Source organism: Papaver somniferum, chromosome 1, assembly GCF_003573695.1.
Source record: "Papaver somniferum cultivar HN1 chromosome 1, ASM357369v1, whole genome shotgun sequence".
Taxonomy (NCBI): domain Eukaryota; kingdom Viridiplantae; phylum Streptophyta; class Magnoliopsida; order Ranunculales; family Papaveraceae; genus Papaver; species Papaver somniferum.
In genome coordinates, this window is record NC_039358.1 from 56,597,605 (window position 1) to 56,658,552 (window position 60,948).

The window sequence follows — 60,948 nt, forward strand, 5'->3', positions numbered from 1 at the left end:
ATTCGAATCACTTGACATTGATCCTATAGTAAATCGATTTCGGACCCTAACTATCATCAAGTGAATATCAAGTTGTTGTATTGTATCGACTTAGTTCATAGACGATCACTCTTGGTAGAGGACTTATAGGTTGATATTAGAAAGATCATGGTGTATTTGGGTACCCGTCTTTTCACAGAGGATTCGTGGGTCGTTAGAATCTTACCTCTCGTTCCAGATGGGGGATGAACTGTTGAAATCGACTCGGGCCACCGACTCCTATGTCAGTGTACGAATCTGAGTAGATGAAACAGTATCGTAACTAACATCCTTCTCTGTGCAGTTTTGTTAGAGCATTGCTCGGTCGAACTCGCATGCGTTGCTATCTCAAGCACATTTTTCAATGTTAGTGATCAAAACTATAAGTCTTGATTTCTAGCCTATTATGGCTAAAGGACTCGGACTAGGATAGAAAGTGTAGTTGAGCTCAAGACTTCATGGAAATCATCATACAAGACGAAGGACTACTCAAGGAACTGGTGGAACTTCATCGACTAAAAGGTATGTGGAGACTTGAACTTATCTGTCACTTAAAAGTTTATTTACTCTATCTCCTATTCTTGAGACAAAAGTCGTTTTGATATATAGACGATCATTATACACATTTTGTATTTCGAGATGAGTTTAACTCACCTATCTATTTCTCGAAATATGTGTTGGTAAGCTTTCGCTTTAGCCAAATTCATATTTACCTAGTGACGAATGTCGTGTTATGTTTCAATCACTTTGGAAATTGCTCTGACGAAAAATGGTCTGTGAATAACGGCTATATAACGTCCTCTGAGAATGTTTCAATGATTGAAATGAGAGTTTAGATTACATAACCATTGGTAGGATATAAGCATTGTTGTGGAAACACATATATGCATAAGTCCTTATTACTTGAACCAAAGTTTGCGAACTTTGTTGATCAAGAAAAACGGAATGTGGCGTGAGCCAAGTCCGCGAACTGGCGGAAGTTCTCGACCCGAGAATTTCTGCTGGACTTTGTGAACTCCTTCCGTGAGTTTAAGTCCGCGAACCTAGTCCGCGAACTTGAGTAGTTATATCTAAAATCGGTTGTTCTTGAACTCATGTTTATATAAACTAAGAAATGTTTTTGCAAACCGTGGCTATAAAGTTCATGAACCGATTCGAGTGAATGAAACCGTTTTTGCTTCGATTGTGTCTTTTATAGTTACATAAGATTTAAGCAATTGAACAACTCTCTAACTAGTTCATTTGAGTCATTTGGACTAGTTATGGTGAAGAAGAATATGGTTGATATGAAAGTGATCATATGGCTAACCATTTGGTTAACTATTGTTGAACCAAAAAATGTTAATGTTTGGGAACGGTTACATAAACCCAAAATTAGACATTTCATTTGTGTGTAACAAGCTAAGATTTCGATCCAACGGTTGAGAAATATTAGCTTGAATCTAATCAGGTTTTCATCTAACGGTGAATATTGAATGCTTTGTTACCAAGCTAACATTGATTGCAAACCCTGATTTTAAAGACTATATAAGGGAGAACTCTAGCAACTGGGAAAACTAATCCCCACACCTTACGTGTGATAATAATTGCATAAGCTAGAGTCGGTTCTCCTTTAACCTTTGGTTTCTTCTTCTAAACCAGGTTAACGACTTAAAGACTTCATTGGGATTGAAAAGCCAGACCGATACTACTTTTCTTGTAGTTGTGTGATCTAATCTTGCATCTTCTATCGTACGAGTACAATTGTAATAATTGACTTGAGATTTATATCTCCGATAGAAAAGTAATCACAAACACCTCGTCTCATCGTTTGTGATTCCACAATATATTTTTTCGCTGCGTCGATTAGGATTATTGTGAGGTGATTGATAATACTAGGCTGTTCTTCGGGAATATAAGTCCAGTTTATCAATTGGTTCATGTTCACCTTGATTTATCAAAAGAAGGAACAAAACTCGTAGGTATATTCGTAGGAGACGTATTTATCTATTACCGTAGACTTTTCTGTGTCATACAATTTTTTTTATTAAAGTCTTCGACTTTGGGTCGTAGCAACTCTTAGTTGTGGGTGAGATCATCTAAGGGAATCAAGTACGTAGCATCCTGCTGGGATCAGAGGCGTAGGAGCATAACTGTACCTTGGATCAGTGTGAGATTGATTGGGGTTCAAATACAGTCCAGACCAAAGTTAGTTTGGAGTAGACTAGTGTGTATAACGGCTTAATACAGTGTGTGTTCATTCTGGACTAGGTCCCGGGTTTTTTCTGCATTTGCGGTTTCCTCGTTAACAAAATTCTGGTGTCTGTGTTATTTCTTTTCCGCATTATATTTTTTTATATAATTGAAATATCACAGGTTGTGCGTTGTTCAATCAATTAGAATATCCGACCTTTTGGTTGTTGATTTAAATTGATTGACACTTGGATATTGGTCTTTGGTACCATCCAAGTTATCTCTCTTTGATAAAGACTCGCAGATTTCTATTTTCTTGAGTAAAAATCAATTCGAGAGATTGAGATATAAACTCTTTGATATACTTTTTATCTAGATTGAGTCTGACTGCCTAGTTGATTCTCTAGAAAGTATATTGGAGTTTGTCCATACAAATTTCTAAGCGAAATATTGGGTGTGGTTGTTGTACCCCCACTTTTTCAAGTTTAATATTTAATTACCCTTCCGTAGTGAAAAGGCGAGGGTACCCAAATATACCTCAAGATAAAACTTTTCCTACCTATAAGTCCTTTCTACGGAAGTCAATGTCTATGGACTGAGTCGAGACAATACAACTAATCGGTTCACACTTCGTGTGATCGTCTATGGATACGACATCGAGACAATACAACAACGAAGTATGTTTACTTGATAAAAAAGGTTCAGACTTAACCAAACACAATAGGATTGCTTATCAAGTAAATTGGAATTAACGTTTGTGTAATTTACTTTAACTATAATAAAATAATTATAATGCGGAAAATAAAAGTAAATGACACAACAAGATTTTGTTAACGAGGAAACCGCTAATGCAGAAAAACCCCGGGACCTTGTCCAGAATTGAATACTCTCAGGATTAAGCCGCTACACAAAATTAAACCAACTTCGATAGTTGAGACCAAGCAACTAAACCTATAGTTCACCTAGTTCCGTCTGTATTCGCACGCCTCCAACTTATGAATAAGTCACGTACTTGGAACAATTCCTTTGGTTCGTATTCCAAACAGTAAAGGAACAACAAATATGTTTGGTAACAATTCTCTTCAACCAAGTGATGTGAGTTCGACAAAGGCTCTTCTGTTTATCTCAAATAAACTCCTTCGTCAGGTTCTTAGATCTATCTTATTCTCAACTACCAAAGTTAATTGTTAAGATTTTGCAATCAATACTTTTAATCACAAAGAATTGTATTGATGCCGATCTACACAACTAATCAATCCAATCTACCACAAGGATAAACTGATTATAGTTGGATCCTCTATAACGAAACAAGTATTGTGCACACCAAAGATTATGAACCCCAAATCAGAAATCTTCAATATCTTCTTTGTCTTCAAATCTTCTTAGATCTTCAATAAACACCTGCACACAACAACTTGAATCTCTTGTGATCAATCACGCACAGAACGGAGTCTGTTAACAATGGATTATCACAAGATCGTCTTTAGAACTAAAAACAGTCTAAAGATCCATGTCGAAACTTCGATCTAGCTTGAGTGAATCTTATATCAGAAGAGAAGATTCTCAAGCATAAACAAACTAGGTGCAATCAAAGTTCAACCACCGTTGGTCAATCAAATCAATCGAAAACACAAGATAAACCGCAATTATCTAGTTTCTCACCAACGATACTAATAGAGCTTCTCAATCCCAAAGAAGACTTTAAACTGAGCGGCCGTAAGAGATTTCTCCTAATTAGGTTACTCTCCTCTCCGAATAGGCGGCTACACCAGTAAAAACACAACCGAGGAAGTTTGCTGTCACGAAGGATTAGTTTGCTAGAAATGCAAACTTCAAATATTTATAGACAAGGAAGTTTGGACACCATGAAATTTCCAAAACCGAAAATATTCTCAAGATATACAATATATTCCAAATTCGGTTTCCATAATTCTTGGAAATGTTTTGTCCAAAATATTGACCGAAAATCTCTTTGGAAAATCTTCAACTAGTAAATGCACATTACTAATTCTCATTTTCCTAAAATAAAATTAAAAACCTTAAATAAAAGATTCTTAACTTATTTATCTTTCGATCCTGGGATTTTCTTCCTTTAGCTATTAATGAATAACTTTGAACAATAAAAGATAAACATTACTGTACGTGTTCAAAGTATGTCGACATCCTTACTTTGTAAGTCCTCTTTCATACTTACAACCTTGAAACCAGTTTTTCACACTTCCAAACAAGTTTAGAATTGGTTCATCTGACTTTCAAGAACCATGTGATTGATCAAGAACACTCAATCACAAATCATGGGATTAACGGTTCTACCAAAATAATTTTCGGTTCTACCTCCATGTGAGTATTGTGCATAGTCACACTAGCTTTCCAAAATTCGGTTGACTAGGTACTAGGATCGGTTCCCCACATATATATGGTGCCTAACTTATATGTGTTGCACATGTCCATAAGATCAGTTCCCCTTTGCCTAAAAACGCGTTGCACATGTCCATAGGATCGGTTCCCCTTTCTGCTAAAAACTTGTTGCACCTCATACAAAGATCGATTACCCTTTGTGATGAGTTGCACCTCTTACTAGGATCGGTTCCCCTTTACCCAGAGTCGGTCATACACAAATCACAAACTTGATCATACTATCTCAGGTGATTACTTAAGATTGGCCTCACTAATAAAAGTCATACCAATACATAAGTCCGGCCTTTGTGAATAGTTTTACCAAGAACACAAACAAGTCATGAGCGGTTATACTAAATCACGCATATTGGTTGTTCACAAGATATGCAATGAATAACAATACTAATAACGCCTGGCGATTTCCTTTTCGATCCATAAACAAGTTTATGAACTTACTTCCTTAAAACACATGTAGAACATTGTTTCCTAGGATGAAATCCTCACCTCATACTCATACATAATCACAGTAGCATTTAAACGATTATGTCGATGTCTTATCTATAAAGTTTAATGGTTAAGCAATAAACCTTGTATTGTATTCCTTAATACTATGTCTATCTAGAGTGTTCATGATTCGCAGTTTTGTTTTCAATATGCACGACTTGAAAGATACGTTAGGGAATGAAACAGTTCAAGTCAAATATCACTAACCTCAAGTGGAAGGATGATGTTGTCGTTGTAGCTTCTTACTTCTTCACTTCTTCAAGTCTTCTCAATACTTGTACTGTCTCATATCTTAATACTTTCAAGCTAACCTATACGAAGTTGACTCTAGTACATAATCAAGCGACTCTTAAATGAGTTTTGATTCACTAAAATATGACAACCAAACTTGACATACCGACGCTTGGTGGGTTCAACCGAGCTATGCTCTAACACGTAGGATTTAAAAATAAAACAATGTCCAACGTTCAATGTCCAAAAAGAAAGTGCAATAATAAAGAAAAGATTACCAAGGTAGAAGATTTCCTGATACAATTTTCTAAGAATAAAATCTAAAAAAGAAAATAGAACTAAAATCTAATAATAGAAAAAAATATTTGTCTTTTCTCCTTTCTTTTATCTTTTATCTTTGACTCCAAGTCTTTTAGTCACTAAAGTCTTTGGCTCAAATTTTTTTCGGTCCAAACTCCAAAACCTGTAGCACAGAGATAAATACCCAAAGAAACGTAAAGTTGAACAAAAAAAAATAATACTAAAAACAAAAATAAAAAATCTAAAAATAAATCTAAAACTCTAACCCTAAAGACAATTCGCGTCGGCGGTGCCAAAAAAGTGATATGTTGTAGAAAGTTATAAGAAAAGTCTTCGATTCTCAGACTTGTAACAATTTGAATTTTAAACTTAATTTCTAAAACTAAAAATAAAGAAATACTTAATTCAAAATTAATTTCAAGATTTAAAGACAACCAAGACACTAGATTTCACTATCACACGTGATTGAATGATGTTACAAATATTTCAAAATCCTTTTATTTCTTAATCCACAAATAATTAGGCATATTCTCAAACATTAATTGTATTCCCTAAGCATAGATTATTATTTTTATTCCAATATTGTTAGTGAAAGACGATAAAGAAAAAGAAGGACGAGGTAGATAATTCTATTGATAGTACACTAATAATTCTAAAATGTGTTTGATATACAATATTTTTAGTACACATGAATATTTTGAATAATAGATTCAAACTAATTTCTAATACAGTACTGTGTACATGTACCAATGCTTTACAACATGTAACTAGCATTACATTTTATAATTATTTAATCATATTATATTGAAGGTGTTTGTTTTACTCTAATTCTCCAAGTGTTCCTACTTAAGGAAAGTCATCGCAATGTTTAGACTTCACTCCATCCTAATGTCATGATTAAGTATTAATCCTTAAAAAAAATTAACGTGCCACCTGAAAAATATGATTTAATGAAGACCTTATAATTTTTTATATATCTATTCTATTATTGTCAATCTTCTTCTTATAAAGCAGAATGACTATGCTGATGATACATGGGATCTCTATACCTTGATAGCTATTACTATAAAGGCGGAATTCATAATAATAATAGACGAGAAACTAAAAAAACATAACAGAAGTAGTGATTCGAAGAAATATATCTTCTCTAGATTATGAACAAGAAAACACTTTACAATTATCCATTTGTTACGCTCACAATCTCTCTAAATAGTAGTTAACCCTAAACTATTTGCTAAGCTTGCTTTTACAATAATTAATTGTCTCTCAAACTTCTCTAGGTTTTTGTGTCCAGTATATCGAACATACACACTAGATTGTCTTAGCTACGAGATAAACATATCTATTTATAGCTTTCGGTTTAGTTTCTCAAACCTTCTAGGAACTATTTCCCTTCCTAGGACTAATTCCTTTTCTAGGTATATTTCCCTTTCTAGGAATATTACCTTGTCTAGGAAATATTCCCTTATCTAGGTATACTTCCTTCCTTTGGTTTGGTTTCCCAAACCTCTTAGGAATTTATTTCCTAACTAAGAGTATTGCCTAAAACAAAACCCTTTCCCAACTAGGAATTCTGCACAAATAAGGTTTCCTCCCTAATTTAGGATTTTATCCTCAATCTGTCTTGATGATCACTAGTTCCTGGGGAGAGGAATATACACATGTATCATGCTCCCCCCTCAAGAACTTGAACTCCTGTGAAAGTTGTATTTGGAGGTTAGCGAACCCGAGAGTTCCTTTCACCCTGCTGAACTATCTCCCCTTCTTGAAACTTGACTTTGACTTCCAATTAGAAAAATGTCCTTATATTCTTGTCTTGTCTTAGTCACGCTTCGCTCCGTAATGCAATCCTCTTCGAGTGGTTCTTCTCTATCAAACCACAAGTTTTCCACATATGGCAAGATCATCTTGTCATCTCCGTCATTATCTAGTAATGGTGGTTCAAACATCTTCAACCTTACTAGGTCGTCTTCTTGTTGTTTGGTTAGGCTTTCCAAACAAACTATACTCGGCTTCTCATCAAGAGAGCGGATCACAAGGAGAATGAACTTTGTACTAGCATTCACCCTGTAATCAAGCTCGTTCCATCAAGAGGAGAGTCTATAGCTTGTATTACAAAAGCTTTCCTATCTTTAGTAAAGGTATAATTATGGTCTCTCCTATGTAAAACCGCATCTCGATCCCACAAATAAGGACTACCAAGTACTACTTACAAACATCTAATGGAACCACATCGCATGTAACCTCATCAATGTATGACTCATCAAAAGCAAACTTGAATGTACACTGCTCTGCAACCTGTAGCCCACCTTCCTTTTGAAGCCACCCTAAAGGATAGGGTTTCGGATGTTTAAAAGTCTTCAAACCCAACTTCTGTACCAAAGAATGTGAAAGTAAATTCTTCTGACTTCCCTGGTCAATAACAGCATCTACAAGTGTTGTCTTAACTTGCATCTTAACCGTGAAGAGTCGTTCCCTAGGATCGTCTTTTGTAAGTTCTTCCACGCCTCCTGCCATTAGAGAGAGCTTTTGATTAGGTTCTGTTAGTCCTTGGACTTATTTTGGATCTTGTGCGACTAGTGTTGCCATCATGGCTTCTTTATTCTGCAACCCTTTTGGTTTTAGATTAAGATACTTCATCCAACACTTGTCGACAACATGTCTTGTTTGTTTGTAATGAGTGCAAATCAAACCTTCTTTGTCTTTAGGCTTCCTATCCTTTGCTCCTTTCATTTCCTTTAGCGACGAAACTTCCAGTTTTCCCTTGGTGTTTCCCTCAATATCAGTTTTTTTCAGCCTGCCTTCAATAACATTAGCTTTTATACTTGCTTCGGAGATAGTATTCACCGAAAACATCTTCAACTCCTTCCGTATATACTCATGGAACCCGAAAATATACTTCATATAGATAACATGATCTTCCAAGTCTAAATCCAAAACTATAGCTTGATTATGAAATTACGAAGTATATTCTTGCACGGTTTGGTTGTATGAATGTTTCAAGTTGTACCACCTGAACCGTCTCTCCTCAAGGTAGCCAACCGGATAAAATTGTTTCCTTACAACTGTCTTGAATATTTTCCACGAGAATACTCATTTTACCTAGATTTTGTCTTTGATAAGCTTTCCACCAAGTTAGAGCATGTTTTTGTAGCTTCAATGCCGCGAAAGCAATCTTTTCTTTTAAACCATATTCAAAGAAAGAAAAATACGTCTCTAGACGTTCAATCCAATCATCCAATTTTTCTACATCAACACTTCCATCATAAAGTGGAATATCAACACGAAAATCAATTTTCAGATTCTTACCATGAAGTTTAGTCGAAGTAGGACTTTTAAGAATCTCACTTTTCTTCTTTTCGTCCTCATATTCTTATTTTTCTTCTTCTTCTTCTTCCTCTTCGTATTCTTCTTCGTTCTCTTCTTACGAAACTTCAGGTGAAGATATAATCTTATTCTTCGTCTTCGGTTTGGGCGTATGAGAACGAATACATTCACCCAATTCCTTAAGAGTGACTTGAATTGACTTTATGTCCGTTTACAGTGCAGCCACGTTTTCTTCCGTAGTTTGTGGTTCACTATGCTTAAGATCATCTTCTGGTTTAGACATCCTTGATCCCCTTGTTCTCCTACCGTATTCTAACTTCTCGAGTACCTCACCAAGATTTATGTAAAGATATCTAGTAAAAACCATAAACCACAGGGATTTACCCTAGAAACTAACCTTGCTCGTGATGCCAACTTGATACGTGTGATCTCTATACCTTGGTAGCTATTACTATAAAGGCGGAATTCAGAATAATAATAGACGAGAAACTAAAAAAACAGAACACGAGTAGTGATTCGAAGAAATATATCTTCTCTAGATTATGAAAAAGAAAACACTTTACAATTATCCCTTTGTTACGCTCACAGTCTCTCTAAACAGTAGTTAACCCTAAACTGGTTGCTAAGCTTGCTTTTACAATAATTAATTGTCTCACAAACTTCTCTAGGTTTTTGTGTCCAGTATATCGAACACACACACTAGATTGTCTTAGCTATGAGATAAACATATCTATTTATAGCTTTCGGTTTGATTTCTCAAACCTTCTAGGAACTATTTCCCTTTCTAGGACTAATTCCTTTTCTAGGTATATTTCCCTTTCTAGGAATATTACCTTGTCTAGGAAGTATTCCCTTATCTAAGTATACTTCCTTACTTTGGTTTGGTTTCCCAAACCTCTTAGGAATTTATTTCCTAACTAAGAGTATTGCCTAAAACAAAACCCTTTCCCAACTAGAAATTTTGCATAAATAAGGTTTCCTCCCTAATTTAGGATTCTATTCTCAATCCGTCTTGAGGATCACTAGTTTTCGGGGAGAGGAAGATACACATGTATCAGCTGATGTGGCATCACCACATCAACCGTCAGAATTATCCATTATCAGTAAGCCACGTGGAAAACATTGAAAAGATTTGTTGATTTTCCGAACAGATCAGTTCTTCCCGTTTTCTTTTCCGAACAGATGCGACTTCTCATGTTTCTCGGATACTAAATTGTCGCGGTAGTTTTACATACAGAAAGACACAACTCTTGGTCACCGTGTACAGAAATAATGTGAGCACTCCTCTCCTCCAGATTTTTGAATCGAAAGATTAGAATCACACAAGGCAATACTCGATATACACTAGATTAGGATCACACATGATGTGAACACTCCTCTCTTCTTCTACCATTAGTTCGACTCCCAGATCAGAATCACTATATACACTGAAGAATCATTACTTTAGGTCTCATAAGGCATGCAATGGATAAACATAACCAACCACATCGTGTAGAGGCAAGAGTCAAACGGAGTTCCACCAGATTATAGAAGCCATGTAAGCAAACTGCCACGTAGGCATATACGGTGACGTTGGCGGAACGAGAAGATAGGCTTCCTACGTAAACGCCTTTAGGATTTAGAGATGCGACTCTTTAGATGTATAAATAATTATGACGAAAAGAATACACAGCATTCCGATCAAGTTGATACCCTGTACCTAACCCTTCTTCTTCGTCTTCTCTGTTCAACCAGAAAGGTAAAAAACCTAACAAAGTTTAAGAACATCTGTTTTAAACGTGATGAGTTATATTTGTTGAGAGCATATATCTGATTACTCTCAAAACCAGATTTACTGCTTCATTGATTGTTTTAGGAATCAAAACTCGATTTCATCATCGAAAGTAGTTTGCAAAGAAATGATGCTGCTAGAATTTCAGAAGTATGTTTTATGTTAAGAATTTTTGTTACATTTCAAGAAGTAAACCACAATTTCCTTCAAGTTTTGTAGCATCACCAAAGATTTGTAGCAAATATCACTAAAGAAACCAAAAGCATTTCAAGTTTCGTATTCGCTTAATATGGATCGCGTGAATGTCTTTATGAAGGAAATGTTTAACATCTTATTTTTGGATTTATAATTCTATTTCTGTATATATGCTAAATGAATTTCGAGTGAATCCTTACAAGAATCGCAGGCATGCCACCAAATCATCTAAGAGCATCCCCTAAAAGATCTTTCTGTGTAACACACGGATGAGTATATTTGTTTTAAATGCTAAAATTGGTATTGGCTAGGAGAAGTTTGTATTCATTTAAAACTTTTTGTTATAGATTTAGGAAATATGGCCAACTTCCAACTTATATAATCTTTTGTGTCATCAGGTGTAAGCTCTATGCGGTGGTATGCATACCCAAAATTGGGGAGCTATAAATGTAAGATGCAACTTCAAGAACCGAATTGGACAATGAGTGTCAGCCTGAATGATTTACTAATTCGATGTGATTGGTTCCGGATTATGTACAACTGCTTCTGAATTGAATTCATTGCATTCATGCATTGTTATTAACCAATTTCTTTATACAGGATTTGTATATAATGTATGGAACTTTGTCCCTCCAACACATACACGTCCTAAATGTCAGGTGTTTGGTACGAGGTGAGGAATCAAAAATCTAGAAAAACTAAGTAATGTTGAAATAATTTTTGTTTTAATGATTATTTCATATTCATATTGGATTTCAACCTTTTAGGCTTCACCTGAACCATGTAGGATATACAGGATACTCATAACGTTCGGATGCCGGCACGGTGGTTGTGGGGAGAAGATTCTTGCTAATTTTTTTTAAGGTTTGGTAAGTCTTTACCGCACATTCCTTTATCAGTTTTTCTGGGAGAACTTTAAACATAGATGAATTAGTGAGACATTAACGTGACTAAAGAACTTGGGCATTAAGGTCATCCGAAAGTTATGATGAAATTATTACATTCGCATAAGCGAAAAAAAATCGAGAAATTTTTGGATTAATAAATGAGGAAAATATCTCCTGAACTCTAGCATACAGTTGAAATGCACAGCTGGATGACGAAAATTGAGAATGCTAGATATTACTTGGTGAATATCAGATGAAGATATTATCTGATCTTATCTACAAAATAGTTGTTTACGCCAACGAACAACTATATAAATCTGTTGTTGCCATTTTTTTGAACAACATTCTTCAGGAAAACGCAGTTACGGGCAATAGAAAGTAAATTATAAACTCTAAGCAAAAGAAAGAGAATGCCCACGCTCTTATTCAGAAATCAAGTGATGAACTAGCCCGCGCAAATAAAACCTTGTATTATAATGGGAACACCCCTTAGCACTATTCATCTACAGTAAATGAAGCTGTAAATTTTAAAAATCCAAATTTGCCCATAGTTTTAGCTGCATTAAATATACCATCTAAATTAAATGGGGCTAAAACTGTAAAAATGAAAAGGAACAAATTGGGAGAGAGAGTAGAGAGAGTTGGTTGGGTGTGGAAGGGTCCCATGGGAAAAATGAAAGCACGTGCCGGCATACTAATGATTTAAAGAAAACCTTATAATGTTTTATCTGTGTATATCGCAAAACCGAATAAGATACTTAGGTTTTCAGAACTTGATTTTTCTCCGCTTCAAGGTGGTTAATATTATTATTATTTATATAATTGTTATATACGTGAAACATGTGTTATCATATATATATATATATAGAGAAAGAATATGTATTTATTTAACTTGTGGATTTGAAACAAGAAATAGATTAGTATTCAAATGTAAAATACAATTGGTAAATTTCTTCAGTTTTATTATAAACACGTTTGCATCATTAAATTACTTAGATTTCTATAGCTTAGAGATGCACATATTTCGAGGAATCTTATGTAAGATAATTTTTTTAAAAAAAGCTTTTCATATACGCTAAATTTATTAGTCATTTATACCTTTTAACCATTGCTTTTTGAAAACTGTAAAATAAATAGATAAAATACAAATTAACTAATTTGTTAAAGAAATTCATACCGAGTCGCAATTTTTGAATTTTCAAATGCCAATGTTGCCAAATAGTTAAATATGATAATCTTATCGCCAAGTAACTGCTAAAATAGTTAGTGTTGTGGATGCTTTTATCATTACAACGTTTTTAGAGATTACACCACATGATACCGGTGGGTATTTATATTTTTGATGAAAATTTTGGAAGAACTTCTGCTAGCAGATTCTTCCACCATTCTCTCTACCAAATGTTGGATGATATGGTGGATTGAACTCATGAAAAACCTCCCATCAATTCCCGCCATATGAGACCCCATAATCGTCCTGATGAGGGACATCATCGGCTATCCCTAGGGGCATGGGTTTGGATAGACCTAGGATGTCTTGTTAGTAGGTGTTCTTGTTGGGATGGGCCTATGGTACTAATGGTACATCGACCCATATCATTCTTCAAAAGACGAGGGTACCCAAATACACCACAATATTTCGAATATCAACCTATAAGTCATATACTGTGTGTGGTTATCTATGGACAAGGTCGAGACAATACGACAACAAGATATTTAGTTGATCATAGTTAAGGTAATAAAACCGATTGACTATTAGGATCAATGCCAAGTAATTCGGATTAACGTATAAGTGTAATTTATTTTATTATAATAAGATAAGACAATTATAATACGAAAGTAAAATAAATGACACAAGAAAATTTTGTTAACGAGGAAACCACAAATGCAGAAAAAACTCCAAGTTTGAATACTCTTAGAATTAAGCCGCTATACCAAATCTAATGCCAACTTCGTATAGTTGAGACAAAGCAATACTTAGTTTCCTCAGTATCCTTGCGCTTTCGACTTATAGAGTCACGCACGTGAATAGGTACTCCCTTGGATCCAGTAAAGGAATAAAACTGTTTGGTAATCACACTAATCAATCTTCGGTAAAAGATAGTTTTGAGTTGTTGACAAAGGATCTTGCGTTTAAACTAATAAAATCCTTTGTCGGGTAAGATCAATCTGAATCAGTAACTTAGATTCAGATTGACGATCAATACGACTTTCTGATAAATCTAATCTGAGTCGGATCCCATCCTATCAAGATATGTCCACAAATTCACAAGATATGGAAACTAATAAGAAAATCTTATTCATCTTCAAATATTCAATTACCTTCTTAATAACCTGCACGACACAAACTAGAATCCTCTTGTGATCAATCACACACGGAACAGAGTCTGTTAACAATGGATTATCACAAGATGTCTTTAGATCCTAAAATGGTTCTAAATATCCCGTCGAAACTTTGATCTAGTTTGAGTGACCCTTATGTCAGAAGAGAAGGCTCTCAATAATAATCAAACTAGATGCAATCAAAGTTTCAACAACCGTTAGTCAATCAAATCAATAATCGAAAAATAAAATAATAATGCAATTATCAAGTTTCCCACCAACGGTACTCGTATATTTTCTTAATCCCACAGAAGTCTTTAAATGAGCGGTCGTAAAAGATTTCACCTAATTATGGTACTTTCCTCTCTGGATAGACGGCTCCACCGGAAACAACACGAATGAAGTTTGCCTGGCTATTAAGATAGTTAATTTGCAAGAAATGCAAACTTAAGTATGTATAGACCAAGGTTTTTGGACTACAAGGAAATTCCATAAACGAAAATATTCTCAAGATATTTCATTAAAGTACCTAATTTCGGTTTTCCTATTTGCAATTAAATGCCAAATCGTATTCTCGAAATCACTCTTAGAAAACTTCCATTATTAGCTTGCACATTAACTAATAACCTTTTCCAGCGGATATGCTTTAATTGCTGGTAATTAAAACATATATATTTGAAAATCATAATTAAATGATTTTTCGATTTGGGATCACCTTGAGCATCAAGTAATATCTTTGAAAATTAATGACAAGACTTGTTATGTACATGTTTAAATAATGTTAACATCTAGAAGTTTCTCATCTTAGCAAACTCTAATTCCGAATTTACACAAAACATGAAGAAATTTGTGAACTTTGGAAACTCGGTTTTGCTTTTGGAACCGTTATACCATGACTCACAGTATAAATTGTGACTGGTTATACCATGCTCCCTAGGATAGGTTGTGACCGGTTACACCATTCTTCCAATGTAGCTTGTGATCGGTTACACCTTACTTCCCAAAGTAGCTTGTGATCGGTTACACCTTGATTTCCAAAGTAGCTTGTGACCGATTACAACTAACTTTCCATTGTAGCTTGTGACCGCTTACACCTTCTTTCCCAAAACTAGTTAGGATCGGCTACACCTTGTCACACAATATAGGCTATGACCTATTATACCTCAATTCTCAATATAAGTTAAGATAGGTTCTACCTTGTCATCTTGTATTGGTCATCCAAAAGATATTCAATAAAGAACTGGACTAACACAATTATGATTTTTCCTTTCGATTATGAAACAAGTTCATATATCTACTTTCTTAAACTAATGTAATAATACACAGTTTTCTAGGATGAAATCACACCTTAATCCCACACATAATCTATAACACCCCGAGTTCTGGACCATGGTCAAACCCATATGGAGATTCGAACTCGAAACGTTATGGGTCGGAAAGAGACTTATGTATATATCTATTTATTTGTTTAAGTTATTTCACCAAACATAATTTAACCTTTCTAACATAAATTTAAACATATGAATTCGCTAATCATCTTTAACAACATTTTAGTTCAAATTTACATTTCAAACAATTACAAGAAAACAACGCAATCACTAAGCCACTCATTCCTAGCTTCCGCTGTGCAACTCTAAAAAATCTGCAAGGAGTGTTAATTGGCGTGAGATGTCAGCTCAATAGAATGAAATCCATTCTCTAAAGATGTGAAAATATCAATCAATCAAAGAGAACATACAATAAGAAATTTTACACAACTTCGAGGATTCAATTACATGTTCAATTAACAAGCTCACAATATCCATAGTATTTTAGACAAATAATCCAACTTACGACATCATCGGTTCACAACACAATTAATTTTTCAACAATTCATCCATTTAAGTTTCAACGTATGATTTCATAACACCAATTATGTTTCCAACAAATCATTTAATTTTGATTTCAACACACGATTCACAAATTAATATTGTCACAGCAAGCCATGAGTTCACATTACGAAAACCTTGGTTCGTACACCCACCTATCGTTTCTCGGCACGAACAACCTCCATCGAAGGCCTGGAACAAAAGTTCTAATGGGGATCATACCCATATGCTCTCGGCGATCATTACCAATATCACGTTCGTTTTCTGGCACGAACAACCGCTATCGATGGTTAGGAAACACAAGTTCCTACATGGGGATCATTACCCAATTAACTCTCGGGGATCATTACCCCCCATTAGCATGAAACCATATTCCATGTAACGATAAAACATAAACTCATTTCCTTTCATAAGTTATTTTTACAAACAACACAAGCAACCATAGCTTAACAACATGAATTTCTTTCAAGTATTTAATCAAACAAACTAACTGCAACCATATTACATTATATGTTTCATGGTGATAACTTTATATGATCATCTTCAAATTTCACAAGGACATACATGAATCAACAATCTACAACATATAAAAAATTCACAGTAAACCAACGGCTCAAACATAAGATGTTGAATTTATAATGACATCCTAAAAAACTGGGCAGATTACATGTTATTACCAAACAATTCATGGAAAATCCATAATAACCTCAAATTGAATAAATACAACTCACAATGAAAGCTAACATACACATCTATAACTTTCATTAAAATCACGACTCATTCTAACATAACTAAGGTTACCTAAATCACGCAAAAACATGATAAAAGAAACTACATAGAATTTTCAGAAATCATAATCCAAATTGCAAGAAACATTCAACGGTGAATTTACGGTGGATTATTCTCTAATTTTAACCAGTAATCATGTTATCTATCAAAAGTACAAGCCTGATCATCAATCCAGTATACATAGTTATGCGAATAAATTTTAATGTAAAGTAATACTTATAATTGAAATTGGAATGTTAAATTGTAACAGAACACCACGAAACAAAAGTAACTAACCTTCAAATGATGCTTCTTCTACCCGTGGAACAAGGAAGATACAAATATTTGAGGTTCTTCTCTAATAATATTCAAATTTCTACCCAATTCTAGGATTTGAAACTAGAAGATAATAGATGCATCTCTTACAAATTGAAATTTCTACCCAATTACGAATTGGAAATAACAAAGTGATGGAGGCTCTTCTCTTATGAAGGATTTAGGGTTCTTACACCACTTTTCTAAACAAACAAAAACTAGAAGAGCTAGGGTTTAAACAATAAATAGTAAACAAAAAACAATGTGTAAATAGTAAACTCTTCTCTTATGAAGGATGGGAAATAAGGGAAAGAAGGGGATAAATGAGTAATTACGAAACAAAAGGGCATAAATGGTATGTGTGAAATACCATCATGCATCAAATTTCTAAAACCTAACAACACAAAATCATACAAAAAAACCCATGAAGAAAAAAACATCAAAAGAGAAAGGGCCTAGCATTCTACCTTAATTCATTTGATCATCTTGCTTCTCCGTACTCTTCTTCTCTAAAAGAAACTTAGCTCCATCTCCTTATTCTCCTTGTCTTTTCTTTTCTAACCTGTAACTCCTAATTTTAATTATAATTATAAAATCTATATTAATACAATATTAAAACTAGCACTAATATATAAATTTATTATTTTTTTATCTTTTCATTTTTTCTTAATTTTATCTATTAATTAAAATAAATTAAGTGACTCTAATTCCACCTATAGCTTTCCTAGTTCAAGAAATCCACCTAGGCTAAGGCCACGGATAAACAACCTAAATAACAAGCTACATGGTATAACTCGACCCGAAACGGTAAGTAAAAATACCGGGTATTACATAATCAAAAAACTAAAATACATAGATTATGTCGATGTCATATTTACGAAGTTCAAAAGATAACTGTTATACTTCGTAATATATTTCCTTGATACTTTGATCATAATGATATGACCAAGTCTAATCACTAGAATATTATATTATGTTTTAAATCTAAAGAAACTCGAAAGATATGTTAGGAAAGGAAACAAGTCAAGTCAGTATTACTAACCTCAAGTTGAAGGATGATGTCTTCGTTGCAGTCTTTACTTCTTCAGTTTCTTCAAGTCTTCAGAGTAATACTTGTACGTCTCAACTTTCCTAGACTTTCTAGTCTAACCTAAACGAAGTTGACTCTAGTATTTAATCAAGCGACTCTAGATGAGTTTTGATACTAAAATATGACAATCAAACTTGATATACCAACGCTTGGTGGGTTCAACCGAGCTATGCTCTAAAAATTCTGATACCAAATCTGACCGCTCGATGAGAATTTCATCGTCGATATCGGCTCAGGTCCAAGAGATGAGGGCACACAGAAGACCAGCGGACCTCACCGATATTGGGACTAACTTCCCAAGATCCTCAGATGATTGGGTGAGGATAACCAAAAAATAATAATTCAAAATTTTTGTTGTTTAATTATTTTAATTCAAATTTTTGGTTGTTTAATTGTTTTTTTTTCTCTTGTCCCTTCTTTAGGTTTGAGGTTGGGTGGGATTATCGGCGTCATTAATCACTTTGGAGAATGCGTAATCCAACTTTGAAGTATAAACCAAATTGTGATCAGATTATAGTTGTTTGAAGTAATTAATCTGTAATAATATTCTCAATCTCATGATACTCGTAAACTTAAGAACCATTTTTTTGTTTCAAACTACATATATTGTTTTGATGCCGTCTAAAACATGAAAAACTCTTCCAAACTTTAGCCAATTCACCCTTGAATCCTTAGCCCAGTAAAGTTCTTCCAAGTAAAGCAAGTGTAGATAGTTGTGAAGGAAGTGATGAGCCTCATGAGCATTATTAAAAAGACGACACAAAGAACTAAATTTGAACTGAGCATCTACTAGGTTATCTCTAATCGTTCCAATTTTTTGAAGTAAAGATCCAAAACCTTTTTATATCATGGTCATATCAAACTTTTTTACGAATGTTTCAATTTGAAATTTATTTGTTAGTCCAAGTATAACGATTGCCAGTAAATTGAAGCCTTGAAGGTTCATAAGATTGCAGTTAATCATCACATAATTAAGCTCGAGCAAAGTATAATATGGAGGAGTATTACCATCTTTTTTTGTTTATCTTAAACATGAGAAATGGTATTGAAATATCCCATCATATCAACAATACTCTGCATTTCAACTCAAACGCTTTTCCGGAGAATGGAATTTAGACTTGCATATACGTAGGAGAACACCCAAGGTTGACCAATTAAGCTTAGGCGTGATGACTGAACGGATCGCCGAACGAGAAACTGATATAACTTGCACATCCTATTTTCTTCAGCATTCCATAAAATCCATCAACCACCAGAAAATACTTGAGAAAAAAAAATATAGTAACAATGTATCCAAAGTAGTTGCAATAGTATTAAAAGTAGCTGTAGCTAGTCGAGTTTCTGGAATTGCAAAGACAGAAGGCTTGTACACATGAATAAGATCCCTAAGAACTCTGGAACAAGATGGATTACTAGCATCTCTACAATTCAATACCATATTATTAACTTAAATAGAAACTGATTTATTAAATCCTCCATCTCCGTCTCCTGAGATACTAGTCTCTCCATGACGCGGTGATTGTGACACGATCTCCCTGCCTTGCGGTGGATCTATTCTATTAGCAGTCTTGTCCAAAGAGTAATCTAAAACAATTTTTATCCTAAATCGCAACCAACAGTTATAACTATGTCGAACCTCATGAGTCTTCTTGGCCCTCTTAGTAATTCTGGTTTGCTCGCTAACCTGGTAAAAATTTGTTAAGATTGTCCTTTAACCACCAGGATTATGAGGTAGTGATAATGGAACATGATGGAGGCTGACGCCACTTTCATTGAGAAAATATTTAAATAAGATGTCATTGTTTGCTGATATGATAATGTCCACTATATACACGCGAAAATAGACTGCAATAGAGCTCAAACATAAGGAAAAATAATTTCTCAGGTGAGGTTTGTTAAAATTGAAAGTCAAGGAAAGCGTAAGGTAATCCTGAGGTAGGTTTTCTTAAACCGGAAAGACCAATCCATCCTTCGATATTACGTCAATTTTTGTTGTGAAGGTGGGAGAGATGGTTACTTATAACATCAGAATCGCCAACAAAAAACATGATTTCTCCACTTAGATTGTCTCTAGACCATCTTCAATCTTCCAAAAGGATATTAGTTACTATTTTAGCAAACCTCTTGGGATGATATGAATTAAGGTAAGTCATATAGAAGCAGGAGAAGCTCAGAGGAGCTTTGATACCCCTGCCTCTTTGTCAACGTTTCCTCGGGTTATAAGGTGGCTCGTTTAACTTACAATACTCATCCTGACCTTGAGTTAGGCTAATAAAGTGACTAATACTTTAAATTATTTTAAAAAACTTTCCCATAAGCTCATTATCCTATTGGTCTCGTTCTATTCAATATTTTAAGGCTTAGGTTCGCGTTGGGAACATTTTCCTACGGGAAAGAAGGAAACAATGATGAAATCCGAGTTTTTTTCTTATACTGGACAGCCTTACCCTTTACTTGACTCATAGACTCAGTAACCCTAATTTAGTGATCCAGGCTGAGTAAGACAGCTAACTGGAATGACTTTCTCCATCCTTGACCCCCTTGACAAACGATTGACTGTTAGTTTGACCGTTATCTGTGATGGTTCCATGACAGAATATGTTGTCAATGGAAAAGAATCTCAAGTGATCGACAGTGCTTTTTGAGTGCTTTCTGGACGGATTCCGGCAACAGAAAATGGAATTCTAGCGACCAATTTTGCACATATTTTTTGTGTGAGTATTTCTCATGGGATTGATGACTTGGACAAGGAATTGGATGAAGATTTGGTTTGGACTTGAATTTGGAAAGAGAAGATGGAAGGTTTTTGACAAAGTTTCGGATTTGGAAAGTGAACTATCATGGGACAAGGATTTTTTTCCTAGGTGGATTACAAGCAATGTGAAGTCTATAAAAGGGGTGCTTCTCTACAACTTTTTAGCACATATCAACTTAAGGGAGGAATTCGAGTTTACAAGGATCGGAGGAAGGAGCATAGTATCCAAAATCTATAAGTTTTTCTTCTTGCTTTTCAATTATTATTATTATTGTGTGAATTCCAAAGTATGAGTAGCTAATTTTATTATTGATTGAGGATGAATTCCTAGTTCTTGGTGTGATTTAAGTTATATTTTTAATTATACTTTGAAGTTTTCACGTGATTTTCGTTTGTTTTTACTAATATTAATGTTTATCCTTGATTGATAGGTCGTTTAGGTGGCCAAATAAATTGATTTGTTGATTAATCTTGTTAGAGCATTGCTCGGTCGAACTCACAAGTATGTTATATCAAGCTTGTTGTTAAATTTAGTTGATCAAAACTATGTCTTGATTTCTAGTCACAATTAGTCAAATCTCGGATTAGGATAGAAGTGTATAGTTGAGAATCGGACATCATTGTGTTGAAGGAAAAGATCAACCGAAGCTTTTGGATAACTTCTTAAACTAAAGTTAAGTGAAGACTGAACCACCCATTTCTCAAGTTATATTCATCTTTCTATCTATGAGACTATGTCGCATGAATAATTAGACTACTGCAAGCATATCAAGAATTTCGAGTCAATGTTTGTCTTGGTAATATCTTTCTCGAAATATATATGACTAATTAAGCTTAATGAACATTTGTTCATACTTGATAAATTTCAGTTAAGAACAATTTATTATTCATAATCTAAATCGTGATTCAAGATTATCATTCGAAAATAACCAGGAATAGTGATATGCGTCATTGATGTTATTTGAGAATGTTTCAAATTGATTTAGAGAGAATATATAACTATTGTAAATCTGGATACAAGACAATATGCATATCAGTTTCACATACTGGGAAAACTATTATAGGTCCGGAGCCCAGTACCTGTACTCAGTACACGTACCGGCTTAGTGATAGTTCGACAACGATTTTTTGGTATGCATACCCAGTATCCATACCATAAAAAGTTTGTTGCTCATGAACCGGTAATAATACACATACCCAGTGTGCATATCGTAAGGAAATATTGGTTTTAAAACCGGAGTGGTATCCATACCCGATACGCAAACCGTAAAAGTTCCGTGAGTTCCTCAACTCGTTTTTCTCTTAGGGGTATACATACCCGATACATGTACCATGACAAAAATAGTCACGACCAAGGTAGAGTACACGTAACTGGTACACGTACTTGCCCTATCGAATATTTTCAGATGCACAAAAAATTTTCTGTTAGAGCATAGATCGGTTGAACCCACCAAACGTTGGTATGACAAGTTTGGTTGTCATATTTTAGTGAATCAAAACTCATCTAAGAGTCGCTTGATTATGTACTAGAGACAACTTCGTATATGTTAGACTAGAAAGTCTAGGAATGTTTAGATATACAAGTATTACTCGAAGACCTGAAGAACGTGAAGAAGTAACGAGCTACAACGACGACATCATCCTTCCTCTTGAGGTTAGTAATATTGACTTGAACTGTTTCATTCCTAACGTATCTTTCAAGTCGTGTTATATTGAAAACATAACTGCGAAGCTATGTATGAATATTTTACTCTAGTAGTGAGACATGATCACATGATCATAGTATTAATAAATTAGACTACCAAGTATAACGTTTATCTTTTGAACTTCGTAGATATGACATCGACATAATCTTATGAATGTTGTTATGATTATGAGAATGGGTAAAGGTGAAGATTTCATCCTAGGAAACAATGTTTTACATTTGTTTAAAGTAAGTACATTCATGAACTTGTTTTATGAATCGAAAGGGAAATCGCTAGGGTGTTGTTATTCATTGCTAATCTTTGGATTACTAATATGTGTGAGATAGTAGAACCGATTGTAACTTGTTATGTATCTTGGTACAAATAATCACAACGCCTGACCTATGATTTGGTATGACTATTTTTGATTAATCAGTGTAACCGATCCAAAGTAATCACCTGAGATGGTATGATCGATATTTGTAATTGGTGTGACTGATCCTAGTAATTGGTGTGATCGATCACAAAGAGTTGTGTAATCGATCCTTGTAATTGGTGTAACCGGTCCTATTAATTGGTGTAACGGATCGTAGTAACTGGTGTCACTGATCACAAGCAATACCATGTGTATATGATAACCGGTACTGGCAATTGATGTAACCGATCCTGGTAACTGATGTAACCGGTCATGGTAACTTGTGTGGCCGATCAAAAGTGTTTCCATATTAAGGTATAACCGATCCTAGTGATTGGTAGAGCCGATTGAACCCATGAATGTGATTTGATATTTGATCAATCACATAGTTGTCTTGGAATACAGATAACCCAATTCTAAACTTGTTCAGAATTGTGGTATAATCGATTCCAAGATTGTAAATATGAAATATGATTTACAGAGAAAAGATGTTAACATACTTTGAACACGAACATTAACTCTTATCTTTTATTGTTCAAAGATATTCCTTATTACACAAGGATATCTTGTTCCGAAATATATTAAGAATCTTTTAATTAAGGTTGTTAGTTTTATATGCTTTAATTACCAGCAATTAAATGCATATCTCTAGAGAATACAAATTAGTAATGTGCATTTACTAATTGGAGATTCTCTATTGAGAGATTTCGGGAAATATTGGACAAAGAATTTACAGGAATTATGAAAAACGAATGGGCATTTATTGCATATCTTGAGAATATTTTTGGTTTTGGAAATTCCTTGGTGTCCAAACATCCTTGGCCTATAAATACCAATGTTTGCAGTTCTAGCAAACTATCCTAAGAGTCAGGAAAACTTCATCTTTTTGTTGTTTCTGGTGGAGCCATCTATCCGGAGAGGAAAGTTTCCTAATTAGGTGAAATCTCTTACGACCGCTCGTTTAAAGACTTCTGCGGGATCAAGAAGCTCTACGAGTACCGTTTGTGGGAAACTAGATAATTGCAGTTTTGTTAGTTTTTAATTGATTTGATTAACTAATGGTTGTTGAACGTTGATTGCACCTAGTTTGTTTATTCTTGAGAATCTTTTCTTTTGATATAAGATTCACTCAAACTAGATCGAAGGAATCTTTAGAACTGTTTGTAGATCTAAAGACATCTTGTGATAATCCATTGTTAACAGAGTCCGTTCTGTGCGTGATTGATCATAAGAGATTCAAGTGGTGTTTTGCAGGTTTTAATTGAAGACTAAAGAAGATGAAGAAGATGAAGAAGATTTCTAATTGGTTTCTCATATCTTTGTATTGCACAAACCTTGATCGGCTGGGATCCAAGTAGAATCATATTAATTCGATTGATTAGTTGCATGAGATCGACATCACCTTATAGTTCCTTGTTGGAATCTATATTGATTGATTGCAAATCTAAACTTGACTGCTTTGGTAGTTATTGTATAGATTGATCTAACCAGGAAAAGGAGTTTATTGCATTAAACGGAAGAGCCTTAAGAATCAATAGGGTTGCACCAAACAGATTTGTTGTTCTTTTACTGTTTGGAATACGATCCAGAGGAATTGTTCCAGTGCGTGTACTGATCAAAGTCGGAAGTGCAGGGATACTGGAGAAACTAAGTGAACTAGGGGTAGTTGCTTGGTCTCAGCTATACGAAGTTGGTTTAGATTTTGTATAGCGGCTTAATTCTGAGGGTATTCAATTCTGGACTAGGTACCGAGGTTTTTCTGCATTTGCGGTTTCCTCGTTAACAAAATCTTGTTGTGTCATTTACTTTTCCTTTCCGCAATTATAATTATTGTTATTATAATTTAAAGTAAATTACACAAACGTTAACTCCGCTTTACTTGATAGTGATCCTATAGAGTTGGTTAAGTCCGACCTATTATCAAGTAATCAAACTTTGATTGTTGTATTGTCTAAATCTCGTATCCATAGACGATCACACAAAGTATGAATACCGATTTGTCGTATTGTCTCGACTTTGTCCATAGACAATCACTTTGGGTAAGATGACTTATACGTGGATAAATTAAAGATTGTGGTGTATTTAGGTACCCTCGTCATTTCGACTTCTATAATATAATTGGCATTTGAATAAATCTCTAAAAACACTATATAGACATGATTGATCATATTATAACCTATGGTTGTGACTCAAGTCTTAAGTGTTATATGAAAATGATTAAGCTTATGTTTCAGTCGACTAGTTTTGGCTAACCGTCCATGAACAATGTCTTTATACACGGTTGGGTTACGGTTCATACATACCAGAGTGTATCTTGGTATGTTTATCTCATCTCCAATATTCATCTAACGGTGGATATTGTTTGCTTGGTTCCAAATCTAACTTAGCTTAAACCTAAAACAACTTGTACTTTGAAAGTTTATATAAGGGAGAACCTCAAGCAACTGGGATATTTGAATCCTGACACTCTTGTGTGTCCTAGTTGTAAACTAGAGTCGTCCCCTCCCTCAAACCCTTTTAGGGTTTATCGACTAAAAAGACTTCATAGGAATTCGTGAAGCCAGGTCCAACTATCTTTATCTTGATAGTTTGAATATCCTGATCTTGTTTTGATTGTTGAGTTGCTCACTCAAACAAGATAGATAAAAATCGCAAAGTTCTCTTCGTCCCAGACTTTGTGATTCCACAAGATTCGACTTGTGAGCTGAATAAGAATCTAGGCTGCTCTTCTAAAAAGGCGAGGGTACCCAATTATACCTCAAGCTAAAATTTTTCCTACCTATAAGTCCTTTCTCCGAAAGTGATTGTATATGGACTGAGTCGATACAATGCAACTAATCGGTTCACACTTCGTGTGATCTTCTATGGATACGAGATCGAGACAATACAACAACGAAGTATGTTTACTTGATACAAAGGTTTGGACTTAACCAAACACAATAGGATTGCTTATCAAGTAAATAAGAATTAACGTTTGTGTGATTTACTTTAATTATAATAAAACAATTATAGTGCGGAAAATAAAAGTAAATGACACAACAAGATTTTGTTAACTAGGAAACCGCAAATACAGAAAAACCCCGTGACCTAGTCCAGAATTGAATTCTCTCATGATTAAGCCGCTACACAAAATTACACCTAACTTCGTATAGTTGAGACCAAGTAACTAACCCTATAGTTCACTTAGTTCCGTCTGTATTCCCACGCCTCCGACTTATGAATAAGTCACGTACTTTGAACAATTCCTTTGGTTCGTATTCCAAACAGTAAAGGAACAACAAATCTGTTTGGTATTAACTCTATTCAACCAAGTGATATGAATCAGACAAAGGCTCTTCCGTTTATCTTAACATAAACTCCTTCGTCGGGTCCTTAGATCTATCTTATGTTCAATCACCCTAAGGGAATCGTTTAAGATTAAGCCAACAACACCTTTAATCCGAAGAATCGTGTTGATGCCGATCTACTCAATTAATCAATCCAATCTACCACAAGGATAAACCGATTATTAATTGTATCCTCTTTTACCAAAACAAGTATTGTGCACACCAAAGATTATAAAATCCAAGTCAGATCTTCAATATCTTCTTTGTCTTCAAATCTTCAATAAAAACCTGCACACAATCACTTGAATCTCTTGTGATCAATCACGCACAGAACGGAGTCTGTTAACAATGGATTATCACAAGATCGTCTTTAGAACTAATCCGATCATACCACAGGTGATTACTTAAGATTGGTTTTACTAACAAAAGTTATACCAATACATAAGTCAGGCTTTTGTGAACAGTTCTACCAAGAACACAAGAAGTTGTGAACGATTATACTCTATCACACATATTGGTTGTTCATAAGATATGCAACGAATAACAAAACCAATAACACCTGGAAATTTCCTTTTCGGTCCACAAACAAGTTTATGAACTTACTTCCTTAAAACACATGTAAACATTGTTCCCTAGGATGAAATCCTCACCTCATACCCATACATAATCACAATAGCATTCAAATGATTATGGTGATGTCTTATCTACAAAGTTTAATGGTTAAGAAATGAACCTCGTATTGTATTCCTTAATACCATGTCTATCTAGAGTTCAAATATGCTTCGCTGTTATGTTTTCAATATGCACGACTTGAAAGAAATGTTAGGGAATGAAACAGTTCAAGTCAAATATCACTAACCTCAAGTTGAAGGATGATTGTTGTCGTTGTAGCTCCTTGCTTCTTCACAACTTCAAGTCTTCGCAATACTTGTAATGTCTCATATCCTAATACTTTCAAGCTAACCTATAGGAAGTTTAACTCTAGTACATAATCAAGCGACTCTTAACATGAGTTTTGATTCAGTAAAATATGACAACCAAACTTGACATACCAATGCTTGGTGGGTTCAACCGAGCCATGCTCTAACATCTTCGGAAGTCGTAAGTTTCGGATTTTGAGGTTTCCTAGACTTTATCTATTGCAATCGATTTCCAGTCTTACCTTGATCTTTGATCAACAAGGAAATCACATATAGGCTTATCTGTGGAAGGAAGATTGGTTTAAAGTCTTCAATTGAGTCGAAGAAACTCTTAGACTGTGAAGGACCTCAGCTAAGGGAATCAATTGCGCGGAGTCCTGCTGGGATTCAAGAGGCGTAAGGAGCGCGATTGTAACCGAATTGTTGTGAGGGTTTAGTTCGGTATCAACTACATTCCAGTCCGAAGTTATTTGTAATAGGGTAGAGTCTGTAGCGGCTTGATACATTTTGGTGTTCAATCTGGGCTAGGTCCCGGGTTTTTTTTGCATTTACGGTTTTCTCGTTAACAAAATTTCTAGTGTCTGTGTTATTTATTTTCCGCATTATATTGTTTATCTTTATAATTGAAATATCACAGGTTATACGTAAATCAATCAAAGTAGATACATCTATCCTTATTTGTTGGGTACGACTTGATTGGTTCTTGGATATTGCTCTTTGGAATCGTCCAAGTACTCTCACACGTAAATCAGGTTCATAGACTAGTCTCTGTAAACTTTCTGGTTGTGAGAGAAAGATATATAACTTTAAATATTATTCCTTGAGTGAGATCATTAAGTTGAACTCTCGGAATTGTATTTAGGTTTGTCCATACACGTTGCCTGAGAAAAATTTGGTGGTGCATTTTGTTACTCTGGTGTTTTCAAATCTAAAGCTAGTTGTGGTAAGGAAATACATAATTTTTGAATAACTCATTATACAAGTAGAAAATACAAGACCTTGCAGAGCGATTTTGTGGAGCAAATGTGTGTGAAAACAATGCTAGAAAGTAGTGAACCAGTCTTACTACTAGTATCAAACCTATATTCATAAATTTTAATGCGTTCAATTTAATTACATCTTGTAAGCGAACCTCAAAGTGGTTCTTTAGAATAGAATCTGATAACCATGCAAACCTGTTACTCAGTGAAATGAGAAATTTTGGAGTTAGCTAAGCGAACCTATTAACCTACTGTTGATGAAAGTCCGTGATTAATAAAAAGTGGATAAGAACATAACTTGAATCATTGTTTTGTAACGAAGATCGATTCCTTGATGTAATTTCCCTCTTATTGATTTCAACTTAAACTTTCGATTACTTTATTTACTTTCTTTTGCAAACTTAAAAAAAGAAAACCCTCATTTTTTGTGACAATCAAACAACTAAAACCTCTTGCTTCTCGTGGGAACGGACTTGACTACATTATATTACTTGTTAGTTAAGTAAAAAATATTAATTAATTTGTTATGGTTACGACACGTATCGGGACGTACTAGGAGCCCTGAAATTGTGGAGTGGACATGACCATTGATTTCTATGACCATTTAAATTGCTACTAAATACGTAGTTGAATGTTTGGTTGTTGTATGTGTTTTAAATGGGATATTGATAATAATTTAAATAGATTGATTATTAACTCAGATTCTAAGGCTATTATTATTGACTGCCAAAACTGTTAGAGCACTGCTCGGTCAAACTCGCAAGCGTTGCTATCTCAAGTTTGTTTGTCAAGTTTAGTTGCCAAAACTATAAGTCTTGATTTCTAGTCTACTTATAGCTAAGTCTCAGACTAGGATAGAAAGTATGGTTAATTGAGCTTTAGACTCCACCGTGTTCATCATGCAAAGACGAAGAACTACTCAAGGAACTGGTGGATCTTCATCGACAAAAAGGTATGTGGAGACTTGAACTTATCTATCACTCAAATATCTACTCTATCTCCAATCTTGAGACAAAAGTCGTATTGCTATATAGACTTAGATTATACACATTTGCTATTTCGATCCGAGTTCATCTCGCTTATCTATTTCTCGAAATTTGTGTTAGTGAGCTTTTGCTTTGGCCAAGTGCATCTTTACAAGTGACGAAAGTCATGTTGATTATTTCAATATCTTGAAAATCGCTTTAATGAAAAATAGTGTGTGAATAACCTCTATTTAACATCCTCTAAGAATGTTTCAATGATTGAAATGAGAGTTTAGAAGATATAACCTTGAATGGATATAAACATTGTATGTGAACTCATACTTGTGTAAGTCCAAAATCCTTGAACCAAAGTATGCGTACTTTAATGGTTTAGGATGTTTGGAAGCTAAGTTTTCGTACCCGTATGCGTACTGCCGGAAGTTCACATCCCGTGAATTTATGCTGGAGTTTGTGAACCGAAAACAAACTCAATCCGGGTACTTAAGTATGCGTACTGGTATGCATACTTGAGTGGGTTATTTTCTAAAAATGGTTTATTCGTGAACTAAGACATATATAAACTAAGGAATGCAATCTTTGCAAACCATGGCTATAATGTTCATGAATTCATTTGAGTGAATCAAAATCGTTTTTGTTTCGATTGTGTCTCATATACTTCTATGAGATATAAGCAGTTGAACAACTCTCTAACTAGTTCCTTTGAGTCATTTGAACTAGTTATGGTGAAAATGAATAAGGTTGATATGAAAGTGCTCATATGGCTAACCATTGACTACTAATGAACCAACGACTTGTATACGTTTAGGTACGGTTACTCAAACTTAAAAGAAGTTACATTTCATGTGTGTATAACAAGCTAAGTTCGATCTACATTTCAATCATTAAAACATTCTTCTATAATGTTATAACAATCGTTATTCACGACTATCGTCATCAAAGCTATTTTCAAGATTGAAACGTCTTCATGACTTGCGTCACGGGTAAAGATGAAAATGGTTAAAGCAAAAGCTCACCAACACATATTTCGAGAAAAAGATACGCGAGTAAATTCGGCACGAAATAACAAATGTATATGTATGAAAACTATCATACTTATACGACTTTGTCTCAAGAGTAGGAGATATAATGGACTTTTGAGTGACAGAAAAGTTCAAGTCTCCACATATCTTTTTGTCGGATGAAGTTCCACTTGTTCCTCGAGTAGTTCTTCGTCTTCGTAAGATGATCGCCATGGAGTCTGGAGCTCAACTGCACTTAACTATCCTAGACCGAGACTTAGTCATAAATAAACTAGAAATCAAGACATATAGTTTTGATCACTAATATTGACAAACATACTTGATATAGCAACGCTGATAGACACATTTTTGTGTCTAAGTTGTCCTCAATTATCTCCATGTTGGTACTCGATTTTGTACTTATTATGGTGTTTTTGTGTATGTGTAGGTGTTTTTGGAGAAATAAACATGTGTGGAAATTCGGCTCGAAAAGTTGCCCGGGGCACCCGAAAGAAACGTGTTATCCGCACCCTATCACTGGATAAGGGGCAATCATCACCATCTTCTTCACTGTTTAATGAATACATTTTGGCGGGGAAATAGTTTCAGATTACGTAACTTCCTGTGTTGATTTATGGGCTGATTTGTTGGGATCTTTTCGCTGGAATTGATTGGGAATATCCTGTTGCATTAAAACAGGAATGGTATGCAAGAAGATTTCACGTGATAAATACTTGATATTCTGGAATTGATTATGGGAGATACGTGAACTGTGAGAGAAGATTTTACTCTCTGGAATATATTCTATTGATTGAAAGAGATTTCTTTGCCAACTCAGAAACGTGTGGAAGTGTAGAACATGGAAGAAGGAGTTCTTGTTGGTTTTGGAAGTTTAAAAGGTAAGAAGATATTCCCGATAATATTTTCCTTAATGCCGAGTAATGAAAAATATTTGTAGTTATGGAAGAGATTTCTTGTGCATGAGAGGCTATATAAGGTGCTGAGGAGTTTTAGACGAGGGGATGGAGAGTTAGGGGAAGAAACAGTGCGTATAATAGAAAGGTACAGAGAGTTTTTCTGTTTTATAATATTTTCACCTCTTGTAAGCACTTTTGAGCAATGAAAAATTATTCTGAGTGTGTTTTCACCATGTGGAGCTAAACTCCATCACTGGGACGACGGAGGAAGCAACTTTTCATGATTGTGGTAAATGAATTAATTCTTTTATTGACTATCTGCATTGATTTAATTGCTTTATGATTTCTAATAATTATTTGTTATTTTGTTAGATGCCGCATGCTTAGTTCTAAATGCTTTAGATGCGTCATGCTTTTAACTTACAAATAATATTTTACGAAATCTATTTTTGTCAAAGAATTAGAGTAACAACTTCTTTTGTTTGAGCTATATTGTCTAGAGTTAATGACTGAACCATAACAATATGAAAAGTAGTGGAATCCCGCGTCTCAACGTCTCTTCATCTTGTGACAAATTGTGTGTATATATTTTTCCTTATTTTCTTTATTAAGTCTTAAAACAAATTCTCAACAAATCTGAGTGAACGAATCATCTTACTACAAATTCAATTGAAAAACCCATCAAACGCATGCGAGTTCGACCGAGCAGTGCTCTAACAGTTGTACCCCCAATTTTTCAAGAACAATGAAATATTGTGGAGGTGGTGTTATCTAGATGTAAATTTTAAGTCGAATATATTTTATTAAATTAGTACATTTCTTTTCAATTTTCATTCAACCTTTCAGTCGTGCGATGTGGTTTTACAATATGATGTTAATTAGTACAATTTTATGATTGAGTAAATAAAGTACTTATGAGTTATCCATGAGGCCCTCATAAGTGAAGCTCACATCAGTGAGATTCTTATGGTATACAAAATTAGAGATTAAAACCCTAGTTTTACTCTGTAAGCCAGAGTGTAAGTTGTAACTTAGTAGAGCGGGACTAGTCGAATTTTAGGACGCGGATTGTAGCTTAGGCTATAGAAAGGATGGTCAGGGTTGTAGGTACCTAAAAATGGGTGATATGGTAAAGATAGGTTTTTGGGTTTTAGATTGAGTTGCAGAAGCTTAAACCCGAACAATCTTCGTTTAAAACAAGATAATGATCGTTCGGAGATTTTCAGTCACAAGGATAGAAAAATTAGGGTTGGTGTCAGGTAGGGATGTCAATGGGTTCTCGTTACCCGGAACCAGAATCGCTAGATTTCGGTCCGGTTCAGGGTCATAAAGTTGGACCCGTTAACAACTTAGGACCCGTCGGGTAATTACCCGATTAGACCCGAATCTTAATGGGTCCAAACGGATAATACTCGTCGGGAACCCGCAGGTATCAGATACTTGGTTATTCATTATTTTATTCATATTTTTAGCTTTGATTTTTATTTGATTTTTCATTTTTTTAGTTAGTACATTAATATATAATAATAAATTTTTATTTATTTAATAACGAATTAATAATACAAAAGAGAAATAATTTAAGTTTCTTAGATTTTTTTTATATTTTTTATAATATCCAACGGGTATCCAAGATTTTTAACGGGTCCGATTCTGGGTCCCCAAATTTAGGAATCAGACATGGCTTTTATAAGTTGGGTTACCACTAGATCCGTACCCATTGACAGCCCTAGTGTCGGGGTGGAAAGCAGAAAAACAAGGTCAAATAAGAGAAATTTTGTGTTTGTTTGTAGCTAGGTTATTGTTCTAAAGTTATATAAACTTATTTGGAATTGATTGGCGGGTGGTCTATATGTAGCTGCAAAACCCTAATCTCAAGTGGGTAAAATACATAATTACAAAAATAACGAAGGATATATCAATCGGTCGAGTTCATCCTCCATGAATATTTGTAGTTTATCCCTTTGATTTTTATAATTTTTTTCGAACATTCTCTTTTGATATTCACACGCGCTATACACTGTCATACCAAAGCATTAAAGATATCCCTTCATTTTTGTGAGTGGGAATTAAGTGTTTGGCCCTCCCCTGGCCCTCTTATTCAAATGGCCTTTGATTTAAAGTTCATTTTTAAGAAAATTAACCCATTTTGTTGAAATGACCCTTAAAAAAGAAGGAGGGCCATTTGGATAAAGATGTTTGATGATCTTATCAAATAAACTATATCCTTTATTAAGGGTATAATCGTCATGCAAACTTGAACATAACATGTCTCAGGAATCATGCGTAAGAATTCGACAAATTTTATATATTTGGAAAGCTTTTTGAAAGACCTACATAACGAGCATAAATACAACTATCAAATTTTCATTTCATATAATTTTTTATTCTTTAAATATTTTATTAAAATTTTCTTCATATTTTATAATATGCAGACAATATGTACACTGCTATTATGTGCAGGAAATATGCACACTGATTTCTGTACATAATTTTTGTAATTTTCTTCATAGTGTGCAGACAATATGCACACTGATTTTTGTAAATAATTTTTTAAAAATTTCTTCATATTTTATAGTGTGCAGACAATATGCACATTGATTTTATGTGCGGGCAATATGCACACCGGTTATTTTGTTAATAATATTTCAGGTTCACTAGAATAATTTGCAAGTTTTATTAAATAACCCTGGGATCAAGAGAGTAAAATCCATAATTTCTAGGATCATGAGAATAAATTACTCTTTTTGTGAATGAGTCCGCCTTTATAACGATATGTTGGAAGGATAATAATATTCTCCATAGTTGACATTAATTGACGTGGAGAATATTACATGATTTGTTCCTTATGTCTAGGCTAAGTCATGCAGTGAGTGCGAATATCATATGAATAATGCGTGAGACACGATATGAGTTTTGGTTGAGCATCAACCTTTATGTGGCTGACCGTCCATGAGTTGGAGACGAGATTTCCTATGTGAGGTCCTTTGATGAACCTGTACATTCACGTAGAGACTTGTGTGGAGTTTTGTTATATGTCGTGAACAGGTTTGCATGAACATGTCCATGAGACTAAGACTGACCAGGACTTTCATCCGAGGCTTGTCAGCTGCGTGTTTGTATGAGATGAAGATAACACTCATGAGAGCATGCTTATGGCTAATGAGACCAACGAAGGACATGATTAACAACTAATCAGAGCTTACGTGAGTGCGACCTGAGTCTTAGTCACAGAGATCAAGACTTGAATTCAAGGTATTGGTCATGGTGACCAAGATTCAAGTCTTCATCATAATGACCAAAACTTTAATCCAAGTCACGTAGACCAAGTTTTTGGTTTTGATCATAGAGGCTACTCGAATGTTGATAAAGGAGACCATTTATGTGTTGATCATTAAGACCAAGACTTTGAGTCTTGCCATCTAATAGAGCCAGTTACAAACAATACCCACGAGAGGGTAAATTAGACTTTAGTCGGGGTTAAGTATAAAACAATTTTTTTTACCCTTCCTCTCAAAATCATCATCCATAACAACTTCCTAGTCGCGCCTTAGACCAGAACCAACATGATTGACCCCAATCTCCCTACCAGGACCTCAAAAATAAGTGTTTTGCTCTTGATCGAAAAGAAATTCATTGAAAAACCCATCTTCCACGTGAAGATCCGCCGAAGATTCTAGCATGATATAACGCACATGGACTAAAGTAGGGACTCCCCGTAGAGGTTGGTAGTTTGGTACCATGCACAAAGTGTGGCTAGAAGCCACGTATTGGGCTGTCTTATGGATTTGGCCCGTGATAAGTGTTTTCGCCTCCAAACATGGGGCGTCGGCCCATTCCAACCTACTCTATGGCTCTATATATTTTAGGCAGCACGAAAATAACATCGGAAATCTCCCCCTCTCCCTCCGTCTTCTCTATTTATTCAGAAAGTGTGCAACTAAATCGCCTGATTCCCCCTCTGTCTTATTTCAAACTTGCGATCCATCTCAGTTAACCAAAATTAATCTTTTCTCCTTTCTTCATTACATCTGGTGTGTTAAACCCTAGTTTAATTCCAGCCTATAACGATCCAATTTCAATTTAATTTTGTGAATTTGGAACCAAAACCTTAAATTTTACAAGTGGTACTCTGGGTTTCGCAATTTCTGAATTGGAATGGACCCTTCAATCATGAAGCTCCTTGATGATGACGAGGTTCGGAATTTCTTCTTTTTCTTCTCAATCTTGAATCTCCTTTCGTTGGAATAAGAGATTTTTATTTTTATTTTTAATTTGTTAACAGGATGAAACTATACATTCTGGGGCTGACGTAGAGGCATTCACTGCTGCCCTAAATAGAGATATCAAAGGAGAACCATCTACTTCTGAACCAGTAGATACTACTGGTAGTGCCATTGTTCTTTAGCCCTAATCTTACAAAATTTAGCTAGAAAGATAAAAGAAAACAACTTTACTTGAAAACACACACAAATGTTTTGCCTTTTTAGGGTTTTTGTTTTAGTTTTTCTTTACGGGATTTTTATGGGGTTACCTGTAGTTTTAGGATTCTAATGTTCATTGCGTGTGTTAATTGGAAACTATAGGAGCAATGTCCCATGCAAATAATCCTGCGTTAAGCCAGACGTTTGAACAATGGCAAAATTCAGTTAGTAAAGAAAATGCCACGGGTCAAGGTCAAGAAGAAGGAATGAAGAATTTGGAACCGCAAGAGGAGAAACAATCATCTGAAACTACTGATACAATTAAAAATGGAAGTAGCGCTGATAGTCAGCAGCAGCAAAATGCGTCACCACTGGAACACAATACACTAACAGTTCAACAGAATCAGTCCCGTACTGATCAACTACAACCACAAGGAGAACAAAATGCACCTCAGGTTAAGCAAGAAAATGTGTCTGCTGTGCCTGAACAAAGTACTGCTCAAGTCGCAGAACAGCAGGTGCTTTCAGCAAACCAGCAGCCATATCCTCAATTGCAGAAAGCGAATAATCCACCCGTGCCATCAGCAGAACAAGCAAATAATGCGCAGAGTAGGAACAAACAGGTACCATTTGGTTTGCTGCTTCCAACGATTATGCCACACCTCGAAAAAGATAAAGCCATGCAGCTTAATACACTGTTTACGAAATTGAGGGTGAGTCTAAACTTTTGATTATTTTGGAGAATTTCCTTGCTGCATTTTTGGGGCGGCCTAGTAAATTTTGCTGGTTATTGTATCAGAATAATGAAATTAACAAAGATGGATTTGTAAGGCATATGCGAAGCATTGTTGGGGACAAGATGCTTAGAATGGCAGTTCACGCTGTACAAACCAAGGCAAGTAGATCATAACATGTTTACAATTTGGTTTGACAAAATTATGCCTACTAAAATGGCCACATGTTGTTTTTTCAGGAAGTGGCTAAAGAACACGCTGCTCGGAATGCACAAGCCGCCCAGCAATTTCAGGTAAGGTCGCAAACTTCTTATTGCATGCAGTATTACTTGTCAGATAATCTCTTATTGCTCCACAGATCATAAAAACCTCATTTGTTCTCACATCTTCATTTGCAGGGTCAAAGACCTCCGACAGACTCGTCACAAGTTTCCAGTTCAACTGGGCAGTTGCAGAACAATTCAAGCCTGTCGATCACAGAAAAGATCCCTCAAAATTCCACAGTGACAGAACATCAGTCAGCATCACAGGGAATGCATGGAAATCCAGTGCCGGCTGCTCCTATGAGCACTGTTAACCAAGAAAAGGAGCAGCCTGTTTTATTTAGAGGACTTACGAAGCATCAGCAACAGCATATGCATATTGCACAGCCATCATACTCAATATATGGTACTAATATGGGTAACTACCCTGCTCATGCATTTCCTGGGGCACCTACCGGGGCTGGATTAGCTTCTTTAAAACCCCAAACTCAAGATCCTCAAATGAGGCAGCCTCCTCCCCATCACGGAATGGGATATACTCAAATGGGAGGGGCATCTCAGCCCATGAACATGATGAATGCACCCAAGTATGACGCCCAAACCTCTAATGGTGAACCAAAGAGATTCCATGGTGGGCCTCTTCCTCATCCGTCAAGCCAGTCCACTTTGCCACATACTCAATGGCAATCCTCCATGAACAAAGAGCAGAAAATTAGTGCTTTGCCTACAATGACTCCTGTAAAACAGGAATCAGCTGATCAGACTCAGGACCTGCAACAACAGCAGCAAAGATCTCAAACTTCTGGTTCCATGGGATCAGCTTCTTTTGGCGTCGTGACACGTGATCAAGGAAATACAACCTCTGGAACAGAAATGTCATCTAGGATTCCTTTTCCAGCATCTACAACTACAATACAATCACACTCGACTTTTGTTTCACAAGTGGACCCTGCAATTATGGTATTGCTTATCTTCTGATCTTCGTTCCACTGGTTTAATCTAGTCATATCATCTATTTCAAGCTATAAAACTATAATCTTGCCTGAGTGAATAACAATGTTACAAATAGTAGTAACAACAATCATACCACTATTAAGAATTTAAGTAGTTCCTATACCTATGAATTGCCTCAGACTTGAAGGATGAACCCTTTATTAATATTTGGCAACTCATGCATTTGGGGGAGGCACTTTGAGAACACAAATCGTGTATGTCATAGTACATTATTTTATTCTTACCGCTGCTAAATTTTTTGGTGTCAGATAAATTCTCAAGTTACATCTACAACTGCTCCACCCGGGGCTGGATTAAATACAAAGACTCCGCCAAAAAAAACTCTTGTTGGCCAAAAGAAACCAATCGATGCACTTGGAACTCCCTCACCTGTGGCAAGGTGACAGTTTGTTTTCTTGATTATCTTTCTTGTGGAGGATATGCTATGCCCCTGCAATTTTAGCTCGTTTATTAGTTGATTATAATGTGTAATGGTAGCGTATTTTTCTCATTACAGTAAAAAGCAAAAGGTATCTGGGGCATTTCAGGATCAAAGCATTGAACAACTTAACGATGTTACTGCTGTCAGTGGAGTCGATCTCAGGGTATGATCTGCTGTAAAGTTTTTCCATGACGTCTGTCTTCTTTGCCTTCTGTGGTTAGCTGACAATTCTAGGTTTTCTCTACGATTTGAATTCATAATTTACAGGAAGAGGAAGAGCAGCTATTATCTGCACCCAAAGATGATGGTAGGTCTTCAGAAGCAACTCGGAGGGTTGTTCAAGAAGAGGAAGAAAGGTTGATTTTGCAGAAAAATCCCCTGCAAAAGAAATTGGCGAAGATCAGTTAGTAGCTCCTTTTCTTTTACTCTCCTCTAATCCATGTGCCATTTCCAGTTCTGGATATAGTGCTAAATGTATATTTATTTCTTAGTTGAATATTTTGCCTTTTGTTCTTGATGACAGTGTCAAAATGTGGTATAAAGAACATAAGCAATGATGTGGAGCGCTGCCTATCATTGGTGAGATACTAGTTTTGTCTTGCTTGTCTCATGTAGCTGTTTTAGATGTTTTCTTATGCGATTAAATTGCAGTGTGTGGAGGAGAGATTGCGTGGATTAATAAGTAATTTAGTGAGGATGTCAAAACAGGTATCTACATGTTTCTTTTTCCAGTGGTATGGTTGTGGGGCTGTAGATCATCTACGTATCTAAATCTTGGATGAAACTTTGTAGAGAGTTGATATTGAAAAGCCGAGACATAGAACTATCATTACCTCAGATGTTAGACGCCAAATCCAATTGATGAACCGGAAGGCCAAGGAGGAGTGGGAGAAGAAACAAGCTGAAGAAGCAGAAAAGCTCAGAAAAAGCAACGAAGTGAGTGGCCTGAGCTTTTAGTTTGAGTCAGTTTAATGCATTGAAAGTTCAAATAAGGTTGTTCTGGTTCCGTGCTGTACATATTTAGTTTGATAAATCTATTTTGCTTTATAATATATATTGTGGTTATGTGTGTCCTTTTACGTTATGCATTGGTTTCAACTCCATCTTGCTTTCGTGTTCATTTGGTTCATTACTGTTATGATATTTGGACGCAAAAGTGTTATCAAAAGGTCATAAAGTTCCTCAGACATATACTGTTGTTCACTAGAAAGTTAGATTGAATGGGATTTTTTGTAGCTAACCTCAGTAACTTCAGCCATGATATAATATTTCTGATCTTCCCTATTATACTGTGCCCCTGAGCTACTTTTAACCCTTTGTTAGTTCACCATGTTTGTTTCTTAAAGCATTATTTACTAATAGTACTGTTTGTTTATCGGAATACCAGATTGGTTAAATGTGAAAGTGGTTCTGTGAATAGGAAAAACATGGCTGGAAGGAAAGAGTACCATAGCATTGTGTTATACGAGTACTTTTTTTTAGTACTCTTAACAGATAGATCCAGGACTATTTTCTGCACACTATGAAATTTTGTGTTGAAAAAGTGTATTATATTTTATAGACGTTTGCTGTTACCATTATATTTTTTGCTAATCCGTTGTTATTACACCTTATATCAAACTAAATCTTCTTTGTTTGTCTTGTAATTAATCATTTCTATATCTATAATGAGTGCTAGCAACCATTGGTAGCGCCTCTTTTGTGCATGTGGCACCTAGGGAAGCTAGCGAGTGATCTTTCCACTGTATCTGGCAGTCTTCTAGGGGTTTCCTTGTAATTCCTATTCAGCTTTTCATATTAGATGTATCTATCCTTTTGACAAGTAGCCATATGCTCATGCTTCTTTGGCATCTTTGTATATTAATTAGGAAAACACCTTTCATAATATGTTGATTGCAGGCTGAGGGAGTCACGGGGGCTGATGGTGACAAGGACAAGGATGAAGGCCGTTCTAAGGCACTCAAGGTATCAGTTATAATATATGCCTGCAGAGCCCACCTGATCAATTAAGTGATTATATTCCTCTAATAGAAGAAAAACTATTAAACTCCCCCTTTACATTTGCAGGCGAACAAAGAAGAAGATGACAAAATGCGGACTACAGCCGCAAATGTTGCTGCCCGAGTTGCTGTTGGAGGGGATGATATGTTATCGAAGTGGCAACTTATGGCTGAGCAAGCCCGGCAGAAGCGTGAAGGAGGAACTGATGTGGTGTCAGCTTCTCAGTCTGGTAAAGATTCTAGTCGTCGGACTTTATCTAATCCTGGACGAGCTCTGAGGGACAACCAAGGAGCTGAAATCAGAGGCTCCTCTTCTTCAGCATTTGGTATGCATGCTTAAAGTGTTACTTATAAAATTGTCATATTTATGAGAACCTTACTATTTTTGATATTTTATGCCCGAAGCTTTTTGTTATCTAATCGGTTTGGTTTTTATCATTTAAATTAATTATACGGAAACCTTTTGTCTGCATTGGGCTATAAAGACTAACATCTCTTTCTATCTCTTCTGGTAGGGGGAATGAGGAAATTCGGGAGAGATTCAGTTCATACAAAGATAGCCCGGAGTATAACAGTTAAAGATGTAATCGCAGTCCTTGAAAGGGAGCCTCAGATGTCAAAATCTACATTGATCTATCGCCTATATGACAAGATACCTGGTGATACAACAACAGCAGAATGAGATCATAATAGGAGATGAAATGCAAGATCATAGAAAACTTGTGTAATAACCGTCAATAATTAAATTGAGATGACAGGTTTCTTAGCTTATTCTTCCTATTAGTATCTTTTCTGCATGTAAACTGTACATCAGTTAATATGTAGATTTCCCTAACAATAAATGTAACATAAATTGGTCACCTAATCTATTAGGTTCACGAGAGAAGTATTACACCGTGTTTTGTTACTTATACGAGGAGACTGTTTGGATATCATTTTTAAGAAATTATTTTAAGAAATTACTTTTCAAATTCTAGAAGTAAAAAAGGTCAGTTTAGGAACACATAATTTTATGAAGCAAAATGTTTTTGTTTCTGGCTTTATTCGCCTTAAAAGGGTTTCAGGATTATGAATCTCTCACTGTTCAATGGGGTTGTTACAAAATTTATTTTAATAATCTCAGGAAATCTATGAAGTTGTTACGAAAGTTGGAAAAAGGGGGAAAATATAGTGAAGTTTTTGAAGATATAAACACCAATAACAATGAGCGTTGCGTAATTAAGATACTCGAGCCTGTGAGGAAAACAAAAAGGTAATAGCTGGCCTATGCATGGTCTACGCACAATATAACTTGGGCTTGATTTTGCCACTTTAGCACCCACTATATTTTTTTATTTTTTTTTAGAATAAATCGATTTATATTAATAAATCGGCTAAGTGACTAGAACTTGATCATTAATGGGTGCCCTAAGCAGGGATATGCCTTCAATGTTAGCCCAAATCACCAGCACAATAAGAAATACATAAGAAATAAAATTGAAGACTTGAAAAGAAGGATCGACTTTTGTTGCCTCATTAAAAACCTTGTCAAGGAAAACCCATTGTGGTAAACCCTTGGCAAGGAAAAGAGTGCAACGCCAAAAGTCCATAAAACTATAACAAAACTACCTAGAAAGAAAAAATTATATTTATAATTCCTCAAGTTCATTAAAAATCTTCGTTCTCCATCGGTGCCTGATGAGCTGTCTTCTAATGTTGGTCGTATGTATGTCGCCACAAGCACCCACTATGGGTATGCCAAAGTGTCAAACATATCAGCCTATGTGCCAGGAATAGCAGTTAGGCATACACGACGGAGTCTCTAACGAGCGATGGATGGTTAAAACATCGCTCGTTGGTCATTCCAGCGCCAGCTATGGTCATGATGTCGCTTGCTGGAAACATCATTGCTCAACAGTTCCTCATCCAACTGCTACAATTTCCCCTCTTTATAAATACCCAATTTCAAACTCATTTCAACTCACATTAGAATTTCTAAATCTCTCTAGAATTTCTCAATCTCTCAATCTTCTTCAAATCTAAAACAATCACACATTCTCTACAATTCTTAGTTTTTTGTAATATGGATTCACAATCTCAAAGTCAAGATAAGGGCAAAAAAAAGAAGAAGTCCGGTTGCATAATACAACATCACAGAAGATGAATGCATTTGTCGCAATTATGTTTATTTTATCCAAGATTGTATCGATGGTGCACAACAACGCGGTAACACCTTGTGGGAAAACATATCGTAAATATGAAGAACAAACCATGAACATCAATTGTCATGATACAAAAAGGTTGGCAGAGCTTCATTGTAGTCAACAGGGAAGTCACCTCTTATGTTGCATTGAAATGTAAGCCAAGAGAGGCTGGGAGAGTGGTCATGTGGATTGTGATGTTGAAAGACAGGTTCGTACAGAATGACAGCGAAAACATGGCAGAAATTTCGGTTTCGAAAGTTGTTATCATATTTTGAAGGTGTTGCACAAATAGAATCCAGAAGTGTTAGCAGGTAATCAACAAGTTTTGAAAAGGTCACCATAAAATTTCTTCTCCATCAGTACCAAATTCTTCACCATTTTCACCCAGTTCCATCAAAATTTTCACTAGATACCTTAAGACACCCAAATGTCAACTTATTTCTCAATAATGATGCTAATAAAAAACTTCTAGGAAGAAACAGAGCAAGACTTGCTAGAAAATTAGATCAAGAAGGTGGAAGCTCCGGTGGATTTAACATGGCGGAGTTTATGGAACATCAGAATACCGTCGAGAAGCAAAGAGCGGTTGACAAGAAATTTCAAAACAGGGAGACTAAAAAAAGTCGCCTTTCTGAAGAAAAAATTGTGTATGACTATGACAAGCATAACATTCCTCAAGTTGACACTTCAATTATGAACCCCCAACAAAAATATTTGAGACCAATTGAATTTGACAGGATTCAAGCACAGATTGAACAACAAGCTGGATTTAATAACAACCAAGCTAGTGGTGATTATGATGAGGATGAGTTCGATGTAACAGAATTTGAAATAATTGATGTATTAATTTAAGTTTTAATTTGAAGTGTTGCATTTTAATTTGAAATATTATTGTTGCATTCCACGTAATATTTGTTTGAAATGAAAAATTGATTAATTTGAAATGTTGTTGCAGTATACATAAATAAATTCCACTCATTAACTTAATGTTGAATAAAACAAACTACAACAAATTAACAATTAAATACTTAAACTAAAATACAGAACTTAATAATTACGTCCTCCCGCTTTTTCATACTCTCCCCAAAGATTCACTCTCAAATCTTCTCTTAACTGTCATACAAATTCTGGTTCTGAATATAATTAGTCATTTGCCCATAATTTCTTGCAAGCAAGCCTCTTTGTGATTGAATCTCAAGCAACAGATCTTCATCTTCATATTTAGTCCACTTCTTATCACCACGGTTTTCCTGAGTTACCATGTTATGGAGAATTATGCAAGTGAGCACAGTCTTGTGCATTTCACGAGAACTTAAACCACGATACGACCCACAAATGATAGCGAGCTTCCTCTTAAAAATTCCAAAAGCGCGTTCCACATCCTTCCTCAATGCCATTTGCGTTCGTTAAAATGCCGGTATGAATGTCCCAATGCATCGGAAGGGGGATGACGGTAACATTGAAGCAAGGTTGACCATTTTGGATAGATACCATACGCAAGATAATACCCATGAGTGTACTGATGGCCGTTGATTGTAAAATGGACTTAAGAATAAATTCCATACTTTATATCTTCAAACAGATGTGACTTGTTCAAAGCATTAATATCATTTTGTGAACCCGAAAGACCAAAAGAAGCGTGTCATCCAACAATCATAAGAAGCAACAACCTCAAGGATAATGGTTGGTTTCGGATAATGACCCTTATATTTACCGGCCCAATAAACATGGTATCCTTGCCATACCCAATGCATACTATCAAGACTACCTAGCATTCCTGGGAATCCCCTATCCTCATTCTCCCTCAATATTTGTCTAACATCTTCCTCAGTTGGTTTTCATAAATATATTGAACCGTGACTAATTATTACTTCCCCAAACAATCAAAGGTAAGTGAATTAAGTTGTTTTTCCCATACAAAGGTACTCATCGTTCGCATATGATGGTTTCGCATAACCTAGAATCCTTAAAGCCGAAGTAACTTTTTGTTCAAGACTATGACCTCTAATATTCAGTGCATCAAACTGATAATTGAATTGGGGTTCCACTCGACAAAGTTCTTCAATAATATTTTTCACCAGGTGCCGAGGCATGCAAAATCGACGTTGGAAATCTTGATCAGAGTACACACAATCGGGAAGAAAATAATCGTGTATCAACTTCTGGTCGTAAAATTCTCTCCCTCGCTACGTATCTTCTTGAGAAAACTTCTTTGGCTCAGGTACTCTAGGTATTTGGCCCGAATGTATGAGCATCAGAGTGTCGATTAGTTTATTATCTTCAACTTCCTCATCTTCAAGTTCTTGCAACCTCCTTTGATGCATTTATTGTTGTAATCTAAACCGAATAATAACATTCCTCTCTTCATTGGATATCGCCATTAATGCTTATGAAATTTAAAATTACGGATACAAATACAGAAATCGGTAAACAAAAATTGGTAAAATAATGTAGAAGTAAGTGTGAGTGATTCGAAGAAGTATATGGGCGTGTATATAGAAAAAAAGGGGGGAAATAGCCGTTATAAAGTAGTCGTTGAGCGATATAGTGTCAAACGAGCGGTATAAATAAAATCAAGCGACGGTAACTATGACGTCAACGATATCACATTATCGCTAGCTCTTTAATGAATATTCGTCGCTAGGAACTCTATCGCTCATTGGTTTTCCCGTAGTGGCACAACTCATTTGCCATGCCACTTGGTATGTCAAAAAGGTTTGTTTAGCCATGTGCATAGAAATAAGCCTTATTAATATCATGTGTCCTTTGGTTTCATCTTTTCAGTTGGAGTGGGACTAAAGCCGTTATTATGATATGGAAGCAGGGTGTATGGTGTAGTCGATTACGTTGTTTCGAAAAAAGAAAGTAGCTTACCAGACGAGGGAGATGATTATGAACCATGTTGTTATGTTCACTATCGTCAATGGTAAAATCATATAGAAAGAAACTTCTTAGACTGGCCAAAAAAAAACTTTTACCTTTACTAGAAAACAACACTTCGACACAACGACATGGTCTCCCAACTAGTGGTGGGACTTGGGTTGGTTGGGCTGGTTAGAAGGCTTGGCCTAGGAAGACCCGAGCTAGGAATCCTTTGCCCAGATTTCCGATAGAACTCATGGAACCCATGGAGGTACTACCCAAGTCCGCCCAAGTTATGTTCCTTGGGTTCCCCGGGTTCCTCGGGTTTTGCCCAAGTTTCGCTAGACATACGAGTTTGTTAATACGATAATTGCAAATTTTAGTTATAATAAGACTCAATTGCTCCATTTGTCTTAAATTTCCAAATAACTGAAGATTATTTACAAGAATGATTGATTAATCAGATGGATATAATTTATTTAGATAATATGACCAATTATAAAAATAATTTTATATAACTACATCATAGTTCTTTGGGTTGGGCGGGTTGCTAGGGTTAGAAATATTTGTCCCCATGCTTGCCCAAATTTAATTCGGGTTTATAAAATTTGTGCTCAAACTTGCCCAAAGTTTTGATGTACGTTTCCCATGTTCGTCCAACATTCGGGTTGGGCATGGGTTGGGTGGGTCAACCCAACCCAAGTCCCTCCCCTACTCCCAACACCCGGACCAAAAGGTCTATTTCCTGTGAAAAATGATATTTTTCATAATTTAATTTGAATGTCAATATATACCAGAAGGCAAGCAAGTAGAATATCACAACAAGTAGAAGTTCGTTTCAACAATTTGTAAGCTAACGAAGCAATGGATATTTGGAACTAAATTGAAATCGCCGGTAGGTTGGAAAATACTGTATAAACTAGTAAACAAGATAAATTATGCTCCAACTTGAAACTGATCGATGAATTAATGGATTAAGAATTGACTACTGATTTCTAAGAAGTACTGTCCAGTGAAGAGTGACAGATATTGACCGGAATCATGGACTACCAGGTGAAATTATGCCTAGCAATCTAGCTACCTAATTCTTGATGGAGGACATAAGCTGAATAGTCTTATTCACTCTACTCATCACCATGTTGCTAATAAAATTCTGATCCAAACTCATAGGACTGCCCAAAAGTTTAACGCAGTTAATAGGTCTACCAATATCACGAGGGAAAACACCTTCAGCATTACGTCTGAGATCAATGGTCGGGCAAAAGACCTCAATTTTCTTTATATTAAGTAGACCCCTAACTGGACCTTCAAATTCAATGATGCTCAAAGCCTCAGCTACCTCAAGTGTGTCACCGATGATAGTGCCATCATTCGGGTATCGGGCATGCAAATCAAGCTTACAACGAGAGGAAATGGTCTTCACAAGGGGATGGAGTGTCAAAGAAAACAACAGGGGACCGAGAGGGTCTCCTTGTTGAACAACAAGTGCAGAAGACAAAATATACTGGTCGTAATAAAGTCTAGCAGGCCTGGCGTAACAAAATTCTACCCAACGTGAAATACCTGGACAATGAAGACTAACCTCCTTGATAAGATGAGATCTACACACCATGTTGAACGCATTAGAGAAGTCAATAAGCAACATTGACATCTTATCCGAGTGGTCGTTCATATCCAATAGCCTGTTAGCAGCGTGTATAATACTTTCGCCTCCAACCGGTACATCAACACCAAATTGGTGATCCCCCAAATAGGATGTCATGGATTTGCTGATGGAAAAAAATGGCTACCTTAGAGACCAACCTACGCAAAATAGTGTCAAGCGCAATAGGCCTAAGCCCACCATCAGTTTTTAGAAGAGGTGTTAGGGGTGCACTAACAATGAACTCACCTAAACCCTTTGGGCATTTGCCTGCCAACCAAAGATTGACAACCCCCGTAATCGAAACCAATAACTCATCTGCAATAGCTGTAGCCACACCACACCACTCATCTCATTTATTAAATGTTGAGCACGCAAACCATCTCGGCCACACGAAGTACCCTTAGGAAAGCCTTTGATAGCATTAAGAACAGCCTTGGAATCAACCGAAATTGACTCCACAGTAACAAAGATTACATGGACTTTAAGTATATCAAGATAAAAGATCAAATTACAATTAAAATGTACTAACAAAGAGTAATTTGTGAAGAGAAGTAACAAACTACCAATAAGAGTATCAAGCAATCCTAAGATTGGGATATTTTGGGATTATAATCCAACCATTTTGAAAGGGGTTTTCTTATTGAAAAATAGATCTTCTCATAAAAAATATAAGAGTAATATTCCCAAAGTCTTGAATCTTGATCACCATACTTGCACTTCCATCTAAAATATCCATTGACATCACAAAGAAACTCTATGAGAGAGCATACAGAATCTCCATAAAGGAGAAGGCATAAACAAAATGGGCAAAACACCCACAAGAACACCATAAAAATATCCTAAAAACAATGAAGATTGAAACAAAAACTTAAATAAAACTATCCTAGGCTACTAACTATCTAAGAAAACTAGAAAAAGAAAAGAAACCTGCTCTGATCTAGCCCAAAATGGACTAGATCTGAGCAGCAAGCTTTAATGGTGGTGAAATTTTTTTTTTTTGGTTTTGGGAAGAAACTAGAGAAGAAAGAGGTTTTTTTTAATTCTAAGTTGCATTTTTTAACAACTTTAACATTCATGTAGACTTCCCCTAATAACAAAAATCTAAAAAATTTGGTCAAAGAGATGAGATTCACTTGTCTAAGTTGGTGAATCAGTTCAGCGAGAGTCAGATTAAACGTAGTGAGTCAATCCTGGTTTCATACAGTCAAGTCGAGTGACTCGTATAAATTTAAGAAAGATGGACGACAGTTACGATGGTTCCTCACTTACCAAGGAAAAACTTGGAGATAATTCGAAATTAAACTCATCCTGAAAGCTTTATGAGATAGACAATCACGCTTTTAATAGAGTATTCTTGTAAGTTGAAATTGTGAAAGTAATTTACAATTTGCAAGCTAATCAAGCAATGAAAAATGCTCAGTTGTAGAGTTCACCGGCTATTTGACGGAGGAAATAAAGTTTTTCAATATAAGACATTCTTAGTGGAAGATTGAAGCTAGGGCCTAAGTGTTTCAACTTATAAGCCTATTTTCATCTACAAATAAAATCTTTGGTCTCACATAGGGATGAGCATTTCTGATCCAATCCGCTAACCAGACACAATTCATATGCATTTTGGCGGATTGGACATGAAGACACTCTTAAAAATGTGATGAATATTAGATTGTTTATAGGTAAATGGGGCTACCTCATTTCATAGGTGTTATAATGTAACTTGTGTCGATCTATTGCAAGTAACATATGGCAGTGAAGCGCTATAACGTTCTTTAGGTTATTTGGATTAGTCAGAGGGCTTTTATATGGTTGGACCGTTGCTGGAAATCATTACATTAATCTTATTATAATTCTTATTAAACTAATACTCTTTAAATTAGTTCTTTCTTTACCTATTTTTGTTAAATATGAAATGACGAGGGTACCAAGTACACCATAATCTTTTCAATATCAATCTATATGACACACATTATGCATGATCTAATACAGACAGAGACTATCAAGAAGATAGCAACCACAAGGTGTACACTTGATATATAAAATAGGTATCGAAACCGAACCGAACTATATGGATCAACCCAAGTATTTCGATTAACGTACAACTACAATTAATTTATTATATCTAAAATAATAATAAATTATAACAAAAAGTAAAGTAAAAGCATGCAACAAGATTTTGTTAATAAGGAAACCTCAAATGTACAAAAATCCCGGGACACAGTTCAGTTTTGAATACTCTCAGAATTAAGCCGCTATACAAAGACTTCTACCAATTTCGTACAATTGAGACAATGTAAACTAACCCTAGTTACCTAGTTCCTTTAGTATCCCTGCAACTACAACCAATTTGGCCAACACACGTGAATTCTAAGATAGAGTCAACTATCTTAAGCTGCTTCACCCGCTGTGAAGAGTTCTTGCACTCAGCTCACTTGGATCGAATTTCAAAACACTAAAAGACTAATATGTATTCAGTAACCGCTCTATCATTCTCAAAAAGTACATTAGCGATTTAGTTGATTTGAACAAAGGTTCTTCCGTCTAAATAATATAAACTCACTTTTTCGGTTTAGATAAACCAAGATTTAGATTATCAAGATAAGAAGATCTATGCTTATAACCTATCGGATTTGGATCCTGAAGAAGACCATCGAATGACACATTGTCGATCTATACGACTAACTATAAGTTGTTTACCAAAATAAACAAACCTAACTCAGATCCCAGGCTATGAAATGTGTATGCACGAAGTAAATCACAAAGATCAGAAACCAATAAGAAATCTTCTTGTCCTCGGATCTTCAACGTCTTCAATGTACCTGCACAAACAAACTTGATTCCCCTGTGATCAATTACGCACAAAATAGAGTCTTTGTTAATAGTGGATGGTCTATCGTCAGATCTAAAGACAGATCTGAACTACCGCCAATCCTTGATCTAGTTTGATTGATCTTATATCAGATTAAAAGGTTCTTAGAATAAGAAAAACTAGGTGCAATCAAGGTCTAACCTTCGAAAAGTAAAATAATAATAAAATTTTAGTTTCCCACCAACAGTACTATCTAGATGCTTATTGATCCCAAAGAAGTCTTTAAACTAGTGGACGTAAGAGATTACTCCTAATTCGGTTGCTCTCCTCCAAGATAGTATTAGTTGGCTACCACAGTGACTACAAAATGAATTATCTATGTCAGGATAAGTTTGTAAGAAGAACAAACTTCAATATTTATATATCAAGGTAGATTGGACATCAATGAATTTCTATAGCCGAAAATATCTAAAGATATGCAATAAACACCAATTTTCGATTGTTTCTAATTCCGGATAATATCCAACTAATATACCGAAATCCCTCATAAATGACAACTCAATATTAACTATTATATAAGTATACTTTACTAATATATCTTTCAGAGATATGTTTTACTTATTGGGAAAATAAAACATATGTATTCGAAAATCTCAATAAAAAAATTCTCAAACATTTTGGTTTGAGATCTCACCTTGAGTATCAAAGAATATCTTTGAACAACAACAAATAAGAATTTAACATGTGTTCAAATCACTCACTATATCGACATCTCAAATTTTCTTTAATATCAACTCATATTTCGATATTCACAAAACCCTAAAGTATATGTAAAACCGGAAATATAAGTTTTGCTATTGGGAACGGTTCTGCAAGAGATCCTCGATAGGGATTAGTCCTGCTATAGATCCCCAAATGTAGATATCGGTTCTGTTACAAATCCCCAATAGGGATTGGTCCTGCTATAGATCCCAAAAGGTAGGGATCGATCCGGCTATAGATCCCCAATAGGAATCGGTCCTACGAAACAAGTTTCGTAAGTTTACTTCCTTAAACTCAGTTAAACATACTTTTCTAGGCATAAAATCAATGTTAAGTTCATTACACGACCTAGTAAAAAGTTAAAAAGATAGTGCCTATGTCGCAATTACGATGTTAAAAAGATAAACTTTATACTTCGTAATTCAATATACCAAAGTGTGATACAACATGCATATTCTTCCTTGATACTTTAGTCATAATAAAATGATCAAGTCTCAAATACTAGAGTTTTAGAAATATAACTTTGAATGTTATGTATTCAATATAAATGACTTGACAACAACGTAGATAGAAATGAAAACAATTAGTCAAGTCTCATATTACTAACCTCGAACTTAAGGATGACGTGTCCGTTGATGTCGATACATCTTCAGGTTCTTCGGAATAATACTTGAATGTCTCAATATTTATAGACTTCCTAGTCTAACCTAACCAAGTCGACTCTAGTAACCGGATCAAGCGACCTTGAGTTTTAAAACTAAATTATGACAACCAAACTTGACATACTAACGCTTGGCGGGTTCAACGGAGCAATGCTTTAACAAAAATAAAGAAAAGAGAAAATATGCGGGCCCACCCATATTTAATCTGTTTACCAGCCAACCTGTCGATGCCAAAGTCCGCGAGTGATGAACTGGATGCGAATGAAAATTTAGCATTCGCCATTCAAATGGTCTAGACGCGGGTGACACCAAATTCACAGATTTCACCCATTGCTGACCGAAAAAGTTAAATAGTTGAACTTTACATACTAGCGTTTACCCCTAAGAGAAATGACACTTTGGGCCAACATGCTTTGAATCATTTGAGGAACAAAACTTAGGCAATAGTTAGTATAAAAACACACACACACGCATATGCATGCGCCGTCTATCTGCCCATCCAGACCGTGGTAGTGGGCTTAGGTTGAATAAGAATCAAATTTTTTTGACAATTTTTTTTTAATTCTTTAATCATAATAATATAAACTGAATTTAAGACCTTAGCATAGTTCTCTTTGGGAGGGTACATGCCTCGTGCTTCAATTTTTTCTTACTATTTTTTATACATTATGTGTAATAACGAATAAGTTTTTTCTACAAGATGAATAAGATTGTGCACATATTTTTGTGGGGGTCGGATGAAGGTCATAGGAAAATGAGTTGGTTTTCATGGGCTATGGTTTGCAAGCCAAAAAATTATGAAGCTTGGGAATAAAATTCTTGAGGACTTTGAATAGGTCGCTTCTTACTAAGTGGTTATGGAGATACTCAAAAGAAGTTTGCGCTTTAGATAAAAATCATTCAAGAAAGGACATGAACTGAGGCTAATTTTTGCGCCAGCTGAACCTAATATGATAAATATTGGTCGTAGCTTATAAATGAAAATTTCAAAGACCCACAAAGATTTGCAACTTTGTGTGCATAAGAAGTAAACTCAGCCTTTATGATGAATTGATGATGTGTTGGTAGGGTATCGATATTCTTCGTATTCGACGTTGACTAATATGGAGGAATATTCCCTGATTTGTCCGTTATGACTAAGATGAGTTATATGGAAAGTACGAGATAAATTGTGGATAATGTGTGAGACAGGATATGAGGTGGGGTTGAGCAATAACTTCTATATGGATGACCTTGCATAGATCAAAGGATGGATTTTCCTATATGAGGTCCTTTGATGAGTGTACAGAGCTTGTAAGTATTTGTGTATAGTTACGTTACATGTCTTGAACAAGTATGTGTGACTCAATTCCATGATGTTTGTCATGAACATGTCAACGAGACTGAATGGAACTTGCGTCTGAGGCTTGTTAGTATGTCCAAGTCTTGTGTTTGTACAATATGAAGACGAGTTCATGACTCTTGATGAGTAATCGAAAGCATGCTTAATGTGACTAATGAGCCCAACATAAGACGTGGTTAGTAGCTAATTAAGGCTTATGTGAGTGAAACCTGAGTCTTGAGCCTTGGTCATCGGGACCAAAAATTGAATTTCGGGTATTGGTTATGGTGACTGAGACTTACCTGAGTCTTAGTCATTGGGATATTGAGTTGAATTTCGTGTTTTTATCATGGTGACCAAGATTCGAGTCTTAGCCATGATGACCATGATCTAAGTCTTGATCACGGGGACCAAGATTCGACTTTTGGGTCTTGAAAAAGCGGGGGTCTAACAACACCACCCAATATTTCGCTTAGCAATCTGTATGGACTAACTCCGAAATACTTTGCTAGAGAATCAACTAGACAGTCCGACTCAATCTAGATAAAAGTATCTCAAGGAGTTAATATCTCTCTCTTGATTTGATTTTTACTCAAGCTAAAAACAATAGCGAGTCTTTATCAAATACAAGGAATACTTGGACGGTACCAAAGACCAATGTCCAAGGATCAATCAATATCAATAAACAACCAAAGGTTGGATTTCCAATTGATGATCACGAACGCACAACCTGTATTATTTCAATTATAAAAAATATAATGCGAAAAAAGAAATAACACAGACACCAGAAATTTTGTTAACGAAGAAACCGCAAATGCAGAAAAACCCCGGGACCTAGTCCAGATTGAATACACACTGTATTAAGCCGTTACAGACACTAGCCTACTGCAAACTAACTTCAGACTGGACTATAATTGAACCTTAATCAGTCTCTCACTGATCCAAGGTACAGTTATACTCCTATGCCTATGATCCCAGCAGGATACTGCGCACTTGATTCCCTTAGCTTATCTCACCCACAACCAAGAGTTGCTGCAACCCAAAATCACAGACTTGATAATAAACAGATCTGTTACACACAGAAAAGTCTATAAAAGGATAAATCTGTCTTCCATAGATAAACCCTAGGTTTCGTTCCGTCTTTTGATATAAAATCAAGGTGAACAGGAACCAATTGATAATCCGGTCTTATATTCCCGAAGAACAATCTAGATTAATCAATCACCTCTCTACAATCCTTCCTGACTACACAAGCGGATTGTCGAGGAATCACAAACAACGAGACGAAGATGTTTGTGACTTCTTTATCTTACCTATCGGAGAACTCTCACGATCTCAAGCCAATCAATCGATTGTACTCGTACGATAGAAGATGCAAGATCAGGACACACAACTACGATAAAGTAGTATCGGTCTGGATTCACAATCCCAATGAAGTCTTTAACATTTAGAGAAGAAAATCAAAGGTTTAATGGAGATCGACTCTAGCGGGGGCACTAGTATTACACAGACGTGTGGGGATTAGTTTTGCACAATGCTAGATGTCTCCTTTAGATAGCCTTCAAATCAGGGTTTTGCCTTAGTTACAAAGCAATCCTTATTCACTGTTAGATGAAAACATGATTTAGATTCAAGCTAATATTTCTCAACCGTTAGATCGAAAACTTAGCTTGTCACACACACTTGGGTAGACGTTTACTGGGTTCGTGAAAACCATGCCCAAACGTGTACATGTATGTTGGTTCAACATAGTAACCCAAAAGGTTAACCATATGAATATTTCATATTAACCTTGTTCTTTTTCACCATAACTAGTTCAATTGACTCAAATGAACTAGTTAAAGAGTTGTTCAATTGCTATGAGATCTTATGTAACTACACAAGACACAATTGAAACAAAGATGTTTCGATTCGATTGAATCGGCTCATGAACATTATAGCCACGGTTTTCATAAAACATTCCTTAGTAATTTAATGTTTCATGTTAAGAGCACATCTTTAGATCATAACCTCTTAAGTTCACAAACAAGTTTGCAGACTTAAGTTAATCGGTTGAGTTTTCCAAACTCAGCAAAAATTCTCGGAAAGAGAACTTCCGCCAGTTCGCGGACTTAGCACACAAACGAGTTTTGGAAAATCCAGCAGAAATTCTTGGTCGAGAACTTCCGACAGTTCGCGGACTTGGCAAGCCAATTCCACATTCCTCCTGATTTCTCTTGATCAACAGAATTCGAAAACTTCGGTTCAAGGAATACATGGTTATGTAATCTAAACTCTCATTTCAATCATTGAGACATTCTCAGAGGACGCTATGTAGCCGTTATTCACAGATCGATCCACGTCAGAGCAATTCTCAAAGTGATTGAAACTTTTCATGACTTTCGTCACTAGGTGAAGATAAACTTGATCAAAGCGAAACGCTTTACCAACACACGATTTCGAGATAAAAGATAAGTAATGAATGCTCCGCTCGAAATATCAAATGTGTATGATCTAGTTTATATAGCATACGACTTTTGTCTCATAAGAAGTAGGAGATAGAAGAGATAGACTTTTGAGTGATAGATAAGTTCAAGTCTCCACATACCTTTTTGTTGATGAAGTTCCATGGTTCCTTGTATAAATCTTCGTCGTTGTATGATGAATCGCCATGAAGTCCTTGAGATCAACTACACTTTTCTATCCTAGTCCGAGACTTAGCTATGTAGGCTAGAAATCAAGACTTATAGTTTTGGTCACTAACATTGACAAACATGCTTGAGATAGAAACGCATGCGAGGTTGACCGAGATATGCTCTAACAATCTCCCCCTTTGTCAATTTTAGTGACAAAACTATTAATACATATGGAATACAAAAAAGATAAACTTTAGTGGCTCCTATTCCATAGTCTAATCTTCAACATTCCTTGAAATCTTCGTCCTTATAAGTACTCCAATGATCCCAAAGGTTGTAAGTTTACCACCATCGTTGTTGAAGATCCGTAGCTATAACGATGAGAGAAATCGAGATTCTCGATCATTATTATACAGTGTCATTGTATTATTATATGACATCAAAGTCCAATTGTATCACGACTTTAACAATAATACTACGGTGATATGTATCACTCCCCCTTAGTCAATACTCCATCTCGATCATGGAAACCACTCCCCCTTACACAATGATCCGAAAACCATATGTATTTGTAGTGTGAACTACAATATTTCTCCCCCTTTTTGTCAATAAAATTGGCAAAGGTACAAGAATGGGATCATAATGAAATTTCCACAAGAGACATTTCATGACCAAAAGAAAAATACATACCAACTTAATTTAGATGCAATCTAATAGCCAAAGCTAACAACATTCATCAAGGAGTTTTAAGATACAAGATAACCCCTATAAAATTCCACAGCCGCACTCCCCGCAAGATGTTACCATTAAGCACAAGTTCAAAAGAACTCTCCCCCATTTGATGTCATTCCCGAGAGAACAACAAGAGCGACCTTAATTTCGAAAGAAAAGAAGGATTTTTTATTGGACACCAAAAACCATAGGAATGATTTTCTATATCCAAAGCTCAACCAAATTAACCAAAAGTAAACCCATGATTAATTCAATTGGAATATGCAACTAAATCAAACCACAAAGTGATCAATTTAATTGAAAGTGCTCAACATAAGTAAACTCACGGAGCTACGACTAAGTCAATCACACGGAGATGAGTAACTTAACCGTTCAAATACTCAATATAAGGAAAACCTTACGAATATATGACTATATTAACCAAATAACATGATAGTGTAGCCTTTCATATACTCAACACAAGAACTTGTGGAATATATGAAAACTCAACTAGATTAATTACAAGAGAACGTATAATTAATCTAATTGGAATACAAACAACCAAACTAATCACCGAAGTAATCAATTTAATTATTTTGGGCTCAACATAAAGAACTTATGGAACCTCGACTAAGTTCATCATAGAATATGACAACCTTAACCGTACATGTACTCAACATAAGAAAGAAGACTTAGGAGTACTAACTAAATAACCAAACTAGTTGATTAATTTAGTTTCTAATGCTCGACATATAGCATCTTATGGAACAACCAACAAATCCAAGGTAAATCGACTTAGTTGTAAGGTGCTCAACATAAGACACACAATGGAGCCTTCACGGTAAAACATAATAAAATGGATCAAAGAAGATAAATACCGTGGATAACATACAAGGATCTATTCTATTTTCCATCATAACGACATAATAGACTTTATCCTTGTTGAACAAAATATTTTATCCTATTTTTCATCAAATACATGATTGCATAGGCATAACTTTTGTATATGTCAAAAGTCCATTCGTCCTTTCATCAATACGAATACCGATTCATGAACGACTTTACTTTGGACTGGAATATGGGACCTTCAAGTTCACGGACGTAAACAATACATATCCCATAAAAATATTGCAATATCACAAACCATTAAAATACTGCAATAAACATCATCCTCCAAATATTTTTAGAATTTAATACCAATAAACCTAAAAAATAACATAAGAAGATGAAAACAAAAATAGCTATGTGTAGTCATAATCATCGCTATTCAAAGCACTAGTTATTCTTCCAACTAATCCAAAAAGAAGACATACTAGGTATCTATACCTCTTATCAATCACTACAAAAATATCGACTTTTAGCCACGTGCGTTTTGCCACGGTTTCATACTAGTCGTGGCTATTGATGACATATAGCCACGGTTTAGCCTGGAACGTGGCAGTAGATCACTTATTTGCCACGACTTGTAGAGTGTTTGCCTCGGGCTGGCAGTAGACTCATATTTGGATGCTCCGGAGGTATCATAGCATTTTAGTCACGACATAGGAGGCCGTGAGAACTGGTGGGCTTTTGCAACGGCTGGTCGTGGCTATATTAGAAAGAAACTTCCCATGTCATAAACAAAAATCCCCGCCGAATGAGAATTCGACGCACGTTCTTAACTGAAAAATAAAATAACATAACCTACCACTTCTCCTTCTTCTTCTCCTCCCAGCTCTCGTTACTATCGTCCAACCACCATAAAAAACCAAAAAATTGTGTCTTTCTCTCCTTTCCCATGAGAAGAAAATACCTAATTTTAAACTTCAATTCTTCATCGCATACTCGATTGTTCCAACCCTACGAGAGAATCATTCCTACCTTCTATCAATCATTCGCTTTAAAAATCCTAAATCGTGTTAACCAACTGAACCCTAAATACCATCAAAATTAAATCAAAACCGAACCAATTGTTTTGAGTTTTCTCCTGATTCTTTATTCTTGTTCTTCTTCTTCAGCGAAACCTGGATGATGATTAGTCCTGTTACAAACCCTAGATAATAAAATTTCATAGGGTAAGGGATATCTCCTAATTTGTTTCCTTCTCTTATAAATCTAAAATTCTTCTAATTTATGTCTGAGTCTGGCTGTTTTATTTCTTGTTCATTATGATTTTGTAATTCAATTTTGAAATCTAACCTGTCTTAGTTTGATTTTTCCTCATTTATGGACATGGATTTCGTAATTGCATGAATTGATGATTATATAGATGGCAGAAGAGGAAAAGGAAAAATATAAGAGAATAAGATCGATAGAAGTGGTGGTGGTGGTTTTTAAATTTCATCAGAAAAAGATGAACATCCTAAAGATTGGTAGGATGGAGTTATCTACAAGGACTATTGGTATTGGTTTTCGTTTATGTTATTATACATCTGCCTTATGTATTCATGGATTATTGACTTACTGTTATGGTTTATGTAATATCAATGATCTTGTTTGTTGTGTTATTTTGATTTTGTTTCATATTGATAGAATATAGACACAGCTATACTGTGTAACCAAATTGGAATCTCCTGAGGTTATATATAAAATGTTTTTGTTCTGTGAAGTTGATGAAACTGCAGTGTCTCATCATATTCAGATTAAAGCTTTATCTTTGAAGTAACTTCGTGCGAACTATAAGAATGTTCTGGGATTCTGGCAATACAGTCTTTACTTTCGTAAGTTTCTTTAGCAGCTGTAGCTTTTATACAAGGCTTAAATTTTGGGTATATATATATTTTAGAGCTCTTCTTATCTTTTTTTGATCAGCTTTAGAGCTCTTCTTATCAAGAGGATTATATCTTTCCATCTTATATGATTGATCTGAATTTCTGTATTCCTTTAATGACCTCGTATTATTTATGGATAAACCCAAGACTTTTGATTGATGAAGTGATCCAGTCAGGCTTAGTTCCTCGTTTTGTTCAGTTTCTTCAGAGGGAGGACTTTCCACAACTTCAAGTGGATACTTGCTCTGAAATTGAGTTAGGTTTTCCTCTTCTTTATATTGGAATACAATTAATTAAGTAAATAACGATTTAGTGAAACATTTTAGCTTTCTCATTCTTTTGTATGCACTGATTTATCATGATTTTGATTTTTGAACAATTTGAGGTGGCTCTGGCTCTAATGAACATTGCTTCTGGAACCTCAGAGAATACCGAAGTGGTCATTGAGCAGGGAGCTATCCCAATCTTTGTGGCGCTTCTCAGTTCCCCCAGTGATGATGTTCGAGACCAGGTAACTTGATAATAAAGACATAATGAGTGGAGTTTCTTTAATATTATTTCTTATTTGTATAACTTGGCTTGATTTTTCTAATTTAAAGGATGAGATGAGGTGAAGCTACTTTCCATGTGTAAGCAAATGGGGCTTAAGACTAACAATTTCGTGTTTCTTTAAAAAAAAAAGTCTAGGCTGTATGGGCACTTGGAAATGTTGCCGGCGATTCACCTAAATGTCGAGATCTTGTTCTTGGCCGCGGGGCCTTGATTCCTTTGTTAAATCAATTAAATGAGCATGCCAAACATTCTATGCTGATAAATTCTACCTGGATTTTATCTAATTTTTGTTGGGGCAAGCCACAGTCGCCAGTTACAACTACTGTTAGGGTGGTTTACGGTGTCCTGCTTGGCATCCCTAATAGAAACTAAATTTTCTTTGTTGGTCAATTCCTTGTACAGACAAAGCCTGCACTCCCTGCTCTTAAGCGTCTTATTAATTCCACTGATGAAGTACTTACAGACTCGTGCTGGGCGCTTTCTTATATGACGGTACAAATGAAAACCAAGCTGTTATTGAGGTTGGTGCATGTCACCGACTTGTTGAGTTACTGTTGTAAGTATCACTTTATTGTATTATGTTTCTAGACTCTGCTAGATTTATAGTATGTAATTTGAGAGAAATTTCTTTTGCAGTCACCCATCTCCTACTGTACTCATTCAATATTGTTACTGGAGATGATCGTCATCCCCAGGTACCAATGACTTAGTTTATCTTGTATCCTTATGAAATGAGATGAACTGTTGTATTTAAAATTGTTTTCATTTTTGGTATGTTGGCTTATGTTTTGTTTTTCCCTTCTATCTAGTGTATCATTGAACTTTAAGCACTTCCATGCCTCATGAACCTGTTGACACAACCAATAAAAAAGTATAAAGAAAGAAGCTTGCTGGACTATAACTTAGGATGTTTGTGTTGTATAAACAGACTACAAAACTACTACAAGATTGAATCCTCAACCACTGCACTTGAAAAGAACCTGGGATTACCCACCTCTATCTCGTCGGTTGGAAAGAGCATCCAGGACATAGCCTTAAAATATATGGGGTAAACATGTACACACCGTAATCAATTATATCATCCTCCTGAATAAAGAAACTAAAATACGTTATGTGGAGAACGATGAAAACATAATAAACCAGTTGAAGCTCTGAAACAGTGTAACACTTTATTATGTTTGAAAAAGTTAGCTAATATGTTTTGTCGTTGTTTCCAGCAGTAATGTTTGAGATAGTCCATCTTCTCAAATTTATAAACATCTAGTGCTTGGTAGAAAAAGGGGAGTTTCTCCTATTTTTACTTAAAAATGTCGACGTGTATCCATCTTCTCTTCAGTCTGCAACAAAGTAAGGTTTTTTTTGCTCCTCGACTTTCATTTATAAACATCTTCGTTTTGATGAACACACAGCTTTTGTTTTTTTTTTAGTATTAGTGTATCACTTTGCATGTATCAGTTTTTTACTTTTATAAAAATCTTAGCATGCTCTGAAGCTGTGGAACACTAATGTGTCATGTTGCTTAACAGTTCATTCCCTACTGATATTATAAGACTGGATGAAGATATCATGTCACCTCTTGCTGGGAGGAGAAGTAACTTCATACTTATGAGAGGCTATATTTCTGGAAACACATCTAAACTCCTGGATAGACCAATCTGCAAGTGAAGGAATGTTATGTCATCCATCTGTTTGTCATTTTAATTTTATTTTTAACCTTCAACTATGTCATTTGTTGGAAACTCAGCACTAGAGTTGAATTTCTGTGGTGTTAAGATTTTCTGTGTTGCTTGAATGTAATAAATTTAGACCTTGTAATTCTTTTTTGAATGAATAAATGATGTTGTTGGAAAGATCGCAGTGTAATAAGTATCCTTTCCAGGTCAATTTGAAACTGTTAACTACAAACTATAACCGAAATGGCCTTCTATAACAACATAACGGTAGCAAGTAGTTGAACCATTATCCACCTGCTGGTATATATCATAACAAACTACCACAAACGTGTGCATCCTGATTCTTAATCAGTCACGACTGTCACCGTGGCAAATGGCCTTGTACCAATAGACACGGGAAAGAAACCGTGGC

General features: G+C 35.5%; 2 protein-coding genes across 30 annotated transcripts; both read left to right on the plus strand.

Moving 5' to 3' along the window:
- The first annotated feature begins 35,043 nt into the window (after positions 1-35,043).
- On the plus strand, positions 35,044-40,955 carry LOC113287574 (transcription initiation factor TFIID subunit 4b-like). The gene is made up of 15 exons (XM_026536364.1): positions 35,044-35,338; positions 35,427-35,529; positions 35,728-36,278; positions 36,365-36,460; positions 36,539-36,592; positions 36,698-37,522; positions 37,825-37,955; positions 38,073-38,160; positions 38,265-38,400; positions 38,521-38,576; positions 38,649-38,705; positions 38,790-38,933; positions 39,897-39,962; positions 40,065-40,323; positions 40,513-40,955. Exons 1-15 carry the CDS (start codon positions 35,300-35,302, stop codon positions 40,677-40,679), a joined length of 2,772 nt encoding a protein of 923 aa, XP_026392149.1. The 5' UTR covers positions 35,044-35,299; the 3' UTR covers positions 40,680-40,955.
- A 16,258-nt stretch (positions 40,956-57,213) lies between these two features.
- On the plus strand, positions 57,214-60,726 carry LOC113287582 (importin subunit alpha-1a-like). Of its 29 annotated transcripts, XM_026536430.1 has the most exons (9): positions 57,214-57,942; positions 58,182-58,260; positions 58,511-58,571; positions 58,737-58,822; positions 59,266-59,419; positions 59,500-59,558; positions 59,792-59,911; positions 60,084-60,210; positions 60,390-60,726. In XM_026536430.1, the coding sequence occupies exons 2-7, from the start codon at positions 58,225-58,227 to the stop codon at positions 59,813-59,815; spliced, it is 420 nt and encodes a 139-aa protein (XP_026392215.1). In that variant the 5' UTR covers positions 57,214-57,942; positions 58,182-58,224; the 3' UTR covers positions 59,816-59,911; positions 60,084-60,210; positions 60,390-60,726. The 29 variants fall into 29 exon arrangements, 11 of the variants coding, with proteins under 11 accessions (XP_026392215.1, XP_026392171.1, XP_026392208.1 ...); XM_026536386.1 differs by having other exon boundaries at positions 58,182-58,571; XM_026536423.1 differs by having other exon boundaries at positions 57,215-58,260.
- Positions 60,727-60,948: the final 222 nt, after the last annotated feature.

Bases quoted from the DNA above. Each gene is read 5' to 3' on its own strand.
- LOC113287574 (XM_026536364.1), top strand. From the start codon at position 35,300: ATGGACCCTTCAATCATGAAGCTCCTTGATGATGACGAG. The intron at 35,530-35,727 runs GTAGTGCCATTG...TGGAAACTATAG, and splicing joins TGAACCAGTAGATACTACTG to GAGCAATGTCCCATGCAAAT. The intron at 40,324-40,512 runs GTATGCATGCTT...CTCTTCTGGTAG, and splicing joins CTCCTCTTCTTCAGCATTTG to GGGGAATGAGGAAATTCGGG.
- LOC113287582 (XM_026536386.1), top strand. From the start codon at position 58,397: ATGATTGATCTGAATTTCTGTATTCCTTTAATGACCTCGTATTATTTA. The intron at 58,823-59,265 runs GTAACTTGATAA...TTCCTTGTACAG, and splicing joins GTGATGATGTTCGAGACCAG to ACAAAGCCTGCACTCCCTGC. The intron at 59,420-59,499 runs GTAAGTATCACT...TTTCTTTTGCAG, and splicing joins CGACTTGTTGAGTTACTGTT to TCACCCATCTCCTACTGTAC.